Source organism: Aedes albopictus, chromosome 1 (genome assembly GCF_035046485.1).
Source record: "Aedes albopictus strain Foshan chromosome 1, AalbF5, whole genome shotgun sequence".
Taxonomy (NCBI): domain Eukaryota; kingdom Metazoa; phylum Arthropoda; class Insecta; order Diptera; family Culicidae; genus Aedes; species Aedes albopictus.
In genome coordinates, this window is record NC_085136.1 from 44,844,639 (window position 1) to 44,916,727 (window position 72,089).

Here is a 72,089-nt window from a genome sequence, read left to right on the forward strand (position 1 = left end):
GAGAAACTATGCCAGAGTTCCTTGAGTAATTCCACTGGATCCCCTTCAGAAATAATGTCTGAAAATTATCCAGGAATTCCATTGGCAGTTCCTCCAGATGTTCCATTCGAAGTTTGGCTGGAATTCCTGGAGGAACCATAAAAGGTGTAACAGAAGAAATTGCGGAAGGAATTCAAGAAAACACTTCACAGAAGCTTTTGGAGGAATTGCAGTCTAAAGACTTTGAGAAACACCATAAGGAAGTCGTAGAGGTACTCCATAACGAACCTCTTTATGTAATCTCTGGCATTCCTAGAGGAACTCCGGAAGGTATTTCTAGAGGAATTGCGGAAAAAGTCCAGAGGAAATTTCTGGAGATACTCTGAAAGAAGTTTTTGGAGGAACTTGTCAACAGACTCCCGTAGGATCTCCGAAAGATATTTCTGGCAACACGCCAGAAGATATTGCCTGATGAACTTTGGAAGGAGTTGCTAAAGGAACTCTGGAAAGAAGCGATGGAGGGACTCCAAAACGAGTTCTTAAAGCAAAATTCTTTGTGTGATATGATAAACAAGCGAATAAGTCCCCACTCGTGGCGTTTCTTTCCCTTCTAAGTACGATCAAATCCACAACCAATCCAGTATTTCAACACTCGAAATAAGAGCACTTCACTTTTGTTTATTCCATTTAGCTTTGGGCTGCTTTTTACAGAGGTTCACATGTCATCCTCTTCGATTTAATCTGTGTATTTGTCTGTTTGTTTGCCTGTCTGTCTGTCTGTCTGAATGTGTGTGTGCACGCGTACCTGCCCGATATCGTTATCGAAACATTTTTGCATTTGTCCACGTGGAAAAATTCGCGGCGTGCAATTAACACGGCCGCTTGTTTTTCAAAATTAAAAGAAAAAAAAACACGGAGAAAAAAGATCGTAATGAAAGCGAGAACAGCAAGCGATGGGTGTGGTGGTGACGACTCGTGCATGTTTATGACGCTTGGACCGTCAATCAGTCGCCGTATTATGATTCCATGTGGGGAACGGAAAAAATATGACATGCCTGCAGGACTTCACTTTTTTTTGTTTGTTTGTTGTATGTTATTGGCATTGCTTCTCTTTGGATAATTGCGGTTGGTTCATCGGTTGGTATTCTCGCTCGCTTTTTCAATTAAAACGCTCGGGAGGAGGACCCGGGATTCCTCGGTCGGCGTTTTTCCTGATTATATTGAAATTGTGACATCCCTATCCGCATGTTTGCGGATACACGTGCGGAGATGCCTACTTCGATTCGCGACCGTTTGCGGTGAAACTATTTTCATGTGTTTTTTTAAGGGTTGGGGATAAATTAATACATTGTGTTAAAGTTCATCGAATGGTTGTCTGTTCGTATTTTTTTTTGACTGGTAATCTTTTCGATCAACAGATTTTTTCTTCATAATACCCTGCTGCTTATACTCTTTTCGACTTTTTTTTTCATATATGTGTATTTGTGTTCGTTTTTATTTTCTGAACAACTAATGAAAGGGTTAATAGAAAAATGTTCTCCTTCTTTTTTCTCACTTTTATAGAAATATGTTACACTTCTTTCTCTTTTAACCTAATAAATATAAAAATTAGGAAATAATAAAAACGTTTCGTCCTCTACCTGTGAGAGTTTCTGTGTATTTTTTTGGGGGTGTTACATCTGTTTTCAATTATCGTAAGTTTTCAATTTTCTTTCACGTAATATAAAGTGGTGTTGGCTATTGTTTCTACTTTTGGGGGTCATTGTGATTGTGTACCGGATGTCGGGAGGAGTGACCTAATGCAGGGAGAAGATTGGCTTTGTGTCCGGTTCGTACTCCAGCTCCTGTGGCAGCACAACCTGGCTCGGTTTGTCCCGCAGGTACAGTCCGTAACGCGATGGGTATCTGTTTGATGGGGGGAGAAAAAGATCGATAGAAAGCATTATTCGATTGAAAACGGGCAGCTTCCGGGATGGAGTTCTCTCACATCCGGTGAAAGTAGATACTACGACGGGGGCATTGGGGATGGGATGGAGGCGAAAATACGACATTGTGCTTGAGACGGGGCGAAACACGAAGTGGCAATGGTGTCCTTTTCCCCGAGATTTTCCCGGAAGGAATCAGTCTGTTGTAAGCTACAAGCACCACTTCGGGGAAAATAGTTTGTTGCAAGTTTTCTGTTTCGTTACTGAATACCCTCCCATTGTTGTTGCCCGGCGTTGTTGTTGATGGTGATGGGTCTTTTCTGAAACCGAATGTTTTGCTTTTATCATCAAAGTTGTTCTTTTCTCCAATCGAGATGTGACAGTTGGTGGGATTTAAAACTTGTTTGTTTGTTGACTTTTGTGGGTAGATTGTTGTACATAAATGGATAATCTATGTAGATGCAGAAATGGAGAAAAGAGGACGAACGTTCCGTTGTCGTCGTCAGTCGATATGGCTGAACAGGGGGAGTGCTAAACGAAAAACTGAACAGTGGACATTATTTACCGTTCGAGGAGTTTCTTCAGTACGTCATAAACGCTGAAAGTAGAACAAGCATGGCGTCGTTAATCGCATTTTTTGTGTGTGTTACTGCGGGGCCTGAAAGTTTGCTAAGATGTACGTCTTTCAATTCATTACTTTTTAGCAAATGAAATCGATCATTTTTTTTTCTAATGTTTTACAATTCTACGTAATTCTCACCGTTCAACACCGTCACCAAATCTGTAAGTTTTGCAAATTTGAAATAAATTGGAACGAGCTCACCATTTTTTTTATCCAGGATAATTTTATTGCCTGCTTTTGCTTACATTTTTGATCAAAAATTATTGTTGATTCTCTCTGTGAATTCACGGATCTCATCCAAAGAATGGTTAAAAACTTCTTTTTAAATGCTTAAGATACACATGACAACGTTATAGCGTTTCTAAACAATAACTGATACTAAAGAATTTTGAGCCAATCAGGCTCACATTTTTTAGCCTATTACGCTTAGTGATATAAGTTTATTGTTTTCAGTGTTAAAAACTAATTCTTTTGAGGATATTGAGCACAACCTCTGCTCCAAACTCTGATATAATGCGATTCCGAGTTGATTCTGATCACAATTCTGAGCAATACTTGCTCAGGATTATGAGTGATCCTGTGTCAAACCTGCTCTGTATTTGGAACCAATCTACACAAGAATATTTACAAGCACCCTTTAAGATTTTGATCACATTCTGTTCGAAATTAAAAGCCTTCCTTGCTTAGGTTGCAGACCTTTTTTACCCTTCTAACACCCATAAGAAGGGTATAAATACCGCTCGAAAAACCGACTTTCGATTCGAGGCCCGCAGGGCCGAGTCGCATATACCAATCAACTCAGCTCGACAAACTGAGCAAATGCCTGTGTGTGTATGTATGTGTGTGTGTGTGTGTGTGTGTATGTGTGTGTGTATGTGTGTGTGTGCGTATGTTCACGCACGTTTCTCAGCCATCTGATATCCGATTTGGATTCTCATAGTTGCAAATGAAAGCTACAACATCCTAGTAGAACCCTATGGTATTTTATTACGATCGGACATTTGGTTACCGAGATATCTTTCGAAGAGTACTTTGAAGTAATATAGGTTAGCTTTTTGAGAGATTTTTCACATTTAGCATATTGATGAATATCTCAGCCGTCTGTCAACCGATTTGAGTTCTTTTGGCAGCAAATGAAAGCTACAACATCCTAGTAGAACGCCCAGAAATTTTATTTCGATTGGACATTTGGTTACTGAGATATCTTTCGAAGAGTATTTAGGAATTGTACAACTAAACTTTTTGAGATTTTTAACAAAGTGTATTATACTAAATATCTCAGCCGTGTGTCAATCGATTTGGGTTCTCTTGGCACCCTATGAAAGCTACAGCATCCTAGTAGATCGCCCAGAAATTTTATTTCGATTGGACATTTGGTTACAGAGATATCTTTCGAAGAGTACTTAGGATTTATTCAACTAAACCTTTAGAGATTTTTGACCAAGTGTATCGCAATAAATATCTCAGCCGTCTGTCAACCGATTTCGGTTCTCCTGGCACCAAATGAAAGCTACATCATTCTAGTCTAGTAGAATCCTATACAATTTCATTAGGATTGGACATTTGGTTACCGAGATATCTTTCAAAGCGTACTTGGGAGTAATACAGGTTAACCTTTTAAGAGATTTTTGACCAAGGGTACCTACCTTGATACCTTGATACCTTGTTGGCTACAAAGTAACTTTACTCCAATGCCGAGCGTATAGTAGAGCACCATCTTCGTCGATCTTGGGCGATGTTCCTCCAGTTTCCCCGAACGTGTAGGGATCGTAGATCTTCTTCAATCGTGTGCAGCCAGCGAGTTCGCGGCCGCCCACGAAGTCGCCTACCTCTACCGGGTTCTCTGCTGAATATTGTTTTCGCTATTCTTTCTTCCGACATTCGCACTACGTGTCCAGCCCACTGAAGTCTGCCGTATTTTATACGTTTCACAATATTCGCATCTTCGTACACTTGGTACAACTCGTGATTCATGCGTCTGCGCCACACTCCATTTTCTTGTTTCCCACCGAGAATTGTCCGCAGCACTTTGCGCTCAAAAACTCCAAAAGCTTTTCGGTCTACCTCCTTTAACGTCCACGCTTCGTGACCGTAGAGGGCAACCGGAACAATCAGCGTCTTATACAGAGCGAATTTTGTTTGCGTTTGCAAGTTACGGGACCTAAGCTGGCTACGCAATCCGTAAAAGGCCCTATTCGCAGCTGCAATACGCCTTTTCACTTCACGGGAAACGTCATTGTCACATGTCACAAGTGTTCCAAGATAAACAAATTCTTCAACAACTTCAAACACTTCCCCATCAATCACTACCTCAGCACTAACCCCACTAGGCCTGCTTCTGTCTCCACCCGCTATCATGTACTTCGTCTTGGCAGAGTTAATCGTCAAGCCTATCCTCGCTGTCTCTCTCTTCAGAGGAGCATAAGCTTCCTCCACTGCCCTACGATCGATGCCGATTAGATCAATATCGTCCGCAAAACCGAGGAGCATGTGCGACCGTGTGATGATAGAGCCATTCCTCTGCACGCCTGACCTCCTAATCGCTCCTTCCAGTGCAATGTTGAACAATAAATTTGAAAGAGCATCCCCCTGCTTCAATCCATCCAAGGTCACAAACGACGTAGACACTTCGTCCGCGATACGAATACTTGATTTTGATCCATCCAGCGTTGCGCGTATCAGCCTAATTAGTTTCGCCGGAAAACCATGTTCTGACATTATCTGCCAAAGCTCATTTCTTTTCACTGAATCGTACGCTGCTTTAAAATCAATGAACAGATGGTGAGTCTGCAAGTTATATTCCCGAAATTTATCTAGGATCATCCGCAGGGTAAACATTTGATCCGTCGTTGATCGGCCCTCACGAAAACCAGCCTGATATTCGCCGACGAAGGACTCCTCAAGAGGTCGCAGTCTGTTGAACAGGACACGCGACAGTATCTTATACGCCGAATTTAAAAGGGTAATCCCTCTGTAATTGGCACACTCCAGTCTGTGCCCTTTCTTGTAGATTGGGCATATGAGGCCATCCAACCAACTAGTGGGAAATTCTTCATCCTCCCAAATCTTTATAATAATCTGATGGATTGATTGATGCAGCTGCTCGCTTCCGTGCTTAAGAAGTTCGACCGGGATCTCGTCCTTCCCAGCAGCCTTGCTGTTTTTCAGCTCCTTAAGGGCCTTTTTAACCTCATCCAGTGTAGGTGGTTCCACTGCTTGACTGTCATCCATTATGTTAATCCTGTTCCTGGGTGCTCCTTCGCTGCTACCATTCAACAAATCTTCGAAGTGCTCCTTCCACCTGGCTGCTACCATTGTTTTGTCTGTCAGCAAATTTCCTTCCCGGTCATTGCACATGGCGGGTACTGGTGCAGTCTTGTGCCGCGCGCCATTGACAGTTGCATAAAATCTCCGCATATCGTTCCTGTCCATACTTTCCTGCGCTTCAGAAATAACACTCTCTTCGTGTTGCCGTTTTTTCCTGCGGTGGATTCGTTTCTCTTCTGCTCTTGCAACCCTGTACCGCTCTCTGTTCTGCCGGGTACCGGCCACTAGCATTCGACTTCTGGCGGCATTCTTTTCGTTCGTCGCTCGTTGGCAGTCCTCGTCAAACCAACCATTACGTTGGCGTCGCTGAGCGGTACCAATCACTTCTTGCGCTGTTGTTGTCACTGCTTCGTGGATACTTCCCCATAAGCTGTTGACATCTCCAGATCCGTTGGTCTCTCCTGTCCTCTCGTCTAGCTTCTGGTGGTACTGTGCAGCAACCCCTTCGGCTGACAAGCGCTGGATATTGAAACGCATCGTCCTGTTGTTTCTTGAACTCGTGACGCTGGATAATCGCGCCCGAATTTTAGCGGCTACAAGATAATGATCCGAGTCGATGTTCGGGCCTCTGTAGGACCTCACATCTATGACGTCCGAGAAATGTCGCCCGTCGACCAGCACGTGGTCTATCTGGGAGCAAGTGTCACCACTCGGGTGTCGCCAGGTGTGTTTTCGGATATTCTTACGTGCGAAGTAGGTACTGCTGATTGCCATTCCTCTAGCAGCAGCGAATGTCACAAGGCGCAGACCATTATCGTTGGTAACAGAATGAAGGCTTTCCGTTCCAATGACAGGCCGAAAGAAACTTTCTCTGCCGATCTGCGCATTTGCATCTCCGATGACTATTTTGACATCTTGTTTTGGGCACTCTCCGTAGGCCTTATCAAGGCTCTCATAGAACTCATCCTTCATGTCATCGGGTTTGTCGTTCGTTGGGGCATAGATGCTGATCAGGCTGTAGTTGAAGAACTTGCCCTTCATCCTCAACACACAGATTCGGTCGCTTATCGGCTTCCACCGAATAACTCGCTTCATCTGCTTCCCGATCACTATAAAGCCAACTCCGCGTTCTGCCTTATCGCCGCCGCTGTAGTAGATGTGGTACTTGAATGAAGTGTTGGCGATGGGATCCACCGCTCGGAATTCGCGTTCTCCAGTTTTGGGCCAGCGTATCTCCTGGATAGCGGCCACATTAACGCCGACATTCTGCAGTTCACGAGCCAGGAGCCCAACACGTGCGGGTTCATTCAAAGTTCTCACGTTCCAAGATCCGACTTTCCAATCATTGTCCTTTATTCGTTGCCGGGTCTGTTGCCGTTGAATCAATCCGTTTACTCTACTATTGCTTTTCTGGGTGTTTGAAAGTTTTCAGCAGGCTACCTTACCGGGGCCGCGCTGCCTACATTGCGTTGAAGGGGCTGCCTTCTTAGGTATAGCTGACGCAATACAGCATTTCATACTCAGCCGCTGGATGCCAGAACAGACGCTGTTTGAGCCGCACCTCCTTGGTGAACAGACGCTCGGGACGTACCTCCTCAATCTAGCTGAAGTCAGAAGAACAACAGTGCCCAGGCTGCACTACCAGCTAAGCACACAACTCTTAGCTGGCGGTCTTTGTCATCGTTTGACCCGTGGAAGCATGAGGTAGGAACTTGTGAGGACCAGAGCTATGTTGGACGCTCTCCTTATCGACTCACCGTTTTGCACCGTTTTTGACCAAGGGTACTATAATAAATATGTCAGCCGTCTGTCAACCGATTTGGATTCTCCAAGCACCAAATCAAAGCTACAATATCCTTGTAAAAGGCCCTAAAATTTTATATCGATTCCACATTTGATTACTGAGATATCTTACGAAGAGTAATTCAATAAATTATTTTTTTATTATTAAATTCACTTGCTATCTTGCATTAGTCCCAGCATTAGTTGACCAGTCGATGGGAAATTATTTTTCAATAAATAATGCTGATCTTATACAAAGTGTATACTAGCAGGTTATTGTTTTCAACAAAATTATAAATAACAAATTACAAATAAACAGGAATTCTATGAAAACTAACAATATGTTAAATGAAAGCTTTGAATTTATATATTGTGGGAACTAGACAGCCAAAATAACTAGCTAATTCCAAAACTGATTAGCATAGTAGATATATTATTTTTGTCGTTTTTACACCATAACCATGAATACCAAGTACTTCGGAGCTAATTTATTCGTCTGATTAGGAGATATTAGACAAAGTGTATCTCGCTGATTTTCTTATCCATTTGTTAATCGATTCAAGATCTTTTGGCAGTTAACAAAAGATACAATATTCCAGAATATGTAAGCTATTTTTTAAAAATTCCACACAAGATTCTAGAAGGTGTCTGGCATTTCTGGTAGTTTAATCCATGGTCCATGATGCTATTTTGAAAACCAATCCACTAGATGCCAAATCCACAATATTCTTTAGAACTTTTGGTCCATCACTCAAAATAAATATGTTAAATACAAATAATACAACAATAGTTTTAATAAGTGTAAGAAGGGTTCTGTTCACCATAGGTGGATTAAATCGGGTTTTTGCTTGGGTAGTCAATTCAGCTTATCATTTTGATCAAAATTTATGCATGATTCTGATCTAATTTTGCTCTAGATCTATGTAAGTTGATGCTCCAAATTTCAAGACAATCCTACTAAGGATTTCAATTTAACTATGCCTAAATTTCTAATCGAATCCTGTTTTAGAATTTGAATCTGATCAGGATGCTGATACACTTACGTTTAGAGTTCTGAGCCAATTTCACTCAAACTCTTGAATCAATTTAGCCAAAGATTCTGTTAGAAACTCTGATAAAATCCTGTTCCAGTTATTCAATTGATTCTGATTCAATTCTACTTTTTATTTTGATTACAATCTTCTGAGTCAATTCCGTTCCAGATTTTAAACCAACTCTGTTCAAGATTCTGAGCCTATTCTGCTCAGTCTGGGTATGGTATTATTAGCTAATTGATTCCAATCTTTTACACTGATTCTTGTAAGGATTTTGAGCAAAATTTGCTAAAAAAATTGATATAGTGAAAGATAGAATTTCGAGCTGATTCTGATAAAGATTCTGAATGATCCCTGCTCTGGATTATGTGAGGTGATTCTAAGCTAACACAGCTCTGTTTACAAGAATGTGAACCAATACTGATCAAGATTTTGAGCACATCCTGCTCTAAGTTTCAATCCAGACCTACCAAGGATTCTGATCTAATCCTGTTCGGGGATGGGTAGCCAATTCTGCTCATCATTTTGATCCATACCTTTCCATGATTTTGATTCAATTCTGCTTGAAATTCTATATTAATACTGCTCCAGATTCCAAGCCAATCCTGCTACTGATCTCAATCTAACTGTGATGAAAAATCTGAGTTAATCCGGGGGTTCTGTCTCAAATTCTGAGTCAATCGTGTCGGGATTCTGACCCAATACTACTCTTTATTTTCAGTATACCCTTGTGAGTCAATTTCGCTCCAGATTCTTAGCCTAATCTGTTCAAACTTCGACTCTACCCATGATTCTGAGCCAATTCTGACCAGTCTGGATTTTGACCTAAGCATACTAGCTCTGGATTCTAGTCCGAATCGGCAAAGAGATTTTGAACCAGTCCAGTCTTGAGCTCTGATGTTATTCTGCAAAGGACTATAATCCAATTCTGTGAAGTATTGTGAGCCAATTTTGCTCAAAATGCTTAGCCACTTCTTCTTAGAATTATGATTTCATTCTGTTATGAATTATAAGGTTGCTTCAGTTTCTGCCCAGGATCATCATCTAATTCTGCTGTGAACTCTGAGGATGTTGATCGACATCTGTTTGGGATCCCCATCCAATTCTTCTCAAGGTTCTGTTCAAATCTGCTCAAGATTCTAAGTCCATCCAGCTCAGGGTTCTGATCTAATTGTACTCAAAATTTTCATTCTGCTGAAGATCTTGCTTTGGATTCTGATCCAATTCTGCTAAGAGTAATGAGCAGTTTCTTGTCCTGAATCTGAGTTAATCCTGCTCAGGACCCTAATCTGTATCTGTTCGGGATTCTTATCCAATTCTGCTTGAGATTCTAGATCCAATCTACTGACCACTCTGATATAATTCTGCCAATAATTCTGCTCCAGATTCTGAGTCAATCCAGTTCAGAATTCTGACCCATTTCTGCTCAGTCAGAATTCAAATTCAAGTCGGCCCAAAATTTTATCTTGTTCTTCTGAATAAAATTCTGATACTATACGGCTTGGAATTCTAATCCAATCATACCCAGTGAACTTATTTTGCTTGAAATTCTCAAGTTTCTGCTAGAAAATTTGTAGCAATTTTGCTCCAGATTATAAGCCGATTCTGCTAAAAGTTCTGACTCAAATCTGTGTGGAGTTTTTGTCCAATTTGCTCAAAATTCTTAGCCATTTCTACTAAGTAATGTGATACAATTATGTTAAGAAGTCTAAGGCAATTCTGCTTTAGGTACAGCACAGGATTCTAATACAATTCTACAGCGAACTCTAAGTTATCCTGCCTAGGATTTTGATCTACATCTGTCTAGGATTCTCGTCCAATCCATCTCCAGGTTCTGATTAAATCTGCTCGGGATTCTGCTCAAGACTCTAAGTTATTTCTAAACTAAGTCACATTCTAAACTAATCTAGTTTAGGATTGTCATCCAATTTTGCTTAATCCTTCAGGACGTGCGCTGTTGTAAAAAGTACAACACTACCAAAAAACCACGCTCGTCGTATACAACGCGAGTGCGGTGCAGTTTCGGTTACTTGATGGCGCGCGTCCTGAAAATTTAAAATTCTTGGACAATTTCGCTCCAGATTTAGAGTCCATCCAGTTCACAATTCTGATCATATTCATCTGAAGACGCTGTGCCAATTCTGCCAAGGATTATGAACAATTTTGGCTGCAGATTCTGATTCAATCCTGCTTAGGACTTTGATGTACATCTGTTTTCTCTGTTCAGGATTTTCATCTAATTCTACTCGAGAATCTGACCCATTCTGCTGAGGATTCTGATAAATTTCTGTTAAGAAGTATGAGTCAATTCTGCTCCAGATTCTGAGCCAATCCAGCTCAGGATTCAGAGCCAATTCTGCTCAGTCAGAATTCAAACGCAAGTCAGAAGTTTGAGCTTATTCTGCCCCAGATTCTGAGTCAATCCAGTTCAGGATTTTCGTCCGTTTACTAACCAAACTGTCTTGTATTCTGTACTAGTTTTGCATTAAATTGGTAACCAATTCTGTCCTACATTTTGGTCTTTTTCTGCTTAGGAATTTTTGCTTCGATTTGGGTGAAACTAACTCCAGATTCTGAGACAAGACAGCGCAGAGATCTGATGCAATTCTTCTAAAAAATCTGTATCATTTTCCATCAAAATTCTTAGACAATTATGTGCAGAATTCCTATCTAGTTCTGTTTTCAATTATGACTTTATTTTACTTCCGATTTTTAGTCAAAACAGCTAATCCAATTCTGCTCGATGTTTCAATTCCAGTCTGTTCATGATTCCGATCAAATCCTCCTGAAGAGTCTAAGCCAATTTTGCTCAAAGTTCTCAGTCAACCCTGCTTAGGCTTCTCATTCTGCTTAAGATTTGATGTTAATTCTACTCCAGATTCTGAACCAATTCCCGATTAGATGCACATAACAAGATCAGAACAAAAGTTGATATAATTCTGTTGTAAGGGGTTTTCAATGTAAATATCCATAACAAAATCATAATAACATTTGTCACAATTTTGGTAACAAAATTATATCAAAAGTTGTTTCAATTATTCAAACAGATGCATAACAACATTTGTTGTAAAATGCACTATAATATAATTGCCTATAACAAAGTTTCGTAACACGTTTACTGCAATCTTTGTTATATATTCTGTAACTAAGTTATTCCAGGGTTTTAGTATTTTTTGTAATGTTGCGAAAAATCTTGATAATTTTTGTTATTTTTTATACTCCAGCCAAGAGATTTATAACACAACTTGTAACAAATTTGTTCTGAAATTAATAACAGATCTTGTTATAAATTTGTTATGGTTTCACTAGTTTATTCTAACAAAATTTGAAATAATCTTATTATGGTTATATCTCAATTTGTAATATTTTTGTTTTAATTGGAACGAGTTTCGTTAGAATTTTTGTTATTTTAACTACTAACGGTTTATGTTTTATAACAACCGTTGTTACAAAAATCATTGTAACCAAATAACACAACCTGTAATATTTTTGTTTTTCCCATCTAGTCGAGCTGCTCGGTATTCTAATCAAATCTAATTCTGGACTCTTAGCTTGTTTTGCTCAAAATTCTTAGCAAATTCTGCCTAGGATTCTGTAAAGAAGTGTTAGCCAAATCTAATCCAAGTACTGAGTCAATCCAGCTCAGGATTCTGATCTAATATTGCTAAAAAAGTGAGCCAATTTTCATTTGAACCTACCCTGATCTTATACTTCTGCTGTTTTCGTGCCAATTCTGCTGCAAGTTCTATGACGATCCAGCTCAGAATTCTGATCAAATGCTGTTCAGAATTCGAATCTAATCGTGTTCAGGATTCTGATTCAATTCTTAGAGCAATTTCAATTCAAACTGGTTGGTAAACTCCATCCAGATGATTCTGATCAAAACATGCTAAGATTTTTGAGTCAATTCCGCTCGGGATACTGAACGAATTTCGCTAAGAGTTCTGAGCCAATTCTGCTATGTCAAGATTCAAACCCAAGTTTGTGCATGGTTTTAATAATATCTTTCTCAACTTTGTAAGCCAGCAATTCTGGGCCAGTTTTGCTCAGAAAAAATCTTAGGTAATCCTGACCAGGACTCTGTCCTAATTGCGCAAAAATTTTTGAGCCAAATTTGCTCTAGATTCTGAATCAAACCAGCTCACAGTACTGATTCGGCTCTGCTTGGGATTTTGATCTTGTCAGCTTCGTGATTGTGATTCAATTCTGCTGGTTTGGAGCTAATTAAGCTCAAAACTCTTGGCCAATTCTGTCTAGGTTCTGATCTAATTTTGATTGAGAAAATTCTGCTAAAGATTCTTATTTGATTCCGATCAAGGTTATGATCCAATTCTGTTTGAATTTCTTATCTTATCATGCTCCGGACTCTGATACAATTCTGAAAAGGATCTGAATCATTTTGGCTGAATACTTTTGAAAAATTTTGCTCAGATTTCTGACTCAATTCTGCTAAGAGCCAATTCAATTTTGAGTCATTGCAGCTCAGAAATGTGCCCAAATTCTTAGCAAAGCCTGCTTTGAGTTCTGATCTAATCAGTCAAGATTCTAATCTCAGTTTACTCGGGGTTTGAATCAAATTTTGGTACAAGTTATCAGTGTTGGTAAACTCACACTCAAAGGACACTCATGAACCGCTCCTGCGTGAGCAAGCTCGCGCGCGATTATGAATCGTTTTCTCACGCGCGAGAATTTCATGCAAAATCTCGCTCTCACGAGTCAAGCGCTGAAATCTCTTTTGTTTGTAAAACGAATCCAAATCAATTTGAACGGCATTCAATGTTGTTGTACGCTAGCTTTGCTTTGGTTCTATCATACAATCCTAAAAACATCGATTTTAATATTAAGAACACCAAGAAATAAAGCAATGAGTGAAATTATGTGTCAACTCATGCATGATTTTTTCGGCGGTGATTTTGGCAAGTCAAGAATCGTGCGTGAAACAACTCAACCATGAGATTTGAGAATTTGAGTTTTTACCAACACTGCAAGTTATGAGCAAATTCTTCTTAGGATTTTGAGCCAGTTCATTTAAAAAATGTGCAGAATTCTGATCTAATTCAACTAAGAGTTTTGGGCGCATTTTGCTCAAATTTCTGATTCGATTCTTCTAATATTTCTGGGCCAATGTTGCTTCCGATTGTGAGTCAATCATGGTCAGGACTCCGATACAGTTCTGCTCAAAATATAGAGTCAGTCTTGCTTACGATACTTACATAAACTTGCTAAGGGAGCTGAAATAATCTGAACTGATACTGCTTAAAAGTCCATCCACTTAAGTGTTCTGAGCTGTTCTTGCTGTGGATTCTGAACTGCTCTCATAATTCTAAATCAATGATGCTCCGAATTTTTGAATAATCAGGATTCTGAGTTGTTTCTGCTCGAAATTCTTGATCAATTCTGATCAAGATCCTTAACCTGCTGATAACCTACTCTGGATTCTGAGCCAAATCGCATTAAATCCTAATCCAACCCTTTGAAAAAAAAGTACGGGACAATTCGTTTGAAAATTTATAAAAAGTTTTGATAGAATTTAAGCATATGTTTCGTATGGAAACTTTGAACAGATTTATGGAAGATGTTATTCCTGAAAAATCATGAAAAGATTCCTTCTCCCTTGGATTCTATCGAAAAGGTTTTCCGAATCGGCATCCAGAGGACTATTTGAGATTATTCCGGCGTTTCTGCCAGGATTTCTGGAGAAGTTTTTTCACGAGGGCTTTGCAGGCGTAACTCCTGAGATTTCTTATAGAGGGTTTTCCCGGTTTTTCGCAGGTTTTTTTAACGGAAATATTTTCAATGTTTGTCCAATGTTTCTTCAGAAATTTCTCTAGTTTTCCTAGACGGATTTTATACAATTCTTCTTGGGATTTTTGCGAAATTTCTGCTCAAGCGTTTTCATGTATTTCTTTCAAAGAATGTATCGGGATTTCCATTAAGGTACCTCCAGAAACTTTTTTTTTTCTTTCCTGAATAACACCTTCAACATCAACTTTTACCGCGATGTACCGCTTTTTTCTTCTGGAGTTCCTTTCGGGATTTCCCTCACAGTTTTCTTGAAGTTTTATGCGAGATTTCTCCAGAATTTCTTTCAAAATGTTTTCAAGAGATTTTCAAAAGTTCGTAGGTTGTTGTTAAAACTTCCTGGCAAAAGCTCCAAGAGCAACAGTTAAATGGCCAACTAGTCTTGTAGATGTTTTGAGAGCCGTCGTAAAACCAAGTAGGGTCTGAGACTATTTGGGCAGATGCACCTATTTTGGGCACTTGTTGCTATAACTCAGTTAATTTCAAACCAATTGATTTGAATTGTTGTACATAGCTAGATACTGTGCGTATCTTACCATATTCCAAAAATCAAGTCAATTGGTAGAAAATTGACTGAGTTACAGAAGCAAGTGCCCAAAATAGGTGCTCCTGTCTAAATGGTTCCAGACCCTAATTTTCAATCTGGTATTCTGATGGTTCTAATCTTTTCTGACCAAAAAATGTTACTTGGGACAGAACACCAAGAATCCTGGAAGAGTTTCCGCTAGGGTTTCCAGGATGAATAGTGAAAATTATTTTTTTTTGTCAAAATCGCTTAGATAAATCTTAGGAGGATCACTGCAAGAAAATTTCGAAAAAACTTTTCGAAAAAAGCCTGGTGAAACTTCCGAAAGAAATCGTGAGAGGAGCTTAATGAGAAAAGTCAGATACAGCTATAGCAAAAGGAACTCCAGATGAAAGGGTTTAGGATAAATCCTTGAAAACTCCAAGAGATCCAAAAAGAAAACGAAAAATATCATCTCAGACATGTCGCGGGAGGAATTCCAATTGAAATCTTAGGTGCAAGTTCAAGAGAAATCTCGGGAGGTTCTTTAAGGCGTAATCCGAAATAAACTCGTATGAAGAAAAGAAAACCATGAGGATCTCTAGAAGAAAGCTCGCGAGAATTTCTGAACTCCGGAAGAAAGTCTGTGACGGTTTCTTGAATAAATACAGCAAAATCTGAGAAAAGACTCTCGAGAGAAACTTCTGCTGAAAGCTCGAGAAAACTTTCGAAGGAATCCTGGAATTTTACTTTCTAGGTTCAATCACTTCATGACTTTATCATAATTGAATTTTATTGGTTTTTTTCGGTGAACTTAATACTACTCAAAGAAGGAGGGAGTAACGAAAGTCATGAAAGAAACGGTGGATAGAATCGCAAGTGTGCGACGAGAGAAATTGAATAGAAGATGAAAATTAATAGAGGGCCGTAATTGAACAACACAATCACAATCTGTTAATTTTCAACTTCGATTCAATTTCTCTCGTCGCACACTTGCGATTCTATCCACCGTTTCTTTCATTACTTTCGTAACTTCCTCCTGCTTTGAGTAGTATTAAGTTCACCGAGAAAAGCCAATAAAATTCAATTATGAAATCCTGGAAGAGCTCCTATTCCTCTAATATACCTGGAATAACCCCAGTAAAATTTGGAAGGAATTTCCCAAAAATCTCTGGGAGAAATCCCGGGAAGCACTTCTGGGAAGAATCCCGAGAAGAACCAGAAGGAATCGTGCGAAACCATTCAAAAGGAAACAAGAACTCTATGAGACATTTCGCGACGACATCTGAAGAATATCCTGAAAAACTATTGGAGAGATCCCAGGCTATATTCTGTGTGAAAAGGCGGGAGGAATTCGGGTAAAAATTCCGCTTCATTTCTCTGTGAGCAATATCGGAGATTTCTGTGCAAGAAGTCTTGGAAAAAAAAATTGGCAGGGTTCTCTTGAAAATCTCCTGTATTTTCCTGGAGAAGTTGAGAATTCAGAAATCCTTGACGACTCTCAGAGCATTCCCGGAAAGAATTACTCGAATGTTGAAAAAATGTCGGTAGAACCTCCAGGAGAAATTAGAGGAATATGTAATAAGAAAAAAATGTTTCAAAATATGGAAGAACCTTGTGAGAAATCCTGGGAGGCATTTCAAGAGATATCTTCACAGAAGTTCCAGGATATCCCGAGACAGAGCATTTCCTTATGAAAGGAAAAAAAAATAAAGATAAACATTTAGGAAAGAAATAGAATACGTAGCTTTTCGTCGCAATGGCAAAGACGGGGAGTGCTGTCACGAGCCAAGGGGGATCCAATCGACACTAATATTTGGATTTTTGTTTCTCCATTTAAGGCCGAACTGGAAACATTTCCCCTTTTTTCGGCTTTTGTTTTTTTTTTACTTATTAACAGAGCAATATTTTAAAAATTAACTTTCATACATATGTAGAGGAAAGATAAAGAAATCTCCTATTTTTTCCTGGTGGAAAATATTTTCCGTTTTGTCAAAAACCCATTTTCAAACAAAATTTAAAAGAGGCTTTTGCAAAATGAAATATATTGTCCACTAGGTTGTGGACGAGATTCCTTGATCCTTCCACTACATGTGTATGATAACCGATTTTGAAAACATTGCAAAAAATGAGGAAATGCTTCTCGTTTCCCCTTAACCCTCCTTTAGCACTAGGGTCATTTTTGACCCAAACCGTACTCTGCGTCAGCGAGGTGCTCCCAACGTGATGCAAGGAAGGTTAAAGTAAACACTCCATTCGAATTTGATTCAAATCCACCATCAAATAACAGGCGCTGTGTACACTTGGCGTGGAATAACCCAAACGATCCTTTTACCATTTGTTTTCCTTTTGGACCACGTCGCTAGAGAGTAAATATTCTAATGGTCTTTTAGAAAAGCTTACCTGCGATCGATATCTCTCATCCGTTCGAGATGGTCGGCCCAGGCTCTCTCGGCATCGGCCAATCTGCCTACGCTAGCTGAAATCGTAAAAAAAAAGAAATTAAAAGCGTTATGGTCAGATCAATTTTTCCAGCAAAAAGAAACATCGAAAATTGGAACGGTCTCACCTGCCCGGCGGTGGCGTGGATACTGGTGGTCGTAGATTGGGCGCGGTGAGTAGCCGTACGTCTCCCGGTGCACCGGAGAGTAGTGATATCCCGGGGACTGAACCCGGCCGGCCGGCGTGTCCAGTTCGTTCAGCAGCAGGATCGGTCGGTTCCGCCAGGTTGGTCCGTCATGTGCGCGGATATCATCGGATCCTTTTGGGGGAGGGGGATCGAACATTGTTAGTTGCTTCTGCAGGATTCTAGGGATGTTTATTCGGTCAGTTACCTTTGAGTGATCTGATGTATGATTGCCAGAATCTTGCTTTCTTGTTCGGCGTTTCGTTCATGCCAATCATCGCTAGGTGATTCTTAAACATTTTGGCTAAGGTTTATGTGTCGTTCGCTGTAAGTAGAGGAAAGGAGAAAAATTACGTCAGTTATTAACATTCGAAAATGGTAACAGATCGGCATTTATTCAAATGCTCATGAGGTTGAGTATAGATTGAAGGACCCCCCATTCAAGTTGTGATGCGTTAGAATCTTTATTTGCGCCGTTATTGTCGTTACAGCCTATTTGATTTTCATGTTCAAATCTTTGGAATTTTCTCCTCCTCCACTTATCGTAACTTAATCGACAACGTCTGCTTATCAGCTTATCCCTGAGAGCTTCCTCTGCCAATGACCAAATTGCGTCTTCGGAAAAAAAAATCAATATTCTGTTAGAAATCCCACGAGGAATTCTTGGGAAAGTCACGGGAGAAATCCTAGAAGAAATTTCAGGAGGAAGGAAGAACCTCTGAAGCAATCTCAGGAGAAAAAAATCGCTGAAGAATTCCCCGGAGATGTCACTAAAAATGTTCCGGGAGAAATTCTTGATTGAATCCCGAAAGAACTACCAGAATAGTTTGGCAGGAATCCCGGAGTGAATTCAGGAAGAAAGCTTCTGAAAATTTCGGAGATATCTCTGAAGGAATTCTGCAAGCAATTCCCGGAGTAATCCTAGGGAAGATCCTTGAAGGATTCCCGTGAGATGTCCCATGAAAAACCTCGGAAGGAATCCCTGAAAGTATTCAGGAATAATTCCGATCATCTTTGAAAGGGTCTCTGGAGGAATATCCAAACAAAGTCTAAGGGGTTCCTGAAAATAGTTTGGGAGAAATTCCTGAAACATTCCTGATGAAAACCCCAGTAGGAATCTCTGAATAAATAATTAAAGGAATCACAGAAGGAATCAGTGTAGGAATTGTGGAAGGAACCCCTGAACAAATCGAACGAAAAGAGAAATCAATAAAAAAATTCCAGTGGAAATCAAAAAAAAAAAAAAAACAGATGACTACCAATGAAGGAATCCCGGATGGAATCGCTGAAAGAATTCCTGTAAGAGACCTGAAGGAACGCCTCAGAGAGTATAGGAAGAATACTAGAAAAAGATCCTGGAAAGAATCCAGGGAGAAGAAACGATGATGGAATTTCGCAAAGAGTTCTAGATGAAATTTAAGGAAAATTTCTGAAAGAATTCCTGAAGAGGTTTCTTAACGGTTCCCGGAAAAAAAAGTGGAAAAAAATACATGTAAGAAGCCTAGAGGAAATTTCTAATAGAATCCAGTAAAAATCTCGAAAAGAAAACCGATACAAATCAATATAAAAATCCCGGAAGAAAATTATGAAAGAATCACAGAAGAAATTAGTGAAAAATGTCTGAACAAATCTCTGAGAAAATGCTGGAAAGAATATTCGCAACAAATTGAAGTAAATCAGAATTTCTAAGGAATTCCGTGGAATATTCTCTTCGGGTATACTTGGATAAATTTCTGGAAGAATCAATAGAGGCATTTCAGATGAAAAGTCTTAAGAGGTTTTTGAAGAAATTCACGGAGACATTTCTGAAGATGTATGGATTGATTTGCGGAAACAAATAGCTGGAGAAAGTTTTGGAAGAATCTGTGCAATTTTTTTTTGTAATTCCAATACATATTCTCTTAAGAAATTTTTGTGGAAGCCTCTGGAAGAATCTGTAGAGAAATTACGGAAATTCCTGGAGGAATTTTTAAAAAATTTCCTAGAAGTCTTCATAAAAGAAGCTTCAGTGGGTCTTTTTAAGAAGTCTCTGGAGGAAACTTTGGAGAATTTTGGAACCCATGGAAGAATTTCTGAAGAAATCTGAAGAGAAATATCCGAAGGAGCTCCTGGAAGCATCCCGGAAAGATTTTCTTTAAAAATCGCAGGAGAAATTTCTGTAGGAATTCGTGGAATATTTTCCAAAATGATCAGTAGTGGAGGGATTCCTGGAAGAATCTCTTTAGATTTTTTTGAAGAAATCAAAGCAGTTATAACTGGGGCAATCTATGGAAAATTTTCTCATGGAATCCTTGAAGAATTTTCTGGAATTTCTGAAAACAATACTGCAGGAATTTCTGTAGAAATCCTTAAAGAAATTTCTGAAGAAATTTTTGAAGAAATTCCACAAGAAATTCTTTAAAAATAATTCTTGAGAAGTTGCTTGGAAGATTTTTTAAGAAGTTTATGGAGGAATATTTCAAGAAATTCTTGAAAGAATTTCTAAAGAAATTCTTGGTGTGATTTCCAAAGGTTTTCTGAAAGAATTCGTGGCAGATTTTCCAAAATTATTAGTGGAGGGATTCCTGAAGGAATTCTTTTACAGTTTTTTGAAGATATCAATAAATTTATAACTGAGGCAATCTATTCAAATTTTCCTCAAGGAATCTTTGAAGCAATTCTTGAAAAATATCTGAAGAAACTTTTGAAAGAATTTCCCAAGGATTTCTGAAGGAGTCCGTGAAAGATTTAGCAAAATAATCAGGATTTTTGAAGGAATCAATGAGGTTGGATTGATTGATTGATTACGCTATATTATAGAGACTTTCAGTCCTTGGCTGGTTCGTCTCTCATGAAGTTGGAATTTATCTAGGAATAATTAAAAAAAAAAACCGAAGAAATTATTGAAAAAAAAAACTTAAAATGCTATAGAAATAAATCTAGAGTAGTTCTTGGAGGATTTTTTTAAAGAAGTTCTTGAAGCAATTTGTAAAGAAATTCTTGAAAGAATTTCTCAAAAATTCTTGGAAGATTTTAACAAAAATTCTTGGAATTTTCGGAATAATTTCTAAAGAATTTCTTAGAATAATATCTGAAGAAATTCTTGGAAAATTTTTTAAAAACTTTCTAAAAAAATCTTGGAACAATTTCTGAAAAATAATCTGGGAAGAATTCCTGCAGAAACTCTTGTTAGAAATTTTGAAGAAATTCTTTGTCGAATTTCTAAAGGAATTTTTGGCATTTCTGAAGAATTTCTTGGTAGAATTTCAAGCATACTCGAGTCTCCAACCTGACGAGGAATTCTTTCTGTTGCTTTTATCACCGTTTACCGTATTCTTTACAATTTTTTCGTTTTTTGATTTTTTTAAATTTTAATTGTTGTTTCGTTAATGATTTAAAACTCATTTTTCATCTTTCTAACATTTCAATCTACTATATTCGGCGGAATCTTCTGTAGATTAGACACTGAAGGTGGTTGAAACATTAAGCCGATAAGAAGAAAATGAGTTTTGAATCATCATCAAAATACGCCATACAAAAGTCCTATTTCAGCCGTCCATTTTCCTGTTTATAATTTTCAATGTTTTATACTAAAGAGTAAATTCCTATTATACACACTGAACGTGGTTAGACAGAAAACACTTTCCAGCACAAATTTCCTTCACCATTCGACAAGATTCAAAACCCCTCGGGTGGAACACAACTGAATGTAGCATTTATCTCGCTTCCCAAAAAGGATTCCATTTGTACGGTCTGCACAGCTGAAAGTTTCTTTGAAAACGGATAGCACAAATTTTCAAGTGCAGCTTGCATAAAATTTCATTCCCCGACTAGCGCTCTAACTCATTCAGCTTCAAGAGCCACCGGAGCGCCATCACAAAACACCGCACTTAATCCCATTTAGTGGTTCCAACAACTGCATGAATAAAGCACACCAACTTCCATTCCTATTAATAGCAAGGAGTCCAGCTTCTGCCACACTAACTGACCGTTAAAAAGTAGGTTTCGTTTCAAACTATAATGTAGTAGGTAGGACAACCGTTTCGCGCGGCTTAATCCTATTCGCGGGAACGTTCGCTTTCGCACTGAGGAGCGCGAAATTTTCGGTTGCCTTCGAGATCCATGCAGTCATATCGGGCGCGCGCTTATGTGGACGAAGTTGTGTTTATCCAAGCAAGAGGGCCGGGCGCCGGGCGACGCCGGCGGCGACTTCAAGGTGATTTTCCACCCACGAGGATCGTTCTGCGATCTGCGGAATGTATATGTGTATACAGACGTATTCACATGCTACGACGGCGGCAGCTCATGACTGAGTACGAAGTCCGTCATCAAGAATGGTTTGGGAAATTTATTTGCACAGCTCACGTTCGTAGAAGGGAACGGTATAAAACGAACCAAATGGTAATAACCACCGATTATGAGTACAGGTTTTTCCGGTGAAATCTATAAGGCTGATACGCGTAACGATAAGAGCATCGCCACGGGCGTCCCTATCTGGGTCCCTATCCCTATTTCCGGGCCCTGAATAGGGACCCATGTTCACACCGGTGGTATCTAAACGGGAATGAAAAATAAGGACGCGACATGGGATTAGCGATGGGTTTCCACATTTGGGGACCCACTCAAATCTTGCACTGAGTTGCTATTCCGATGGTTTGTGTGACGTCACTTTCCTTATTTATATTTTGCGGTGAAGTGAGCTGAGCAGTGGTATGGAAAATGAACAGCAGTGGATCAATAAAGCATAAGGTGAATATTTATGCACTTTGTCTTACGTGACTATATATGTTTTCCAGAACCCTATCACAAACAAACAGACGCAACACTAATAATTCTCACGTACACCAATTCAACGGCTTATTTAACCCTTTCTTTCCCACAAGGTGTTTTGACATTTAAAAATAGATAAAATGGTTTCTTAACAAATCACCAGAACAAAAGATGTATAGTTTTACTCCAAAATAAAAATTGATTTTTGGGGTGAATCACCTGTGATCCATTGGGAAGATGGATGCACTGAAGGCACATATATAAATTTTGTTTTTTTTTGTATATGTTTTTTTTTATAAATCATCTATTACACCTTTAATTTAACTCGAGATTCTTATCTAGCCCTTCTGTAAAACTTAATGAAACTTGTGGGACTTCTTGCAGTTATCATAAGTAGTTAGGTATTCGGACATGGTTCGCTTCGAATCTATGGCTTCTCTCATCGTACCATATAAACCCTCCTGGATTAATCTGCGACTTATTGCCGGCGCTAAATAGATTACATTATAATTATATGAAATAATGACATTTTTACATAAAACACTAATAATAATGGCAAATGTCTTGGATGTAAACAAACATGCTAACAAAGAACAGGTTAGATCAAGAAGGATCTTGTTGTCAAGAACTTGTTCATGAAACGGTATTTGATTGTGCTAATATGCATACTGTAGGGCATGCTGGTATTTTTTTCCGTTGAAAATAATGTTCATGTTTCGGAATATTGAATATTCAAATATTGTTTGAATTAAAATAGGAAAAATACCGACTTTTGCTGAATCATTTAGCTCTAGAACAAAAACGAGCAGAGAAATTTCTACCAAACTTGGCATAATAGTTCATTAAACGTATACAAACATCTGACGAAAAAATGGAAATGATCTAACTTATCCTGTATTTGTACGAACAGTGCAAAGTAGTGGATCACCTGTGCTAAAATTTAATAGTTGGCCAACTGCCCATCTGTGGCGCTCGCAGCGTTTTTGTTCAAGTTTTACATTCGCTCACTATTGTCACCTAGTTTATGACTGGCCACTCCATTGGCCAAACTCAGTCCTTTTAGATTGGGTGAATATGTTTCCGCGACTATGATTTTGAATAGCAAACGTATCACTTGAAAGAAATTGCTATTAAAATCATCGTCATATAAACATAATCCCCAATGGCAAACATGCTATTTCACAAAACGCTCAGTAGGTGCCGGTAGTGAGCGAACGTCAAACAGGAGCAAAAATTATGTGAGCGCCGTCTGCGAACAATTTGCAAACTACAGAATATTTGATTTAAATATTCTTTAAAAAATAAAACGATAAGAAATTACTAGAGGGAGACTGGAGACGTCTGCTTGTCTGTGACGAAACGTTAGAAGTGTTGCGTGCGTTTGTCTGTGACCCTTTATGCCTTTGTGATTTTATGCAGGATCCATCAAAAGCCATAAGGACATATTTAATTTGATTCAGTTAGTACTACGTCCGATAAAAAGTAAGGACCACGTTTAGCAACGCACGGTGGAGCATCAATATGTTTTTCAAGGCCTCAAACCCAAAATAGAAACCACTGGTGGGAAGGTGGGGTGCTATCCTAAAATAGCACCCGACAAGGAGTGGTATAATAAGGATAGCGATGAGGACTCCCGTGGCGATGCTCTAAGTGGATCAACATCAAGTGTTAGTTTCGAAGACGAAGATCTTTCTGGATGGATTGAAACAGGTTGCTTAAATTTCAAACTATTAGTTCTCATCGGCATCAATCGTAGGGCAAGTGAAGGAGGCCACTGAAGAGGGAGACAGCAAGATGGGCTTGACTCGATCAAGACAAAGTTCATCTTTTCGGGTTGAGACAAAGGCATGCCTAGTTGTGTCATTGACACGTGATCACACTACTGATCACAACTACAAAGTACTCTCTCAAATATTATGCCACCGTCTATCACCGATAGCAAGAGAGCTCGTGGGACAATATCAGGCTGGATTTATGGGTGAAACGCTACAAAGGACCAGATGTTCGCCGTCCGCCAGGTGTTGCAGAAATGCCGCGAATACAACGTGCCCACATGTTCATTGATTTTAAATCGGCATATGATACAATCGATCGAGATCATGGCAATGCACGAATACGGATCCCCAGATAAACTGGTATGATTGATCAGGACGACGATGGATCGAGTGATGTGCGTAGTTCGAGTATCAGGGACACTCTCGAGTCCCTTCGAATCTCGCAGAGGGTTACGGTAAGGTGATGGTCTTTCGTGCTTGCTGTTTAACATCGCCCTAGAAGGTGTAATAAGCAGAGCGGGGATAAACACGAGTAGAACGATTTGCACGAAGTCCGTACAGCTGCTTGGTTTCGCTGATGACATTGATATTATAGCTCGCAAATTTGAGACGATGGCGGAAACGTGCATCCGACCAAAGAATAAAGCCCGGCGAATCGGATTAGTCATTAATGTGTCAAAGACAAAGTACATGGAGGCAAAGGTCTCCAGGGAGGAATTGCGGCGCCCACCTCCCCGAATTTTAATCGAAACTGATGAGATCGAGGCGATTGAAGATTTCGTGTACTTGGGCTCACATGTGATCGCCGACAACGACAACAACAGAGAAATTTAGAGTCGCATTGTTAAAGGAAGTCGACCTTATTTTGGACTCCGCAGAACTCTACGATCGAACAAAATTCGTCGCCGCACGAAGTTATCTGTCTACAAAACGCTAATTACACTGGTAGTTCTCCTTGGGCACGAAGCATGGACCCTACAAGCAGAGGACTAACAGGCCCTCATTTTTTTTTAAACTGAATGCCTAATAAATGGTATTTTCCATGTCTTGCAATATTTTCTAGGATTTTCGTTCGAAAAAGTTTGAATAATTGTTGTTGTATTTTTGAACTTTGAATTTACCTTACAGTGATGCTGTTACTTTTTAAAATTCTGTCGGATATCGCTATAAGTTTTTCAGAGATCCCAAATATAAACAAAATGGCTTCTAGATGGACTTCCTTCAATAATTTCCAATGTGTTCCAGCTCCACCGTTTTCCACCCCAACTTTTTTTTGCCTGGATTACACCTTATAATGATTCTGGACTACCCTAAGAATTCACATCAATCTTCTTGTTGCCGGAAACTCATCCAGGTGTTCGTTTGTGTCTGCTTTTCAAAGCCTACAGGGTCTCTATGATTTTTTCCATTTTTTCCATATTGCCTGCGAAATTCAATAACAACTATATTACGGAATTATCCCAGGAATATTTTCTTTTAAGTCCACTGGTGACTACGGCTTTAGTAGATGATACCTCTACCTAGACGCACATAACCTAAGTGGAACTCCAAAATCAGAGCGAAGGAAAAAACTGTATCCTTTTGCAGCACGCGAAACTGTTATATATTTTAAAAGAGGCGTCGAGCTGTCATTTATTTTGGTAAATAAAAAACATCTGACCTAACCAGTGTTCCAGTTTTGGCAAGGATTACAAGAACGAAGATTAGCATCTGAGACATGCGCAAAACTAGCTGCTGGAAAAAAAACACTTATTCATTTGGTAGTCAATACGACCTTGCAGAGCGTCCGCTATGAATAGGGCTCTTGCTGTATTGCGTCTTACATGTAAGGGTTCTAGGTCAATAAATTGGCAGCGATTTTCATGGCTAGGGAGACGGAAGGGATTTCTTCACGGTAGCCTTCGGAGAGCAAAACGTAAAAATCGCCTTTGCACGGACTCAATCCTCTCGACACCGTTATTGTAGGATGGACTCCAAACTTCGGAGCAGTATTCCAAAATAGAACGCGACAGGGAACAGTATAATGATTTGAGACAGTATACGTCAGTGAAATTTTTAGCTGTCCTAAAGATGAATCCGAGAATTCGTGAAGCCTTGCTTACAACATATGAGACATGGTGTTTGAATATTAGGCTTGTATCTAATATCACTCCCAGATCCTTCACGTGATCCACTCGTCCTATTTCGGAACCAGAAAGATAATAGTTGAAACGTATCGGTCTTTTCTTCCTCGAGAAAGTTATTTTCGAGCACTTTGCAGGGTTAACAATCATTCGGTTGACAGAGCACCAATCCGTAAAACATTGAACCTGTTGCTGGAGAAGATTGCAATCATCGAAAGATCGAATTTCTAGGAAGAGCTTGAGGTCATCTGCATACGACAAACGAGGAACCTTGATTGCCTGATGCACATCGTTGAAATAAAGCAGAAAAATTAGAGGGCCCCAAATGACTGCCTTGTGGAATCCCTGACGTAGACAAAAACGAAGGTGATACACAATCTTCGATGACTACATACAATTTTCGATTTCGACCATTACAATGAATTTCCACCGATTTCTAATCTGTTCAGTTTTGCGATCACTATTCGGTGGTTTATCAAATCAAAAGCGGCTGTTAAATTGGTGTAAATCACCTCAGTTTGAGTGTGGCGAACCATACTGTCCGTAATGTAGGATGTAAAACACAGCAGATTAGACGTAGTTGACCGTCCCGGTGTGAAACCATGTAGATCTCCGCAGAGTAGCTGCTTGCAGTGGGCCCTAAAAGGTTCCATGATCACCATCTCAAACAATTTTGAGACCGCACTTAAAGATGTGATGCTGCGATAATTGTCGATATCTCTTCTGTCGCCCTTCTTGTACACCGGGAACATATGCGCACACTTCCAGCAGGATGGGAAAACGCCATTGCGCAGTGAGGATCGAAAAATTAAAAGAAGTGGAGTAACCAACAAGTCTATATGCCTCTTCAAAAGCACTGAAGGAAATCCGTCAGGTCAGGGTTATAAAATGTCTTCAGCTGAGATGTGGCCCTGATAATCATAGCTACATCGATAATAATTACTCCTAATGATTGACTCTACTGAGGGACGTTGCTAGCTACGAGTTCGATTTGATTCGCCGTCAACTCTTCGTTTGCAAACACGTTTGCAAATTTTTCGGAAAACAGTGAGCAGATTTCACGAGGCGTCGTACCGGCGATTCTATTGAACGTCATAGAAGATGGCAGTCCAGATTCTTTGCGCTGGTCATTTACATACTTCCAGAAACGTCTAGGATTAGACTTTAAATCACGCTAGACATTCTGCTGGTATATAATAAAGCATTGCTGGTTGGCTTGTTTATACTCATGATTGAGTCTGTAATAAAAGTATCTAAGCGGAAGTGTGCGATACTTAACGAACCGTCGAAGGGCAGCTCTTTTAAATGTCTTCAGTTGACGCAGTGAATCCGTGTGCCAAGACGGTCCAGGTTGTCGATTGATAGTTTTCTTCGGGATGTGTCTGTCGATCACGTACGACAAGACATTAGAAAACGTTTAAGCTGCAGTATCGGCATCGTTGAGATCCAGAATATTATCCCATTCGAGCGAGGATAGCAAGTTGGCAATACTGCGGTGGTCAGCTCTTCGGAAATCGTACGATAAGGTTCGTTCCGAACTGGTGAAGTCGTGATCGGTGACGCGCATAATCGAAAGAAGTAACGGAGGATGATGGGCTACCATTTTTACGAGCGGTGAAGGAGCTAACATTACAGGAGCAGTTGAATTCAATCGCTGACAAAACATAGGTCAAGGTGGTGGTTGTCCTTGTTAGCAACAGCATTGATTTGCAATAACGTTGCTGAGTTGTAGCTGTCGAGAAGCTTGACTGCTCCGGCGTGGAAAGTAGAGAGACTGGTATCGGGGTAGAGGAAGCCTTTGTTGGATGATATCCACGAGACATTTGGCAGATTAAAATCACCAAATACGAAAATTTCATCCACCGCACTGGTAGTTTCAAGAACATCTAGTACCGATTTACAGTGAGCCTCAATATAGTCTAATTCACGTGTGCGATCCGGTGGAATATATAATGCACACAAAAACAACTTGCGATCTTCGAGTTGATTTGTCGTCCAAACCTGCTCAAGACATTCCCAAGCACTATTTTCTAAGGCATTAGATTCAAAGGATACTAAGGACAAAGCATAAAGTTGCAAAAAACTGCTGATTCGGCTACCATTCGAGATTTTAAACCTTTTTTTTTCTAGAGAAAGGCTTTCATTTGGAAAATTTGGTATCATTTCCAAAGATGATCACCGACGGATCAGTTGCGAATTTTTCGCTTTATTACCCCAAGTAACCAAAAGTTCAGATAAGAGGGTAATTTATAAGCTAAGCAGCTTGTTGGAAATTGCTCTATTAGAAGGCAGCTTCATTTTAAAGTTATTTCGGAACTTGAAAGTTCACATAAGGAAGTCGGATAGCCTTCTAAACAGCTTCTGACGGTACTCCCTCAAAATGAATGTGAAAACAAAAATGTACTTTTCAGATTCATCACAACTTGTTGTTGCTTGTATTATTGAGAAACATGTTCAAACTTACTTTACATACTTGTTTAACTTATTGCATATGGTAACTCCTATGTAGATTTGAACCAAGACCTCCTGCGTGATAAGCTGCCGTCATATCGCTATGCTAACACTGCTACAGATACATAATATGGATAAGTTAACTTCGCTACTGTGCAAGTGTGCAAACCTAGATGTCGATTCAAGTCAGATTTCATCCACTTTGCACTTTATCGCAATTATGGTGTCGGGGTAGACTGTAGGGCTCTTACGCATTGACTACCGCTTCAAATTTGGTGGGTGTCATATTTTTTTTTTCATTTGCACTTCATATTCATTGGTTTGATGAATTTAATTTAGTTGTCTATGAAAATTAACGTATAATGGTAATTTTGCTATAAAATGACAAAAATAAATCCTTAGAACATCAGGCTACTGAAATGAACTTCTAGGAACTAGAAAGTTCCAACAAAGTTCCGAGAAGCACCTTAAGCAGCTTTCAAGTTCCAAGAAGTTCAGATAATGTTCCGAATGGAACTTTTTGGCTGCTTAAGAGGCTAACAATGAGCCTTGCTGGAACTTATGTCCGAAGTTCCAGCAAGGCTCATTGTTCGCCTCTAAAGCAGCTAGCAAGTTTTTTTTGACATGGGAAGCGGAACTTTTGGTTACTTGGGACCTTAGTGCATTTGCCCGATCTTATGAAGAAGCCTTCAGTAACTTTATCGTTTATTCATTAAAAGTATGCTTTATAGAATTTGTTCATCCAGATGAATGATGAATCAATTCATAGAAAAAATAGAATGGTGACACGATTTGTATTGTGCTCCTGCAGTCGTTGCAGGGCTTCAATGCAACCCTCGGCATCACTATGATTAACAGTGCGCTCGTGTGATATGGGAGTTTCATTCCCGCCGGCAATATGAACGGAAATGTCTATCAGACCCGTAACCTGTGCATGTGGGATTTCTAATTACGACATTTTTTCCATGAATGAACGGATGATTCATACTCATTCAATCCCAGGTAAATATTCATATCCATCCATTGGATCAATTGAAACAGGAACCTATTGTTGTGTGTTTTCCGAGCTTGTTTTCAATACAGTATTCTAACCCAACTTGCACCCCAACAGTTAATCTGACCTAATCTGAGCTAAGTCAGTAGCACTCATTGATGAGTATTTCCATTGTAATGGGCTTCTTTAGCAATTTTAAACCTGTATTCAAAATTCCTAAAATTCCTAATTTTTAAAGTTTTTATTTGTCTCCTTCAAAAAATGACTACCGTCGTTTGGGGTGAAATTGGGTCAAAACAGGATACTCAGAGATTGTTTGTTAAATAACAAATGCAATTGTACACTAAAACCTCCATTTAGGTAATGAGTCGGGACTGCCTAAATAGAATTTTTACCTAAATGGATTCAGTTTATTACCTAAATGGATTACAAGGTTGCAAAGAAGTTTAACAAGGGAGAGTTACTAGGAGATTTAAAGGAGATCATGCGGAGTTTCAGATGGCTTTCAAGGAGTTTCAGGAGGGGAGGGGCTTCAGAGGCGTTTTCGGGGGTTTTGGAGGGTCTTAGATCAGAATTGTCATTCAAATGAATAGCTGGGTACGAAACACGAAAAACCTTGCGAAAATCCCTGCAAAATTCCGCCAGACTGAAAAATTATTGAATGTCGGGTCAAAGTCGGGTCAATTTTTATCGTATGTTGGGCCATTGTTGGACCAACATTGAACAACTGTTGAGTCTATGTTGGGTTTGGTGGCCAAAATAAAAACAGGTGAATGATAGGTTGATGTCGGGTTTGACGTCATCAATGCTGGAGCTAATATCAATGGAATGATGGAAGGATGGTTGATTATCTCAATTTCAGCTGGAAATGACGCTGGATACTGGCACTTTTCAACACTGCATGGGGGGGGGGGGGGGTCTTTAGGAAGCAACATTGCACCCCCACACCCCCCCCCCCCCCCCGCCCCCATCCCCCCATACCCACCCCCTAACACCACTCACTACTTCTTTCAAATAAACCAATCTTATACCTAATCTTAAGTACTCCAACTGATCTGAACAAAATCAAATTCCATTTAGGTAACGTTACCTAAATGGAGGGACCTAAATAGATTTTACCTAAATGGATCCTACCTAAATGGAGGTTTGAGTGTAGTCGGAATAACTTTTTATTCGGTAGGCATACTCTTCTATGTAGTAATGCTAGTTTAGCAAGACAGTACCAAATTATAAGAATTTTTTACTAAACTACAAATCATTGAAAATTTACCCAATCTCACTCCTAAGAGGGGGTGAGAATGGGTCAAAGTATTCGAATCACTTATCTAAGAAGCAAAGCTAATTGTACCTAGTAAACCTACTTGAAATTCCTGTTGTAATATGAAGTTTATGAATGACCCCTATATGGTGCTCATAGTTCATTAAACTAAAGTTCAATACTCAGTAAAAAAAATCTCGTATGTCTTCTTGTTCACCATTCCACGTTCAATCGCTTTCCGTAATTGTGCTTAGTTGCCGGCTTTATATATATTCCCTATGTCCCTATATTTCCTGCATCCTGCACTCCCTGTTAGTTTCACGTCAAAATCTTATAATCTATAGCATGAGTTAGTGGCCTAAAAGAACACAATTCAGTTTAGTTTATGAGCTTATGATGTTTCAGTGCACTATCACCTAATGAGTAGAAGAGTTGTTCAAGCGCATGAGTTTATTGTTATGAAAGATCTTAGCTCAGAGACGAATGCCTCAGAGGTAAAGTCTCTCTAATAAAAAAAAAGATCTTAGGCCGGATCATATGGAACATACTCGCTTGAAACTTTAGTAAAACAATATTTACGAAAAAATCACCTCTATGAAGGGTTCGTGCACTGGATAACAAGTTAAGTTTTTCAAAGTGGTTGTGTGCACTTAATTTATCGCTTGAAACAAACTCACCCCCATTAAAATAAAGTGTCGAAAATATTGAATTTTCAAATAAAAGATCAATTGGCACCTAGCTTTTATCGATGCATCAACTAGATAATACCTATACCTTACAACTTACAAAAAATTGTGGTAAGATACTTGTGTAACACATTACGAAGAAGGGTTTTTTTAGAGTGGTAGTTTCATCATCAAAGTTTACAGGTAAACTGCTCAGGAGCAGAAGAAAATAACAATCGCATAACAAAATACGTTATTTTGGCAAAATAACTGAGTAATGAAATCAGTTATTCCAATGTTATTAACATATCATATTCTGTTATAAACTTGCGTGTCATAAGCGGCAAAATAACAAATATCATAACAAAAACATGTTTCTGGAAGATCAATTTAATAACATGTTTTGTTTGTGTCAATAACAACTTAATAACAATGAATTTAGAAAATATTTCAATAACAAATTTTGATCTTCAAAAGTTATTGATAACAAACCAAAAGCAACTTTTTTTGGATAGAGTTATCCTAATTGCGTCTTATAACATATAAGTCTAACTATTTCCGAGGAACTACTAATCCACCAAGTATTACAACATTCTGAGATTTTCTAAGGCATGGATATGACTATATGTAACTGGATACAAAAAAAACAGGACATAATTTTCGAAGTGTTTATGAAATAATAAGCTGACAAGAATAATGATTAGAATTATTAGATAATATGTACGGAATGCTGTAAAGAACGTAAATCTTCATAATGTTGTAATTACAATTTAAAAACTTGTTATTGTTGTGATATTGTTAATCAAATATTTGTACACTCTTAATATTACAATTATAACTTAGTTTGCTCCATAACAAAACATTTTATTTATATGTTGTTTAATGGGTGCATATCAATAGCTGGATAATAACAAAATAAGATTGTCCAACAAAACATGTAATGGAAAAGAAATTCCTTGATAAGTTAATAATAACTTAACAAGATATAAAACAGGTTATGTTATTCTGTAGTTATTATTTTGCTATTCTCCTCTGCTCGGGTAGACACATGTGTAACAAAAACTATTGCTGCTAAATATCTTATTCGGTACCAGGACGTGTAGAAATATGTTCTCTATAAAATAAAATAAAGTTTTCAATAATTATTTACTTTATTTCATTTTTCTCCGTTTTTACCCAATCTCACCCCCAGACACATTGTCAGTCCCATAGACGGTACCTTTAAACAGGTATATTTATAAAATTGCAAAATCAAGACAACATAACAGGGGTATTTTGGAAAGTATTTCTTTAGGTTCACCTTGACACACCACGATTGCTCTGGCTAACTCAAAATAAATGATACACATTACACGGCAAACCAGAAGTACTTTGCTTTGTATTTAAAATGCTGAAAGTGTGAAAGTGAGCAGTCAAAACGTTTTTGATGTTTTGCGGGATAACAGTTAGTTACACGATTTGTGGTGAGGGGTTGTCCATAATCGAAACCAAAGCCTATATTAAACAAATCAAAACATAGCTATTGCTGGCCTGTTCACACTTTTGTTGAGTATAGTTTATTAGTTTATACGGAATTTCACCATAATTTAAAATGCGACAAACTGCATCACAACAACGCTAAAAAAATCATCTGAAGGTATACGAATATTTCATAAGAAATAGGGAGGAAGTTCGTCAAGAGTTTGCTTCTCCTAAGTTTCTATGGGCAACCAATTGTAAATTCAGAAAAACATTGCACTGGTAGAATACTTCATTATGATATTCTTCTATTTTTGTTTGATATTACCTTGAACTAATAACACCGCATGATATGGTCAAACGATAGAAACATATGTAATGATTTTACAATTATTTTGTCAAAGTTTACTTTTTATGAAAGTTTATTTTAAACAATAAGTGACAGAAAAAAACATGATTTCTATGATCTTTTTGTTTTTTTTTTTAATTATTTTTTATCATTTCATTTATTATCATTTTAAACCACGATATGGAGAGTCATCTTTATAGCGCTCTAGTGTGCGTAGTAGACTGGGTCAACGAAGTAGATTTTTTGGAACAAAGCTTTTTTGATTTCTTTTAGCGTTCAAAACAACAGTGCACAATTTGGGAGATTTTTGTTACACCCCCGTATTCCGCATTGCGATTGAAATTTGTGTGAAATTTAGTATTTATGGGAAAACGTGCTTTTTTGTACTTTTCTCATAAATTGATTTTTTTTTGTCTAAAACGATCTAACTAATGACGTTAAAGTTTAGCCTAGGATATGCCGAAAAACTTTGCCGAAGACCGCAAAGCGATCCGACACATGTGAAAAAAGTTATAACGTACAGATTGCCCGGTGGTGCTTAACGTTTAACATGTAAAGGAATAACATCAATAATAAAATCTCAATTTCCAAGCTCCAGGATCAACAATGCAGACATTAATCTTGAGTTTAATTACACGAAAAAATTTCGAACAGAGTGTAGATTTCGTATAGTTTCCAATAAAATTAGCAAAAGTCTACATGAGTTTTGATCCACCATGTCCCCAGGTAGCATTTTGAAACCCAAAGGTTTTATGACGGTTCTCAAAACATCTTCATGAGAACCGTCATAAAACCTAAAATATTTTTACTTATGGTTTTATGATGGTTATGAGAACCTCTTTTTGTCTATTTGACTAAAAAATATTACTTGAAATTTTACTAACAAAAATGGTCTTATACAACTGTATCTTAACAATTTTTTTAAAATGCCTTTGTGCGCCGCGTTTTCGACGAACATTTTGTCTAACATTGACCGTCAAAAGAATGATGAAATGTGATCCGAACGTGCAATTATTTCGGAATTTCAAATAAATACGTTTCATGAAACATAAAAATTCCTAGAAATACCTATGAGTTTTAACAACGAGGAAGAAGGCTGTTGTTTTAAATCACTCACGTTTCGTAAAGCCTCTTGAAAAAACTTACAATTTATTAAACGCTGTTTTGTTCAAATCGGGCAACACAAATTTTACAAGAACTTATTATGATCAAATGTAAAGTGTTTCGACTAACTAACAGGTTCCAAATAACGAAATTTAAAAGCGAAATCCAAATAAAAAAATTCTGATTTTTTTTTAATATTTTATTGGAAAATATAAAAAAAACGGTCGTACTTTGACACACTTTGTTAGAAACATTTCTGATCGATGCTGTGGATGGCTTTCTGAGTCATGAAATTGAGAATGAATGTTTTATATTCTCCCAACGTTTCGTCCGGGATTTGCCCTTTCATCGGGGTCCTCTATCGTCTGCACTTTCACTACCTGTTTATTCAATATGAGTTTTTAGAGTTTTTTAAAACCTTTTTTGATCTCACAGCCCTGGGTTAATCCTCGCTTTAAATGTTGGATAAACTTTGTCTGTTTGACTAAATTTGAAGCGGTCGTTGTCCCAGTGCTGTGAAAACAAAACTAGTTAAAATCTTGAAAAAAAATATCATGCCAAAACAACATGTTAAAGGGCAAGTGTACCATTCATATTTAGGCAATACCACACAAGGGGTCGATCGATACTACGACCCTAGAGAAGCTTTAAAACCCATCGGCCCGTATAAACATTGGAAGAGTAGAAAGCAATAGTTAATGACTTAAAGACTGCAAAAGTCACCTAAGATAACAGTCAAATAATCATTTAGCATTTTTGGTCAATTTGACTTTTAAGATTTGTTTTAATCATTCACGTTTATTTTCACAGATTCGAATTGAAGCAACATTATTGTAACACTATTTTTTAGATTTTGCTTGAGCCCCAAAATTCAGTTAGATAAGCAAATTGCTTTTGTGCATTTCAAACAATAGAATTTGTATTTTGAACATTTTTTTCGACATTCTAAAAAATAAACATTTTTTAAATCTTAGCCTCTTGATCAAACTTAGTTTCATTTTTGAGAGATTAAAGAATCTAAACAATATAAAAAAACTTATTGTTGGATTATGGGTTTTTACCTGTTTTAATGTACGACCCGAGCTCTTGACTCTCTTGTTCGAAACTTTTTGATTTCTTCAGTATTTTTCACATTTCTTGGGATCAAAGATTTTGAAGGCTTGAATCCCTAAGAAGTTATTTCTTTTTATTCTTAGACACTTCAAAACAGATCGCACTCGATCTTTTTCTCAATTGTAGTGTAACTATATACATAGCTTGATTATTACTCTCTCCCCTAAACTGAGTTAGTTGGTACAAAGCCCGTCTTATGTTATTACTTGGATTGAAATCATATTAGTGTTTAAGTTGTAGGGTTTCTCTATTCTCAAGATTGCTGTTAATTATTCCATCCAATCTGGTACTTGAAATACTTAAGCTAAAGCTTTCAAGAGTACATTATGTTAAAAAAATCGATCATGCAAAAACCAAATTATCTGAAAAATCTTTTGTTCATAATGTTAAACATTCGTCAGACCGATGACAAATTAAATAAATTGCACAACCGATTCATAAAGTTGATCAGGTCCAGCGGTGAACTGCTTTCAATAAAAATAATATTCCACCGTTTTCCACACGTTTTCATCCGATGTCAATCAACGTGAGCCCTCATTGAACTACCCAGACGGACTCACTGACTGGTTACCCAACGTGAAATTGTCAATTGATTTGCGTATATTATATTCGCTTTCGTGAGAATCCCGTAATTAATTGGGAACGATTCCGGTTGAAAGTGCACTGCTTTCCACACGGCACCTTTCATCATCGCAAATGTTTAAAATTAATCCACCTTGTGCATATGAACTCACTCGGAAAAAAAAAGTTCCACCCGCCAAAAAATCACACAATTATTGCACCTCGCCTTCTGCATACACAATATGAAATTTCTAATTTTAGAAACAAAACTATTCACTGATCGGCGAGCGCGCAGCTCCTCGAGGGACAACCGCTTCGCACTGTTTTGAATGTTTTGGAGGAAAATTTTCATTCACACGCGATCCGGTGGTGGTGGGTCTCCCAGTGCCCGAGTCTTGAACTTGAGATTTCCACACAGCGCCAGCAGCTGGATGTCCGGCGACCGACCGTTCGACGAGCGCTTCCAAAAATAACCACTGACGACTTGTTCCGAACATTCCGAGATTTAGTTCCACCGATCAAGGTCCTCTTCACATTTCTATCACAGATTTTCGAGAATTTTGGACCTAATCCAAAGATGCACGTATCTTCCCCACTTACCGTGTTATCAGGTAACAGGTACGATCCCTACTCAACGGGGGTCGGTCGTCACTCCACAATCACTTCACAGCTCCTGGGAAGAAAATGGAATTCCTGGAATCACGTCTCGGATCAAACGCGCGCGCGATCTCCTCCAACACGACGATCTTCTTCCTCTTAGCTGCTGTCTCCTACTGAAAACCGGACTGACCGCCTTCTTTTGCTATATTGCAGATGCTGCCACTCTCTTGCCTACTCTGGCCAGACACAAACGGATTCTATCGCAGTACTGAATCGCCGGATCGGGCAGCGCGATATTTGCCCTCACTAATGTGGCCATTGAACGAGGGCAGAAAAAAAAATCTCCGCACGAAAAGTTTATGAAATCCAAATCGCAACTATCGCACACATACAACGGCCGGCGATGGCATCGTTCGGCGCACGATCACGGAATTTTCGTTTGCATTATTGCGGGAAAACGCCCACACGCCCTTCTAGCAGTCTGATGCACGATCCCGGTTAAAAACTGCGACTGAGATTGTTACTTTGTCTAAAATCTCTAAAATGATGCCCATAAAATCTCTGGGGGGATTCCCTCAGAATCCTGGGAGGGATTCCCTCAGAATCCCGGGAGGGATTCCCTCAGAATCCCGGGAGGGATTCCTCCAGAATTACGGGAGGGATTCCCTCAGAATCCCGGGAGAGATTCCCTCCGAATCCCGGGAGGGATTCCCTCAGAATCCCAAGAGGGATTCCCTTAGAATCCCGGGAGGGATTCCCTCAGATTCTCTCAGAATTCCTGGAGGGACTTTCCCGTAATCCCTGGAGAGATTCCCCCAGAATCCCTGGAGAGATTCCCCCCGAATCCCTGGAAGGATTGCTCCAGAATCCCCTGAGGGCTTCTCCAGGAATCCCTGGAGGGATTCTCCCGGAATCCCTGGAGGGATTCTCTCGGAATCCCTGGAGGGATTCTCCCGGAATCCCTGGAGGGATTCTCCCGGAATCCCTGGAGGGATTCTCCCGGAATCCCTGGAAGGATTCTCCCGGAATCCCTGGAGGGATTCTCCCGGAATCCCTGGAGGGATTCTCCCGGAATCCCTGGAGGGATTCTCCCGGAATCCCTGGAGGGATTCTCCCGGAATCCCTGGAGGGATTCTCCCGGAATCCCTGGAGGGATTCTCCCGGAATCCCTGGAGGGATTCTCCCGGAATCCCTGGAGGGATTCTCCCGGAATCCTTGGAGGGATTCTCCCGGAATCCCTGGAGGGATTCTCTCGGAATCCCTGGAGGGATTCTCTCGGAATCCCTGGAGGGATTCTCCCGGAATCCCTGGAGGGATTCTCCCGGAATCCCTGGAGGGATTCTCTCGGAATCCCTGGAGGGATTCTCCCGGAATCCCTGGAGGGATTCTCCCGGAATCCCTGGAGGGATTCTCCCGGAATCCCTGGAGGGATTCTCCCGGAATCCCTGGAGGGATTCTCCCGGAATCCCTGGAGGGATTCTCCCGGAATCCCTGGAGGGATTCTCCCGGAATCCCTGGAGGGATTCTCCCGGAATCCCTGGAGGGATTCTCCCGGAATCCCTGGAGGGATTCTCCCGGAATCCCTGGAGGGATTCTCCCGGAATCCCTGGAGGGATTCTCCCGGAATCCCTGGAGGGATTCTCCCGGAATCCCTGGAGGGATTCTCCCGGAATCCCTGGAGGGATTCTCCCGGAATCCCTGGAGGGATTCTCCCGGAATCCCTGGAGGGATTCTCCCGGAATCCCTGGAGGGATTCTCCCGGAATCCCTGGAGGGATTCTCCCGGAATCCCTGGAGGGATTCTCCCGGAATCCCTGGAGGGATTCTCCCGGAATCCCTGGAGGGATTCTCCCGGAATCCCTGGAGGGATTCTCCCGGAATCCCTGGAGGGATTCTCCCGGAATCCCTGGAGGGATTCTCCCGGAATCCCTGGAGGGATTCTCCCGGAATCCCTGGAGGGATTCTCCCGGAATCCCTGGAGGGATTCTCCCGGAATCCCTGGAGCGATTCCCGCAGAATCCCTGGAGGGACTTCCGCAGAATCCCTGGAGGGATTCCCGCAGAATCCCTGGAGGGATTCCCGCAGAATCCCTGGAGGGATTGCCCCAGAATCCCTGGAGGGATTCCCCCAGAATCCCTGGAGGAATTCCCCAAGAATCCCTGGAGGGATTCTCCCAGAATCCCTGGAGGGACTCCCCCAGAATCCCTGGAGGGACTCCCCCAGAATCCCTGGAGGGATTCCCGCAGAATCCCTGGAGAGATTCTCCCAGAATTTCTGAAGAGCTTCTCCCAGAATCTGTGGAGAGATTCTCCTAGATTGTCCCAGAATCTCTGGAGAGATTCTTCCAGGGGTGGGGCTGATTTTGGGACGAAAATTTGGCAAAATTCATAATTTTAGACACAAATATCAAAAATTTTCAAAAACTTTTGCTCGGGTTGCATCTGCGTGGAATTGACCAAATGTTGGCCAGACTCCAACAAACCATCATCGGGAGCGATGATGACGGCAAAGGTAGGCGGCAGCTCGCGATCTTCGCCTCTAGATTGTGTGTGTTTGTATGCGCGTTTCCCCCCAAGAAAACCGATTTGCTTATTATAAGTTTGGTTTATTTATTTATTTGCCCTCCGTCTCGGCTGCGCTAGGCTAGGCTCGAGAGAAACCTTTCGACGTCAACGGACGATGAAGACGACGAATTCGTACGGGAACGGGACCAGATGTGTTTCAAGGTGAGGATGATCGACGATGACGACGGTTGGCTGTGGTAGCGTGGGAAAGTTGGAAAACCGTGGATGATCGTTCGTTTGCGTATGTGTGGGTGCGGATCTTCGGATGGAAATTGGAAAATTTAAAGCTCTAACACCTCCTCGATTTTGTTATGGCGATCGACCGCGATGACGACCATGGCGGTGGTGGCGCTGAATTCAGGTGTCTCTGGCAAAAGCAATGAACGACGAAGATTGGCGCAAAATTATTTTCGTGGCGATGATTGTCCGATGGGGTTCATGAGTGATTTATGTGTGGCTTCTGGATTTTTTTTCGGGAAAATGTCATGTTAGTTACCTTGAAGAAATTTTGATTTTTGATTTTAATAGTCATTCTGTTGTGGTAAACTATGAGTCATGACTTAAAAACGTTTATGAGCGAAAGTGACCTTGACATTACCAATTGATACTTTTAATTTACCGTGCTAGGAGTTCACCAAAAGAATCGGGATTGCAAATGGATCACGATATTGCATCTTTATGATTACTAAACGCTACTTGTTCGACTTTATCGACCTTAGGTGACAAGTACGATGCCGTCGTCTGCCATGGTACAACCAAGAGTGACAAGAGCAACCGGATATTTCCTTCAAGTGTGCGCAAAATCTCTTTAGTACTGCTTGCAACCAAATCAACCATGTCCAGATGAACAGCCAGTACTTCTCGGATGTCATTGATGTGCGGAAGCTTCAGGGGACCAAATATTGGCTCTGATAACTAACTCGTTTTCTAGTTAGATTCGATCACGGCCATCGACCGTGGCATGCTCTAGAAGTCAGCGACCTTTTCGTTTCAATAACCAAGTGCTTCTCAGCAGAAAGTGTGTTGATGAGTATCCAGAACCTGGATCAGCGGATAAGAAGAAACAACGTAGACGTCAACCCCAACAATCTATAGAAATCTATCCACATATCAGTGAGCACAACAGAGTGGGAAGTGATAAGAACTGCTCGAAGACGACACAGGAACGGTTGGTTTGATGAGAAAAACAGGTAAAGAACAAAATGATATGCGGAAATTTTACGAAACTGTCAATGGTGTGCAGAGATAAACACCGCCGTCTCCATCGTGAAGGTAACCGGTTGACAGATATACCTTTGGTTGTTGCTAGATGTGAAGAGTAGTTCGAAACTTTGTTCAATGGAGAGCGCATCGACGAACAGATTAAGTATAAGTGACGATGGACAAGTTGTGAAGCCCACGACGCTGGATGACGTAAAATATGGGGAGAAGTAGAAGTACTTGCTAGCTGACTGGAGGGCTCATTTGTCTTCTTTACAGAAAGCTACACCAACATGGAGTACGTCAGTTATCGAGGAATTACAGTCAACTCGGCACACAATCATGCCACGTATTCTGTTCAACAGATTGAAACTGTTAACCTTCGTAATGCATCGCGTTGGGAAAACCTCGCTGACCTAGTGCACGTTTTGGGTCAAAACGACCCTAATGCACAAGAAAGGATGGAGAAGAGAAGTCCTTCGTTAGCGAATATGAAGCAGGTTTTCGCAAAAGGCCGATCCACGATGGAAGGTTTCATGAAGGTTTTCGGAGCCTTTTATAGGCTTTCCAACGGGTTTCGGGGGAATTTTATACACGACTTCAATGGCGTTATAATGAAATTTCAGTGGCGTTTTGACATTCTTCAGGTTAGGGTCGTATCATGCGGGGTTTCAGGAACACCATTTTAAATACGAGGATTTCTAGCGCAATTCAATGGAATTCTGGATGTTCCAGAGGTGTTTCAAGGCACTTCATGTGCATTTCAAAGGGTTTCAAGGATTTTTAGTGGAAGTGTTTCTAAAAATTCTCTGAAACATCCTGAAATGCTTCCAATATCCATAAGAACTTCAGTCACACAAATCTAAAAAAGTAAACTTCAAACTACGGTGCATTTTTTATTTTGTTCTTGGTCACTTGTTATAAGCTGAAAATAAGAAGATCGAGGGCTGGTTTTGTTTACGAAGGGAATTGAGCACTCAAAATCGGGAGAAGGTGCCAAAGTCGGCAATTTTGGGATTCTAACAAGTCTGTCCTTAAAACACCCTCGAGTCCCATGTAACTCTCCTGAGACCCTCCAAAACTCGTCGAAGATCCTCTTAGACTCTCTGCAATTCCTTTGAAACCCCCATCAGACCACCGCAAAGACCCCTGAAACCTGATCCGAAAAGCAATGTCCCCACAATCTCACGCAATCTGAGCCTTTGATAAGACCCTTTAAAACCCCTTGATATGCTTCTGAGATCTCCTTATACTTCACTGAAACCCTTTGGGATCCCTAATGATTCTATTGGGGATTTTTTTTTATTATCGTACAAATTGGACCGAAGAGTCTCAGATTTTCATGAAACTGAAACTTTTCCACAGGTAGGGCTCACAGACATATGTACAAAAAAAATTGAGAAAAATTCAGGGTCGTCTATTTTCCCGGAAAACTTAGGTGGATTTTTTTTGTTTTCCCCTGATACTACTTACTTTGAAAAATCATAACTCAAGAACGAGGAATCATAAAAACAAAGTTTTTTTTTAGAAAATGAAAGCAAATTTTCTCAGAAATCTAAAAAAAATATGAAATGGAAAAAGTTTTCCCCAAAATTTTCCACTGTTGAGAAAATTCGTGAAGAAAAGCCGGAAAAACAATGCCCGAACTCGTGGAAAATTTCCAAAAAAACTATTTTTGAGATGGTTATTTCATAAGCTTTAATAGCTGAAATTTTTGGAATGCACTTTTTCTTTCGTTTTTGAGTTATTGCCAATTTTGATGAAAATGTCCAAATGTATCGTATAAGCCTTTGCTTTGAAAAATCATAACTCAAGAACGAAGCATCGTAGAAACAAAGATTTTTAATGAAAATGAAAGCAAATTTTCCCAGAATCAAAAAAAAAAATTGAAGTGTACAAAGTTTTCGACAAAACTTTCCAGCGTTGAGAAAATTCGTAAAGAAAAGCCGGAAAGGCTATGCCCGAACTAGTGGAAAATTAAAAAAAATATATATATTTTTGAGGAGATAATTTCATAAGCTTTGGTCGCTGAAATTTTTGGAATGCACTTTTTTCTTTCCTGATTTATGGTCATTTTTGTGAAAAATTACCATGTAATTGTAGGGTATCGCGCCACTTGGGCGGTGGCTTCTATATTCGTCTGTTTTCCATTATAACTCAGTCAATTCTAAACCAATTGACTTGAAATGTTGTATACGGGTAGATACTATACCTATCTCACTGCATTCCAAATATTGTGTCAATTGGTTCAAACTTGACTGAGTTATAGCGGAAAACAGACGAAAATAGAAGCCACCGCCCAAGTGGCGCGATTTCCTACGCATATATTTTATGGTAATTTGGCCATAACTCAGGAACGAAAGAAAAGTGCAATCCGAAAATTTCAGCGATCAAAGCTTATAAAATTACCTTCTCAAAAATTTTTTTTTGAAAATTTCCCGCGAGTTCGGGCATTGTTTTTTCGGCTTTACTTTACGAATTTTCTCAACTGTGGAAAACTGTATCCAATTCATAATTATTTTATGATTTCTGAGAAAATTTGCTTTCATTGTCTTAAAAAAAAACTTTGTTTCTATCATGCTTCGTTCATGAGTTATGATTTTTCAAAGTAAGTAGTTTCAGGGGAAAACAAAAAAAAATTCCGGGAAAATAGGCGACCCTGATTTTTTCTCAATTTTTTTTGTTCATATATCGATGAGCCCTGCCTGTGGAAAAAAAAATCATGAAAATCTGAGACCCTTCGGCCCAAACGCGTTCGTTAATAAGAAGAAATGCCCTATTGAAAATGGAATCATAGGCTGCCATGTTTTTTTTTTCGCACTTTTTGGAAATGAAACAAATTAAATATTTGCATCAGCCTTATTATCGAAGGATTTAATAAAAATTGTGGCTTCGTGGTCGTGCGGCTAGTGTCACCAAGCACTTAGTCGCATCGTGCTAAGGAGCGCGGGTTCGATTCCCGCCGCAGCTGTCAGGAAAAGTTTTCGGCTGTGCCACTGGGCGTTGCATGCTAGTCCGTTGTCTAGTGTCGTGCTTCCTTCAAAGAGCGAATAGCTCACTGGAAGCATAGAACGTGTCTGTGTCTTGAAAAAAAGTTGAATAACTACTTTCAAAGAAGTTGAAGAGGAATTCTCAAATAAACTTCAGAAGGAATAAAAAAAGAAATAGTAGAAATTCCCAAATTAATAGCTGAACCGTTTTTTGAAAGCAATTACAGAAAAAAATTTCAGTAGACCTAATAAAGAAATTTCCCAAAACAATATTAAAGGAATTTCCCAATAAATTGCAAGAGCAATTCAAAAAGATTCACAAAATGTAAACCAAACCAATTTCCGAAAGAAATGGCTTAACAACTCTCAAACTAATTGCTAAAAGAATTTCTTAGGGAATCGCTGAGTGAATTTCAAAAAGGTTTAGCCAACAAATTTCTCAAAATAGCACCGGACGACATAAAAAATAAAATAAATGTTGAAGGAATCCTCAAAGAAATTTTCGAAGAAAACTGCAACGTAATTTTTGCAGCAAATGCTTAAGAACTACCTGGAGAAAATACCTCATATATTGCCGAAAGAATTTGAGAAAAAGAATTGCAGAAACAACTTTCAGTAGATATAAGATATTTCTCAAAATATTTTGGAAGAAATTTCCACACAAATTGATAGAGGAATTTCCTAATATATTATTCAACAAATTTTCAAACTAATTACTGAAAAAAAATCATAAGGAAGAGCCGAATGAACTTTGCAGCAAATGCTTGAGCATTTGTTGAAATTGCCTGGAAAACTATCAACGAAATATTCGAAGGTAATACTAACTAAAGAAATGACCAAAGAAAATTTCAAATGAATTGCTGAAACAAATTTCATCTGGATTCACAATGAAATTGAAAACATTTCAAAGAGATTTAAGAAGGTAATCGCAAATAATTTGTCGGCCGATATCTAACGCATTTTAATAGAAAAAAAAGTCAATTGTTGACAACAAAATTATTGTGAAGGAAATCTCAATGAAATTTCTTACAAGAAGGCCGACATCAATTTCAACTTAACTTGCAGCTCGCTGACGTAGTGTACGGTTTGGGTCAAAAATGAACGTAATACCAAAGGAGGGTTAATTTCCAACGAAGTTTCTGAAGATATTACCGAGAGAATTATCATGAAAAATGCAAAAAGAAAATCCAGAATCCAGATTGCCAAAGAATTCTCAAAGTTTTTTTTGAGTTGCCGTAGACCAGTGATCCTCAGCCTAATTGTCTTTGCGGGCCAAAATTGAATTTTGAAAAGAGACTGCGGGCCGCAAATCATTCAAGAGTTTATTTTCAACAATTTTCAAAATTCAACACACAATTAATTTGTTTGATTTTTTGAAAATATTGAACAAGAGCAAAAAAGTAATCAGGAGATTTTATTTCACTATAAGAAAAATAATTGAAATCATAGGAAATTGAAAACAGGTTTATCAGCACCGCAATATTTAAGTTTTGTATTTCTTGGTATTAATAATATTGAGCAAATGGAGTTTCTTACTGTAGCTTAGGGATTTACTGAAAAGTATTTCCAACCCTTTATTTAAAAAAACCTTAGAACTATGAGATTTGTTGGGACTTTTCGTGGATATTGAGAAATTTCAGAGTGATTTGTAGGAATTTCAGGGTGTTCGGAAGAAATTCCGAAAAACTGCCTGGAGATACTTTTTGGAAATCCATGATGATAAAGAAGAAAAACTAGCAGATATGATTTTCTGAAAGTGTGCAAGTTTTTGTACCCAATTTGAATAAACATTTAAGAGGAATTCCCAAAAGTATTGCTAGGGGAATGAAGAGTATCTTGCCCAATCCCTGAAGTTTTTAGTGAAATTCCGAAAGTTTGGGCTCGCTTCCTTTTAAAAGAAATTGTAAAGCAAATATTCTGTTTTTTGATAATTTCTTGGTACAAGTGCTGAATGTAAAGTATATCGAATATAAAGAATATCGAATATAAGGATTTCTTCGCTGATAAAAACAAAATTATTCTAATTTCATTTGTGTTAAATCATTCAAATTATCAATGCCGAGTTCTGCCACCCAAAATCTATGGCAGAGAACCTATGGAATGTAGCCTAAACTCATTATTTGAGCGAAATACACCGTTCCTAACAACAGTTTCGAATATGGTTTTGAATATTTTCGGAACAAAATTCGAAAAGTAGCCCTTTACAGCCCGTGAAACTTTTGAAAATTCTTACTTCTTTAGAAAAACTCTCCATGTTATTGGCAAAATATTTATTCTCATGAAAGTTTTAAAATACAGAGAAGTTTCTCATTTTCATTATGGAATCTATGAGTGGGCCACTTTCTAATACATTTCAAAATCAGTTCGCGGGCCGCACAAAACCTGGTCGAGGGCCGCATGCGGCCCGCGGGCCGCAGTTTGGTGACCACTGCCGTAGACAATTTAAACTGAATTTCCAAAAAATTGTTGAATATAGTTTTAAAACCACTGAAAAAAATTTAAGGAATTTTCGGGGGAATTCGTAAAGAATTTGCTGAAGGAAATTTCAAAAGATTTTCTTGATTAATTGTCTAAATAAAATTTATCGGAATTTCTAACTAAATTTTAAGATATTACCGAAAGAATCACATACAAGCTTATTTAAAAACAATTGGAGAAACTCACAAATAATTTGCAGAAGCAATTGCCAAGTAAACCGTCAAAGACAACTGGAACTGTTTTCCCAACGAAATTTTTGAAGGAATTTCCAAAAAATTAACGAACAAATTCAAAGAAATTTCCAAAGGAATTTTCAATCGGTTTGCCGAAGGAAATTACAAAGTAATTTCTAAATAAATTACCCAAATCAATTTCAACTAAATTTCCAACGAAGATATTGTCAAGAGAATAAGCGCCACATTTTCTGAAAAAAAAACCTGCGGAAACTCATGAATAATTTGCAGAAGGAAATCCAAAAGGAATGCCAAAAAAAAATACCGAAGTCAATTTCAACTAACTTCCCCTAGAAATTTTCACATGCAACTTGTCAAAAATTATCAAAAAACTTTCTAAAAGAATTTTTGAAGGGATTCGCAAGTTGTTTGCCGAAGTAAATCACAAAAGAATTTCATAATATAGGGAATCGCGCCACTTGGGAGGTGGCTTCTATATTCGTCTGTTTTCCACTATAACTCAGTCAAATTTGAACCAATTGACACAACTTTTGGAATGTGGTGAGATTGGTATAGTATCTACTCGTGTACAACATTTCAAGTCAATTGATTCAAAATTGACTGAGTTATAGTGGAAAACAGACGAATATAGAAGCCACCGCCCAAGTGGCGCGATACCCTATCTTCAAAGTTAATTACAACAGAATTCTCAACAAAATTGCCAAATGAATTACTGAAAAAATAGCGAAAAAAACACAGAAATTCTCGAAGGAATTCCATTTTAACTTGGGGAAGGAAATCTCAAAGGATTTTCAAATATATTGTCGGAATCTTGAGCTCGAACTCTCGAGTGATCGCGTTGTTGTATTTTGTACAGCACGTTGAAAAAATATCGCTTTTTGTATTTAGCATAGGCGTGGTGCTAACGGATGTACCCAACCGCGCGAGTTACGGAAGGTTCATTTCAACCGAATTTTAAACAAATTGCTGAAGGAATTATTGAAATTATTACCGATAAAATATGAGAAAAAAATTGAAAGGAATTTTTAAACAAGTTGAAGAACTAACTTTCAGTCCTGAGCACCCAAGGTGGTGCAGAGGGCCAAATTAAAAGATCTCCATTCTGGGCGATTGTTCGCCATCGCTTTGATCTGTGGACAGGTCAAATTTCTGTCGACTTCCCTTATTTCCTTGTAGAGACTGCGCCGGCATGAGCCTCTGGGCATGCCTCTGTTGCGATTTCCTGCTGAAGTTGCGAAGGCATCAACGATGGAGCTTCACGTCGGAGATAAAAAAAAGACAAGTCTCGTCGGAAAAGCGGAAAAGGCAAGGGTGGGCGGAAGAATCGGCAACAAGAACCCATGAAGGCGTAGATGTCCGCACGGACTGTCCAGGAAGTTGAAAACGTTTTCAGGCAGGATGGAAGAATGGCCGATGTTCATCAGCAGCTACGAGACGTCAACGAAGGCGAGTGGGTTTTCCGACGTGGAGAATTTGGCGTGGCGACAGGAGTGCCTGATTGCTGTACGGCAGGCCACAGCGGTTCCCAACATGCTGTTGGCGAAGGTTCGCCACGCAGCACCACCGAAAGTGGATCGGCAGGCAAGCTTCATTAGGTTTGGAGTGGTAGTTCAGCAGCTCGCCGTGGACGTCATTCAACTTCTTGTCAAGGAACGTTAAAGACGCTGGCGAAGTTGTTGCACGTGGGGAAGGAACCCCCGTTCCGGAGAATCCGGATCGAATATAGGATCGACAAGCAGAACGTACGAAGACGACGCGCAACAGAGTAGGAGTTCGAGGTCATCCAGGAGGGAGCGGAACCAATGTCGTATTTGTGGCAGAGTAGATCCGGATCCGGAACTGCGAGATGCTAAGGATTCTCCAACTTGGGCAGCGATGGAAGCTATGCCAAAACTGTGCTTGAATGAGCACGTTACCACCGGCTGCAAGCTAAGCTTCCGCTGGAATGTTGAAGGCTGCGAGGAGCGTGACAACCCGCTGCTTCATTTCATCATGTCAGCCGCCGTTCACGCTGCGCAGCCAAAGCCAATCGTGATTTTCCGGATGATGTCCGTCACTCTGCACTGCGGCAAATTTTTCGTGAACACTATCGCGTTTCTGGACGAAGGATTGTTGGTCGATGTCAAACTCCGATGCATGATCGCCGACAATATTGGCGAAGGCTACATGTACGAAACGACGGCGTCGGAGTAGCTAGCGTTGGAGTGCAGCAAGGTGTGCGTGCCGATCCGCTGAACATCGTCTGCATTCCGAGCGAGTTGAAGTAATGCAACTGTATCCAGAAGTTTCCGGAAGTGGAAAATGTCCGCGTTCCCCGCTACTATTTCCGTAGCACACAACTGCACTTTTTTGTTGATGCAAGCCAGGAAGCAGGGCGTGAGGACGAGGTTGAAACTATCACCGTTGCATTACATGTCCATGATACGACTGAAGCTGCAAGCTGTAGAGTTAGGAGTGAGGCTGGCAAACTCTACCGTCAAGACAGTTCCATTGGAGGTGAAGCCAAGGGTGTAGCAGCCTTCTATGTGGTCTGACACACGGACTGTGATTCCGTGGATCCTCTCCGGCCACCGTCGGTATAAACAGTTCATGCCCTTCCGAGTCGGCGAGATCCACAGTCTAACAAGGTTTGCAGAGTGTAGATGGGTGCTGATGAAGTACAACCTAGCCGACGCGTCGACGGAGTGAGAGAAAGTGAGCCTGCGTGCAGACGGGTCATGATTTCGTGGTTCAGAGATCCGGTACCAGCCGTGGAATGCAGGCCAGAGCAGAAACGAGAAGTTCCGAATACTACCGAGGAAATCCGTGCGTGTCTGCAGTTGCAAGAGATTCCTGTCATCGAATCGATGATGGATCCACTGCGGTATCGAAGGGAAATGCTTCAGTTCGGGCGGCAGCGTGCGTCTATCGGCTTGCATCGCATCGTAGAAGAAAACGAGATGGGTTGAAGATTGAGGTCCTACTGGCCACTACAAGAACCAGCACAGTGTACCGAAGAAGATTGAGCGAACGAAGCTAGTGTCGCTGAAACGGGATGGGTATCGGAAAGCGGACGCGTATCTTTAGAGATCGATCCAAACGGTGCCAACCTAATGCTTGAGGGAGGGTGCAATCAGGGCGCAACATGCGGTCCACACAGAACGAGACAACACCAATTGATGGATAAACCGTCTGCTGAGCATAGTCAGCTGTCAGCAGGTATGCTGGGAGAAAGTGAGAAGCAGAAGGAAAATTAAAATACAAATAAGATAGCGAGGGACGATCAGCAAAATGATTATTATATATTTCCTTAAGCGAATATAAGGAAGTTAGGTTTTAATCTAGAATAAAATTTAAGTTGGGACGAATTTCGCCCCAAATCGTATTCGGAGTTGGCAGCACCCTCTCAGATTACAATGAAACTTTCTGGGTATGTACACCAAGACTAGATAAGCCACTTTGCATACTTAGTTTCTTCAAAATTTATCTGGACTGACTTTTGAAAAGGGCTAAACTTTTTTATGGATTTTTTAAAAATGTTTTTATTCAAAAAATTACTACTCCTACAAAAAAGTGTTGTATGGGTGATTATCACAAAATAAGTCAAATTTTAAGAAAAAAATACTGAAAAAAAATCCTAAATGAGCCCTACACTGAAAAAAATCATTTCTAAAAATTCAAAGTTGATTTAAAAAAAACACCATTTTTGATTTTGATGAAATTTTGTCTCAAGACAGGTAATTATGTTCCCTACCAACCGTCCATACATCACAAGATGGGCACTTTTAAGGAAAAAAAGTTTTTCTAACAAAAACTTTTTCATGTCCAAATTATTATTTTTTTCAGTGTCTTTTTTTAAAAACAAACTAAACCAGTGAAGGTTATCTAGTAATCTCAAAATGCAATGAAACTTATTGTGTCATATGCGACAATGCAATGCACCCATATTCACGCAGCAGCACTCTAGAAGTACGAAACAATATACAATTGGAACACGCATTTCATACGTGCTGCTGTAATTTCTACCCAAACGTTTCTACCCCCATGTTCTCACCTAATATTAGGTAAGACTATTTATTAGATTCGAACTACCTAATCGAAAAAAAAAACAAATCAAGAGTTGTACCTAAAGCAAATATGAACAAAACAAGAAAATGAATCGGTATCATTCAACGTGTTACTTCTCTTTGGTTATTAAAGGCAGTTCTGAAAAGTAATGGATCAATCGTATAAATCAAAATTCAACAAATTCAAGTGCAGTGCAAAAATAAACAATCCAAAGTGCAACCGTCATAATCTACGGGGCATGTCATTAAGATTGATAGATAAAATTCATTCCATGGGATATACACATGAAATCGACGAATCGATGAGTATTTGTGAGTCATGTCGTGGATTGATAAGTCACAACAGAAGCCCGAATACGAAAAAACGCCGATCGGATGGAAACGACGAAACTATGCAACCATCATTTAGTGGGCAGCAACATCATGATGTTCCAGAACCAGAACCGTCAACGAGTGGTCAACAAATCGAACATGAGCTGGGTAAGTAAGCCTTCAACGTGTTAGCTTCTTTTATATAACTCATTTTGCAGCTCGTTGCAAAACTACATTTTTCAGTATTCTTCGTATTTATCCAACCCGGCAAGCCTCGTTGGATAAATGTATTACTTGTGCGAAAAAAAAAAAATCATTTTTGCAACTCGTTGCATAAATAACTATCATTAACTTTCCACTGCATTCATTATTATATTGTTAACCTTAACTTTTATTTTACAGATATGGTACCATCTATTCCATCATTGGAGCCAATTCCGTCAACAGATCAACTACAGGGTCCCCATAATATTGAGAAGTTTAATACCATTGTTGAAACATTGAGTTTATCGCCAATCTCATCTAGAAACATGAGAAGTATGGAATATCGCATAAACAAATCATTGCAGATTACGAAAGCAGTTCGAAAAAATATCTTCGGAATAGATTCAACGGATGTTGGCAAAGTGGAGGCGTATGACGAGATAATTATGCAGTTAAAGGATAAGTTCAATCACCCTACAACTGACAGAAGCGAACAGATTAAAATACTATCTGTACTTCCTACGTCTTGGTCGGTAAATAAAATCACAAGAGAGTTTAACGCACCAATGTATATGGCGAGGCAGGTGAAGGATCTTATTTATGAACAGGGTTTTCTTTGTACCACCGAAAAAAGAAGGGGGCATGGTATTGATGACGATACAAAACAAATAGTAAGAGAATTTTTTGATGATAATGATATCAGCAGGCCAATGCCAGGAACAAATGATTTTGTTTCTGTGGTTCGAAATGGAAAAAAACAACAAGTTCAAAAACGACTTTTGATGATGTCGCTCAAAGAGGCTTATATGATTTTTGTAGATATGTGCAAAACTGTAAATATTGGTTTCACAGTATTTACACAGTTGCGACCAAAGCATTGTATTTTACTTGATTCTACTGGTATACATAATGTATGCATATGTACTATTCATGAAAATGTAAATTTAATGTTCAACAGTAAAAGAATTGTGTCACAAGATGAAATAATACAAAAAATGCTTTGCGATATTTCCACCAGAACAGATAATTGCTTTTTCCGTGCTTGTGAAAAATGGGCTTGTAATGAACACATTGAAGAGGAACTTACATTGATATTAGAATCAAATGACAAAGAAGAGATTATATTTCAGCAGTGGTTGAATACTGATCGCTGTAATTTAGAAACGATTATTAAACCTGTTGATGAATTTGTTCCGTATCTTGTTGATAAAATTGACAAACTTATAACACACGACTTTATTCATAAACAACAATCATCATTTCTCAAAAATAAAAAAGATACATTAAAGGATGATGAAATTCTTGCGATTTGTGATTTCTCTGAAAACTATTCATTCATAATTCAAAACGCTGCTCAAGGATATCATTGGAACAACTCGCAAGCAACAATACACCCATTTGAAATTTACTATATGAAAGATAATAAACTTGTAAATGTTAGCTTCATTATCATATCGGAAGTAATGGCTCACGATACAGTTGCGGTCCAGTTGTTCATCTAAAAAATGATAGATTTTATGAAACAATTAACGAACTTTTCTAAAATTTATTTTATGTCTGATGGGGCAGCATCAACATAATTACCTGTCTTGAGACAAAATTTCATCAAAATCAAAAATGGTGTTTTTTTTTAAATCAACTTTGAATTTTTAGAAATGATTTTTTTCAGTGTAGGGCTCATTTTGGATTTTTTTCAGTATTTTTTTCTTAAAATTTGACTTATTTTGTGATAATCACCCATACAACACTTTTTTGTAGGCGTAGTCATTTTTTGATTAAAAACATTTTTAAAAAATCTATAATAAAGTATAGCCCTTTTCAAAAGTCAGTCGAGAAAAAAAATTAGAAAAATGAGTATGCAAAGTGGCTTATCTGGGCAAGGTCTACACACCAAGAAAGTTTCGTTGTAATCTGAGAGGGTGCTGCCAACATTTGTTCGAGTTGGCGCGAAATCCGTCTTGGATAATGTGATATTAAGATTTGTGAATGTGAGCAAATGGGGTTGATAGCTGCCGTACTTTGGGATTTGCATAAAATTGAAGGTGAGCGGGAATTAACACTGGGTATCAAAGACGATTCTTAGTGCTGTCAGTAGCGTATCGAGACTCGAGAGTGATGGTGAAGGTGTTGTTTATGCTGAAGTGCAAGAGGGGCCAAAAAACCTCGAAGCGGAGACGGCAAAGCAGAAGCGGGAAATGGAGAAGGAGGAGATTTTGCACCAGAAACGTTTGGAAATGAAGCAGGAGCTGTTTGGAAATGAAGCAGAAGCTGTTCCCAGCAGCTGGAGCAAGAGAAGCGGGAGATGGAACTCGAGTTCGAACAGCAGGCGTAGATGGAAAAGGAGTTCGCCGAAGAAGAAACCCATCAGAAGAAATTCGACAGAATGCGGACGGAGATGGAAGAGAAGCTGAAGCAGTTGCAATTGAAATGGAATTCAGGAGCGGCCGATGGTGAAAAGGAGCTGGAGCAAGCTGTTGGAGGCTGTAAAGGGGAAGCTCAAAAAGCGGAACAAGGAAGATGACGGAATCGAAGCAGAAGAAGCCGGGGAATTGACTTGAGAAGACAAATTTGAGGAATGAGAAGCCTGGAAAAGCGAACGCCGTGGTAGCAGACTATGAAGATCCGAAAGGAACGTATCACAGACACTCGACTCCGAAAGCTTCTCGCAAACTAACACTGAAGCCGGTTGGAGGTCCATAGAGTCTACCAGAGAGTTTTTTGATCGGGTGCGGCAGGGATTCGACACCACTTGGAGGACCAGGGGTTCAAAACCCGAGGAGATGAAGACAATTAAAAAGATGAAGAAAATAGTGAAAATTGTTGAGTCGGATAACTCAAGTTTCAAAAAAGAAGAAGAGTCCGCTGAAGAGGTGGCAAGCTGCGAAGAAGAAGAAGTAAGTTCCAGCGAGGAAGAAGAGAGCTCCGAAGAGGAGGGAGAAAGCCGCGAAAGAAGCACAGAAAGTTCCGAAGAAGAGAGAAAAGAAGACAAGTCTCGTCGGAAACGTGGCAAAGGCAAGAATGGGCGGAAAAATTGGCAGCAAGAACCGACGAAGACGCAGATGTCCGCTCAGCAAGTCCTGTCCAGGAAGTTGCCAACATTTTCTAGCAGGATGGTAGAATGGGCTATGTTCATCAGCAGCTACGAGACGCCAACGAACGCACAGTGATGCGGCTCCATACAAAAGGTGGCAAAAAGTCTCAACATGAATGATATTCGTTCAAAGCTTATAAAAACTTTATTGTTTATTAGAATAAGTTAGCTAGAAGTCATGTTGACTTCCTATGGGGCACATTGGCCACTTTCAGGACCGTTCCGGAATCCTGGTTCCCCTGGGGAATAGGAAAATTTGGGAATGTTTTTTACCCTCCAATGTCCAAAAGAGAACCAATGGAGATAACAGATTTTTTTGAGTTGGAAGCGAATAGTACAATAGAATGTTCATTTCACCAAACCAATTCAATATTTTATAATTCCGATTAGGAATCGTTAATTTTTTTATAATTTATTATCATGGGAAATTAAACGTATGAATTAAATGTGTGATTGTGTGAACCGGTTTGTTCAACCGGTTCACTTTTGAACCATTAAAATCATGGATTTTGTCCAGGGGGAGCGACACTAGTTCTACCAAGCCAAGAAACCCCAAAATAGCCGAAAAAAGACGATACAACCCGGTAAAACCCGCAAAACTTTTACGGGTTTTGGCGACTTTTTTGATCTTTTTCGGCTTTTTTAAGGTTTTAGCTTGGCAAAACCAGTGTCGCCCCCTCCCCTATTTTGTCCAACTGTTATTATGCTGATGTTCTATATATTATGATGATAAACGAGTGGAGAATACAATATTTGTTGAACCGGTTTGTTTAACCGATCTATTTTTAACCGGTAAAATAATTACATTATATCTCTTGAGGATAGTTGTTTTATAATTATTTCTTATGGCTAACCTTCCACAAAAAATAAAATAAGTGATTTGGAAAACTGGTTCATTTTCGAACCGGTAAAATCAAGAAATTCATCCCACTAGTAAAGTGATGCCCATTCGACAAAAAAAAAGATAATTTTGAGAGCTGGGTATTCAAAAACAATAATTTAAGAACCTATTAATTAATTTTGCTGTCCAGCTTGATAATTGTTAATTTATAATTTATTTTGATGACTGATTAAACATAGGACCAAAATAAGTGATAAGGAAAGCCGGTTCACTAATCCGATAAACTTTTGAAAAGAATAAAAAAAGTTCCGCCTGTGCAGTGTCAATGTAAAAGATATTATTATTTTTAAAGAATGACAGATCAACGAAACTAATAGGCAAATCTAACGGAAGCTAACGATCCCTCCGCATCTGTTGGCAGAAATCAGAAACCTATGAAAAGAGTGATTCCGCCAAAAAGTGCCATGGCGCAGCATAGGTAAAGTGCACTTTTTTCACTTTTTCGTATCGAATTCCGCATCGTAGAGAAACAAACGACCACTTTTTGGAAAGAAAATTTAATTCTCTTTCAGATGCGCCATGATCCGGTAGGTACTTACGAACAATTTATGCGATTAATTTGAGGATCTCTTGCTATGCCTCCGTTGGGCGATCTTTCGGATTTTTTGTTAGCTGGTCAATCCGGTATCTGTCGGCGTGGGCATCAAGAATGATGATAATGGAAGCCATTGCAAATGGAAAATAGCAACTTCTAAAGCAAAAAATGAGTAAAATTTGACGACAAAAAAAATGACTTTTCATGTAAACAAACGATTTTCTCTTTATCTAACCAAGCGCCTCTACAATTGGGGGTAATCTGAATTAGCCTATTGATTTTGCAAACTGGCTAAAACCAACCTAGTTATGAATCAATTAAAATAAATTATTGTTCAGTTCAGAGTTCAGTTTGAGAAACGTTGAAATTCTCCTTAATGAGCAGAAGAACTGGTTCATTTGACCGTTACACTTTTTAACCAACCAAACCAATTTCGTACCAGTACTTATTTATTTATTTTTTACTAAAAATTACTAAAATTCATGAACACAAAAAAATGTTGAATCAATACTAAAAAAATATTGCAAAGAAATATTTTTCGAATAGCTACCAGTAAAATGAGCCAGAGCATAGAGTTATTGGTCAATGCTTGTGGAAGAGGCGAAAATTATGATCTATCTGAATAAGGCAAAAACGAAAGCATGCATGCTTTCAACATGGGTTAATAAGTTCAAATATGTTGTCTCTTTTTCATTTTGGATGTGTGGGTTTACAATTTCGATTAAAACAACTTTCTTCTATTTATTGGCGTAACGTCCCAGCTAGAACAAAATCTGCTCATCAGCTTCTATTAAAGTTCTTTAAAGACTTCCGTAGTTATTTATTGAAAATTGTCTATGCCAATTAACCTTTTTTGGCGTTTGACACATTCCACGCGTTACGATTTGCGCGAATATCAATCTTTTATTTCCAATAACAGTTATGTTGATAAATTCATGCCAATCAACTTATCAAAAGATCAGAATTCAATATTAGGGTTATTTCATGCTTTCTAATTCGAAATTGGCCCTTTTCACTTCGAGAAAATCAAGAAAAAGGGCACAAAGGGACACCATCGCAATTAAAATTTTAAATACGGTAATATTTTGGAACGGTCATAAATCAAACACAGACATCAACAACTCTTACTAAATACCTTCGCCCATAATAGCTATTTATGTCTTGTCTTCAAATACTTTTCACACTTTTCACAAAATGTTAACATTCTACAACAAACATCGGATCTGTTATGCGCTCTGGTAGCTGAGCCGATACAAATGAATAGAAACTTCTTCAATGAAGAATTTGAGAAAATATTGGAAATAATTTAGATATAAAGATGTTTTCCCATTGACCTCTCGTCTATGTATGAGTTGCTTGCATGGCTCCGTAAAGCTTCATGGAGACTGAGCCTTGAAAATAAAAAGTTGAATGATAAAAGGATAAGAAATGGAAGCAATACAATCGTAATAATTTGAAGATATACATGTATCTCCTTTTATTCGCAAAATAAGTGAAGCAATACGCTAACTATAAGCAGGAGGCCAAATGTCATTCAACATAAGGGCTTTCTTGTTGTTTCTTTGCCGAAAAACGAATGTTGCGCAAGTTTGCGCAAAATAACCCCTTGGTTTTCTGAAAGCTGACAAAAAAATCATCAAAATGAATATAGCGTCAAATGTGTACAAATGTGTGCTCATATTTGAAAACTAGGTTTTGTTTTTCCATACATTTTATATGAGCTAAAATTTCAAGTATGATTGACACCCACTTTAAAGTTCTGGAATAAATTCAATTTTCGTTCAATCAGCACCACATTTTAAAAATAGACTATTCAAATGTCGAGAAAAAATGAAAAAAATACATTTGAATCAAAATACATAAGTTGATTTTTCGACTTTTTTCCGCCCTCGCATCACTGTGGAACGTGGAGAATTTGGCTCGGCTACGTGTCCTCCAGCCCTTCTGGCCAAGTCTATGCTTTAAACAAACTTTCAAAGTTTCAAATGAACGGAAGTCCACTATTGAGGAAGAAGTTTAAGAAGGTCAAAATTTGGTCTGTACGGTTCAGAAGTGAAATCCAATCCGCGATACCCGGAAAAGGTTCCGTAGCGGTCAATATCAAAGTAATTTCAAAATGTAGGGCCCTGATCATCATACAGTAATCACGCTCTAATCAAATTTTTCTGTCATATTAAATATTGTTCGAGAAACACATAAGCCTATTGAAGGGCCGATAGTCTATTACGCATCGTCATTCATTATGTACGCGAACGAAAGGCCGAATCAAACTCATTTTGGAGCCCAGCTCGCTACAAATTATGTTTTTCAAATACCGGCCGGCCAATTACGTTACGATTGTTGCTCAAAACTGAGATTATTGATTTATTTTGTTTCGATAATAACGATGTTCAAGGGAAATTTGATTTTGTATGCTTATGGAACCATGAAGTCGAATCAGTAATCGCGATGGTATTCAGCAAGAGTATTCAATAATCAATGGTGGTATATCAACTCTCGATTAATAGCTATGGAGTTGTTTTTAAAACAATAATGGAATGGAAATGTCACGTGATTTATTTCAGGGAAATATTCACGGTACTTGAAACAAGCTTGAAAATCCTAGTCAATTGGCGAAGTAAACCATCAGGGACATCCTAATTAGCTCTTTTAGGAAATTGAGCATGTTATAATGTTAGATCACTAGCAGGCATTTAAACAAAGTCTTGCAAAGTTGCATTTGTCAGCCAAAGTCAATCTTTGCTTTTACCTACAACTATAACATTAAAATCTCTCCCACTACCCTAACATTGACGCCGTTGTTGAGATTATTACCACTCACAATGCCAAGGAATATTTATAATTTAGAACGAGATGACCTCACAATGTGCTACACAAAGTAAACAATCCTTCGAAAATAACCCACAAACCCAGGGCCAAGGATGGATCACAGTAGATTTCAAAACACCCACTAAATTTCTCCCATAAGTGGTCGTAAATTACCCGCGTCAAAAGCATATCCATCGTACCAAATACGGTTCTAGAATTGGCGTCCTTTGAAGCGTCTTTCGCAAACTGCCATCACCGAACAGCTGACAGTGAGTCTAGTGCGGTCATAGAGCAGAAAAAAAACGAGCAGGGAAAACCCCTTGTTGAATATACTGACTGAAACCAAAATAGCTGCGCGTCGCAATTGTTTCCCATTAAGGAGGAGAAGTCGGTATAAAATGCACTGTGGGAGATGAAATGATCCAAACTCACGAGGAATCTCTATATCTGGGTTTGATAATATGCACGCAGAGATTCTAGTTTGAACTGAACTGTTTCATTGTTTGATAATACAAATATTTTCATTTGACGAAATTTTTGACAGTTTGTTAGAACAAACAGAGATTTGGTAGTTTCAACATAAAATAACTGATTGTTTTAAACGACTGCACGTTTGTGACTAACAAAGCCGGAATATGATTGTGTTGGTGACGGTAGCTCCTGCGACAGCTCGGAAATCTATTTTTAGACACTCGACGGATGGAAAAAAGAACGGTTAAAAAAAAAACCCTAATTAATCCACCTAGTGGTGATGGTGCCTTTCTCGTGTTTTAAAATATCGTTTCAACAAAACTCAAGCGACGTGTTGATGACATAAATACAAAATGAAAACTGCTTGCTAAGTCTACTCAATATGGATACATTTTATATTGGCATAACATCCAATATTCAAAAAATATAAGACAACGATCCAAAAATCAAACCAAACAAGTGTTATGAAGCCGCAAAATTTCGAAACGTCATTTTAGATTTTCCGGTCATCATTTTTTGACTCCGGATATCTACCTTAACTAAACTAAGCTCCATCTCGAATATTGAGACACCATCTTGGATGTTCTGGTATTTATTTTTGGACTCTGCACCTAAAATTACATAAAATAGTCACCGTATTGAATTTTGGCATGTCGTTTATGATTTTCTGGTTACCTGTTTTGGACGAAGACCGCCATTCTTCCCCATTTAAACTATAGTCATATTGCAGACCTTGTGAAACAGCGCACAGCTTGGGTTTTCTGATTACAAATTTTGAATTTTGGACATATTTCCATAAAATAAAATAGGCGCTAACTTGAATACTGGGCCATTATCTTGGATTTTGGACCGCTATCTTGGATACTCTGGTGGACTCCGAACATATTTTCCATACCAAATACACTTATTTTACATAGTTTTAGAGCTCAAAATTCTTTAAAACAGCCGCCATCTTCTGTTGACGCGATCAAATTCTTATTTTTCCATTCAACGTTGACCCATCCTGCTATAAATTTACACCTTAGGAATTTGGAATGGTATGATTTGATGAGATCGCTTTAGTTTTGTCTATATTTTGTTTTCTTTCATATATGAGAACTCAGACATATTCGTCACTGTTGTTCATACCTAACGTTTATCAGGCCATTAAACAAATCCACGATTTAATTTTTCACATGAACGTTGGGTCTGCTACACAACAGCTAGTCTCCAATGTGATCTAAGGCTATTTTCTTGCTAACCGTTCATTAGATTATCAAATGTGTCGTATGTATGGGTTTGGTTCATTTTTATACTTGGTAATATCCGGTGGGATATCCGGATCTGATTCCATGACATTACCGTTTGTCCCAATTATGGTCTGAGTTTATTTTAATGCTAATTCTTCACCTTTACTTAATCACCGCGATTTGATATATCGCATGCATGGGTTTGATTCACTTTTACTTTTAACTACTTCCGAAGCCAAAGCTGAACCCGCAACACTACCGGGTTCTAATGTGGTCTGACCCCATTTTTCCATCAGGTTGTCGATAAGTCGTGACATGATTTGATGTACCGCATCCATGGGTTTGGTTAAATTTTACATTTTACTATCCAGGTAACTACCGACTGAACCAAATATGGTCTGACACTATTGTCTTATTAACTGTTCATCGGTTAACCAAAAACGCTGCAAATTGAAGGTGTCACATGCAGAGTTTGACAATTTCGACGGGACTCTCGGAACCCATTCCGGAACACTACCAGTTGTCTTTAGTGTGACCTAAGGCTATTTTCTTGCCAACTGTTCATCAGGTTTTCGCGAAAGCCACGATTTGATGTGTCACATGCCTGGATTTGGTTTACTTTTACATTTGGCCTCTTTCGGCCACTCAAAACCGATTCCGAAACACTTGCTTGCCGTTTATTAGGTAATCTATAAAGCCGCTATTTGCTGTGACGCATGCACGGGTTTGTTTCTCTTTCAAATTTGACCACTTTGGCGGGAACCCCGGAATCGGTTCCGGAACACTACCGGTTCAGATATGGTCTGAGATGATTTTTCTGCTCATTGTCAATCAGGTAATCGAAAATGCCGTGGTTTGATGTGTCGCATTTATGGTTTTGGTTCAATTGTATATTTGGCCACCTCCAGCGGGACGCCTAGAACCGGTTCCAGAACACTACCGGTTCAGATATGGTCCTGCTTACCACTCACCAGGTTATCGAAAATGCCGTTGTTTAATGTGTCGCATGCATGGGTTTGGTTCAATTTTATGTTTTGCCACTTCCAGCGGGACGCCTAGAACCGGTTCCCGAACACTACCGGTTCAGATATGCTCTGAGATGGTTTTCCTGCTCATTGTCCATCAGGTCATCGAAAATGCCGTGGTTTGATGTGTCGCATGAATGGGTTTGGTTCAATTGTTTGTTTGGCCACTTGAAGCGGGACGCCTAGAACCGGTTCCGGAACACTACCGGTTCAGATATGGTCTGAGACTATTTTCCTGCTTACCGCTCATCATGTTATCGAAAATGCCGTAGTTGGATGTGTCGCATTCATGGGTTTGGTTCACCTGTATATTTGGCCACTTCCAGCGGGACGCCTAGAGCCGCTTCCCGAACACTACCGGTTCAGATATGCTCTGAGATGGTTTTCCTGCTCATTGTCCATCAGGTCATCGAAAATGCCGAGGTTTGATGTGTCGCATGAATGGGTTTGGTTCAATTGTTTATTTGGCCACTTGAAGCGGGACGCCTAGAACCGGTTCCGGAACACTACCGGTTCAGATATGGTCTGAGACTATTTTCCTGCTTTCCGCTCATCATGTTATCGAAAATGCCGTAGTTGGATGTGTCGCATTCATGGGTTTGGTTCACCTGTATATTTGGCTACTTCCAGCGGGACGCCTAGAACCGGTTCCGGAACACTACCGGTTCAGATATGGTCTGAGATGATTTTCCTGCTCATTGTCCATCAGGTCATCAAAAATGCCGTGGTTTGATGTGTCGCTTGCATGGGTTTGGTTCAATTGTATATTTGGCCACTTCCAGCGGGACACCCAGAACCGGTTCGGGAACACTACCGGTTCAGATATGGTCTGAGATTATTTTTCTGCTTACCGCTCATCAGGTTATCGAAAATGCCGTGGTTTGATGTGTCTCATGCATGGGTTTGGTTCACTTTGATATTTGGCCACTTCCGGCGGAACACCCGGAACCGGTTCCGGAACACTACCGGTTCAGATATGGTCTTAGACTATTTTTCTGCTTACCGCTCATCAGGTTATCGAAAATGCCATGGTTTGATGTGTCGCATGCATAGGTTTGATGCTTTTTCATATCTAATCCCTTCCTGGAGTACCGTTCCGGAACACCTAAATGGCCATATCTCCGGAACGGCTGGACCGATCCGAACCATTTTCAATAGGAAACAATGGGACCAGATTCCGCGTCGAATGAACCGTCGGTCATTGAAATCGGTTGAGGTTTACTGCCAAAAAGTGATGTGAGTTTTTTTGTACACACTCACACATACACACACACACACACATACACACACACAGACATCACCTCAATTCGTCGAGCTGAGTTGATTGGTATATATGACTCGACCCTCCGGGGCTTCTATCAAAAAGTCATTTTTGGAGTGAACATATAGCCTTTCCAGTACACTTAGTGTACGAGAAAGGCAAAAAGACAAAAAGGCGAAACCGGCCAACTTTTTGTGGATGCTGTCTTGAGTACCTGCGCGTTATCCATCACGGTCAAAACTGCACTTGGAAGTTGGGGTGATGGATTTGCTACACTTTCCTCGTTGGGGTAAGAACTTTGAAGATGTGTGAGTTGAGGTAGTTTACGTTTTCCACGGGAGTTCTCTTGAAGAATCGGACTTCACTCTACGTTGGTTCTGACCATAATGGCTTGTGCTTTATTCATGATATTTCTTAGACCTACTTAATTACTAACACATACAAAGTTGGATTGGGGAGGGGCTTGGACGATCATACGATCGATGTGTCTTAGAACTGCGGTCAGTCCAGACCGTGGGACCGCACCGCACATGCAATGCTGACACGACGAAACTCGATCAGTTCAAAAACATTAAACTCCATCGAATGCTTATCGCAGCAGCATGGCATGGCAAGTGTTGTCAGGAATACTGGATATACCACAGAGTGCTTCCAGGCCATGTATGTGGTCCCCATTTTGTAGAAACAAATGAAGTTTTTAGCATTACATGAAATGATGGGAATTGGTTGTTTTGATCAATTAACTCCAAGTAAGAACAAAGAAATATAACTTTGGAATAAGTAAATGCACAGTTTGAAAATCAACCATGCGTTTTATTGTTTTAAACAAGCATCATTTTTCTGCGTGTGACCTGCAAGAAACACAATTCACCATGCGTTCCCCACATCACCAGTTTCAACCGCGTCAACGCTCAACTTGCAGACCGTTTGTTGTTGCCTTTTCGAGCAATACAACGCTCGCGCAGGGCGTTCGGTTGTTTGACCACCTGATGTGGCATCAACAACCTGTCACCTGTGCCGAAAACAACCGCAAGCAATTTTGCGCGATACAACGTCGTCGACGGTCTTTGTTACGATGAGCTGTGCTGTGCATTCCCGATGGATGACTGACGTAATTGGTTGGTATCTGGGAATTTTTGACGGTAGGACGACAGCTCGGTCTATCCACGTCCGTCGTCCCTTTAAGGTTCGACCGTCACGTACCGAAGGTGGGTAGCAGCTTCTCGAGAATATGTAGGGAACGGGGTATGGGTATCAAGTGGATCAATCTTGCATTTGCTTGACCTTATTCGATGGCTCTCGTCGCACATTCCTTCTCGCACTCGTACCTGAAGGTATATGGGTTAATCTTGAATGCCGTAGCAGCAACGTCTTGAGTGGCATCGGAATGTGTCTAGGACATAGACAAATGGACGCGACGGCGAGATGATTGATATTTTTGGCAGTTTTGTTCACTGCGTCATGAGAAGTTTTCATCGGCGAGATTGTCATCTTGTCCTTCCAATACTTTTGATAAGGCATGTTTCATTTCATTTATTTAGTTTAATATCAACTTTATACTTACTTACCGATCAGGCGAAGGCCTGAGTGGCCTCTGCTGTACATAATAGCCGTCTCCTTTCTACTCGGTTCATGAACTATGGCTTTGTGTTTGCAGTTCCGCACTCTGCGTAGGGTCCGTAGATCGTCCTTCACTTGGTCGGCCCACCTAGTTCGCTGCGCTCCACGTCTTCTTGTAGCGATCGGATGACTCTCCAGAACCATTTTAGTCGGGTTGCGATCCGACATCCTGATGACGTGACCCGTCCACCGTAGCCTCTCGATTTTCGCGGTGTAAACGATGGTTGGTTCTCTCAGCAGCTGATGGAGCTCGTGATTCATTCGCCTTCTTCAAGTCCCGTCTTCCATCTGCACTCCGCCGTAGATGGTACGCAACACCTTCCGTTCGAAAACTCCTCTGCACGTAGGGTCCATGTTTCGTGTCCATAGAGGACGACCGGTCTAATCAGCGTTTTGTAGATAGTTAACTTCGTGTTACGGCGAACTTTATTCGATCGAAGAGTTCTGCGGAGTCCAAAGTAGTTTCCTGCCACAATGTGCCTCTGAATTTCTCTGCTGGTGTCGTTGTCGGCGGTCACCAGTGAGCTCAAGTACATACACGAATTCTTAAACCGCCTCGATTTCAACACTGTCGATATAAATTCGGGGTGGCGGGCGCGGTGATTCCTCCCTGGAGCCCTTTGCTATCATGTACTTTGTCTTCGACACATAATTAACTAATCCGATTCGCCTGGCTTCACTCTTTAGTCGGATGTACGCTTCCGCCATCGTTTCAAATTTACGAGCAATAATATCAATATCATCGGCGAAACCAAGCAGCTGAACGGACTTCGTGAAAATCGTCCCACTCGTGTTTATCCCCGCTCTTCTTATTACACCCTCCAAAGCAATGTTGAACAGCAAGCACGAAAGACCATCACCTTGCCGTAACCCTCTGCGAGATTCGAAGGGACTCGAGAGTGTCCCTGATACTCGAACTACGCACATCACTCGATCCATCGTCGCCTTGATCAATCGTATCAGTTTATCCGGGAATCCGTATTCGTGCATAATTTGTCATAGCTGTTCTCGATCGATTGTATCATACACTGATTTGAAATCCATCGCTTCGCGATCTCGTTTTTCCTGCTGGCGCTTCTTCATCCGGAAGACTGAGTTCTGCCTGTTCAGCGCCTGTCTGTAACGTGCCTCATTCGCTCTCGTACGGTGTTGCATCATTCTCGCCCATGCTGCATTCTTCTCGTTTTTCAACTGTTCACATTCGCCGTCGTACCAGTCGTTTCGGTGATTCGGAGTCGCGTAGCCTTGTGCTGTAGCCGAGGTACTACCTATGGCGGATTGGATGTCCTTCCAGCCATCTTCAAGTGTAGCTGCGCCAAGCTGCTCTTCCGTTGTTGGTAGGGCCACTGCTAACTGCTGCGCGTAGTCTTGAGTCACTTCTACGTTACGAAGTTGCTCGATGTTGAGCCGCGGCGTTCGACTTCGACGCGTGGTGATAACTGTCAAAAGTTTTGAGCGCATGCATACAGCGACTAAGTAGTTATCCGAATCTATATTCGTACTGCGGTATGTGCGGACATTGGTTATATACGAATTTACGAAGAAACGGCCCTTAACTCTTAACATGCACATCCATGCGTTGATCGGCTGCCATCCGATCACACGTTGTCGCATCTTGCCCAACACTATAAATCCTGTTCCCAGTTAATTGGTGGTGTCACAGCTTTGGTAGAAGGTCGCCGCTCGATGCTCGCTTTTCCACACTTTCTGTCCAGTCCAACAAAGTTCCTGCAACGCCACGATGCCGAAGTTGCGGGGATGTAGTTCGTCGTAGATTATCCTGTCACATCCTGCGAAACCTAGTGACTTGCAATTCCATGTTCCAAGTTTCCAATCGTAGTCCTTGTTTCGTCGCGTGGGTCTTTGCTGATTGTATCGAGTCGTATTTTCTGCTATGTTATTCGCGATGGAGATTTTTACGGGAGGCTTATTGGGCCTACGCCAACACTCCTGTCTCGCCGGAGGGCCATCGTGCCAGGTCTGTTTAACGTCCCAATTAACACGACCACGCTGATGGGGTGGTGGAAATTGTTATAAAACAATCTAGATCAAAGGTGACGAGGCCTGACGGGCCTTATCACCAGGGGTTCCCCAGGCTTCTGGTCTCGGCCACGGAAGTCTTATGGGGCGGGTAACAACTACCTCTTTTCTCAGGGCCGGCTCTTCGCTATGGGGCTGATCAGGGCACAAAGAAACTAAACAACGCTCTTCACTTTAAATACAGATTTATTTTACCTTTTTCGGTGTGTGTGTGTCGTGTCGGGTGTAATGTGTAGGCTGGCCAGCGATGACGGAATCTCGATGTGGGATGCGGGATGTTCTGCTTCTCGCCGTGAGCTCAGGAACTCGGCCCAAGATGGCGACTGAATGGTGTGACTACTTGATCACCGGCGGTCGTGCCGATATCTCGGTGGAGCTTGGTTGCTGTTCTCAAGACTTCACTTTAATAAACTTGATGTGTTCACTCCGGAGGTTTGTAACTACCTGTGACGTCCACACGTCTGGGCAGTGGACGTCCGCACGTCCTTAACTAGCTCACCTCAATTTCCAATATCTCAGGGTCGGCTTCCTACCTGCTCAAAGGCCACACGAACGATAACGCAGCTGAAGTAGACGAACACTAGTGGAAAGACGCACATGCAGAGAGAACTTGTCCAGAATTAAGGAAATTAGCATTGCGGTACATTTTAATACTTTTTTTTATTTGCTCATTCCAATGAAATTAGGGTTAGTGGGTTAGGGTTAATACATGTGTTGCGGCCGATCGCTGACGGTGGGGCCCATGGTGGACATACAAAAAGGAGCCATGGCTCCTGACGACATACCTTGTTCCTGTGGCCGGGCTTTTGGATACCAACCAGCCAGGCGGCTGCCTGTGTAGGGTTCGTCCCGACGAGTTTTCGTTGTTTCCGCCGGGATGCTCCCGGGCATGCAGAGGACGACACGACCGCGTTGATCGAGGCCGGGTGCGCCAGCAGAGGAGTTCGCCCTGGCGGTTTCTCGTCCAAGAAGCTCCCGGGAACGGCGGGGATTGGCGACAACGATCCAATCGGGGCCGGGTGCGCCGGCAAAAGAGTTCGTCCCGGTGGTTTCGTGGGTGTCTCGTCCGGGAAGCTCCCGGGAACGGCGGGTGATTTGAGCGAAGACCAAGTGGAATTCGTTTGTGGTGTTGTGCGACTGTCGGTGTGACTATCTTTAACGACGATCAGTTACTCACTGCCCCATCTCCCGAATCAGCTCGTCCCTTCTCGAGTATCTCCTTTTTCGCTCTTTTTCTTCCCTCTCCTTCTCGTTTTCGCCCCGGATATGGAGTTGCCATAATAGAATTCACCCGTGGGATCGTGGCCCAAAGGGCCCAAAATAGCGTTAGTAATTACACGCTCAACGTACTTCATGCAAAGTCTCACATTATATTTGCGATTAGTTGAGTCCATGCAAGTGTGTCGGGCTCATTGTTACCTAAGACGGTAACAGGTTCGAGTCAAAAAAACCGGATATCTTGCTCCAAACCCTGTATATACTTTCCCAAGATCCTCATCCACCTCCCAAAGCCTCTCGTTGTCCACCTTTCCTGTCCCTACATCCTATTCATATTTCCAATGCCCACCTTATCCTTCTGTCATCCTGGGATTCCGATGTCATAAGTGTCATAAGTGTTCAATTGTGTGGAGTAAGTTAACAATATTTGTTTGTTATTCAATTTGGCGGTTGATTTTCTGGGAGTGGCTTACCTAGCTAGTTTACAAAATAATACGAAAGACGTAAACTTCTGTCAACGACCAAAATTTTTGAAGCATAATTTAGCGCTGATTTCGAAACCGTGCTTCAAAAACATTCAGGTAAAACAGTTTTTGAGTTCTAGCTCAATATCGAGTTTTACAACTTTTTAAAATATGGAATGAAATAAAATTTAAATATCTTGCGTTATGTTCAACCAATTTTCAATCTTTTTTCTTAAATTAAAAGTTGAATATAATTTAATTTGATCATCTGAATGCAGGTTTGGCGTCAGATCGATAAAATTCAAGATATTGGCGAGTTTTGGAGACGACCTCCTTAAATTTTACAAAATTTCCAAATATATATGAAGAATTTTTTTTTTTCAATAAGAAAAAAGCATTTAAAAAAATCCTTCTCGACGTTTATTGGACATTTCATATATAGGCGAGCTACAGTGAAAAAATCAGCTCAATCGGAGCATTGATTACGGTGAATGAGATGTTTGAAGCGACCGGTTTTGCTTAAAAATAGAACAAAAATCGTTTTCAAATCATCAATCTTGTATGGAAAGTCGAAAAAATTTCCGCTCTACTGTAATTTTTTTCCTTCACGTTTTCGATCTCAGGGCATGATTCTACACCAAAAATGATCATCAGCTTACCGAGTTCAAAAATGCTGTAAACTAGTGTAATCAATGAACAGATAATGAGTCTGCAAGTTACATTCCCGAAATTTGGCGACAAACATAATCTAAAGGTCCAATCTACAAAAGAGAAGCTCTCTCTGTTCCGATTCTCTTCAAAATATTACGATGTCACAGTGGATATTTTGTCAATTTGCGATGTGGAAAAGAATTGTTCAATGTACCTTCCTATGCAAGAAGTAAATCAAAATTTATAAATATAAGCACGTTATACTCAAAACAGAAGAGACTTAAAGAGAGCCTCTCATCTGCACTTAAGACCTATAGAACTAGGGCCCATATAGCCGAGGCGGTAAACGCACGGGTATTCAGCATGACCATGCTGAGGGTGACGGGTTCGATTCCCGGTCGGTCCAGGATCTTTTCGTAAAGCAAATTTCCTTGACTTCCTTGGGCATAGAGTATCTTCGTGCCTGCCACACGATATACGCATGCAAAATGGTCATTGGCAGAGGAAGCTCTCAGTTAATAACTGTGGAAGTGCTCATAGAACACTAAGCTGAGAAGCAGGCTTTGTCCCAGTGAGGACGTTACGCCAAGAAGAGGAGAGGAACCTATAGAAATATTTGGCCTGACTAGGATCATTCGCAGGTTAAGCATTTGTTCTGTCGTTGATCGGCCCTCACGAAAACCAGCCCGGTGTTCGCCGACAAAGGACAGTCTGTTGAACAGGACATGCAACAGTATATAATATGCCGAATCAAAAAGGGCAATGCCTCTGTAATTGGCAGACGAAAGTGTGTGCCCTTTTCTTGTAAATTGGATATATGAGGCCATCCAACCAGATGGTAAGCAATTCTTCATCATCCCAAATCTTCACAATAATCTGATTGATTGATATAGCTGCTCGCTTCCGTGCTTAAGAAGTTCGACCGGGATCTCGTCCTTCGCAACATCCTACACAGATAAAAATAATGAGATTAAAACGTCATGTAAACTTCATTTTAGTTATGTAAATTTAGTGTTATGATGGTTTACATGATATATCATGTAAATTTGTGTTATATGTCATGTAAACACTCAGAGTCATGCTGAACTACATGACATATAATGGAAGATTACATGATTGGCGGTTCCACTGCTTGACCGTCATCCATTATGGTATTCCTGTTCCTGCTACCATTCAACAAATCTTCGAAGTGCTCCTTTCACCTGGCTGCCACCATTGTTTTGTCTGTCAGCTAATTTCCTTCTCGATCATTGTACATGGCAAGCACTAGCGCCAAGCAGTCTTGAGCCACCACTGACTGTTGCATAAAACCTTCGCATATCATTCCCGTCCATACGTTTCTGCGCCTGAGCAATCACACTTTCTTCGTACTCTCTAGCAACCAACACACATGGTTACAAAACAGTGACGGCAGCGCGTGTAAGGATGGGACAGAAGTCACTGTGACTTACTGCGCAACCCTTACATGCGCTGCCGCACTGACAATATTCGCATAGTCGATGTAAGCGCCACTGTACTTTTCAACAAAGTTTTGGCAGCCGCCGCTGCACAATGGTCCGAATCCACGTTCTAGTAGGAAAAAAATCGCTATCTCTGTTATCGTTAATTTTAGGCGTTTGGTGTCTTCAGAGAAGTTGTTTGCATTTATTTGCTGCATCTTTTCTAAACTTTTTTTGATTAGGGTGGTCCTCGTCTTAACTCAAATCTGGAATAGAACTTTTAATTTCGAGTCCTATGCGATTGAGTTCTTCAGCAAAGTTATTGGCAATTTGTTTCTAAAGAAAATAATCGTTATGATTTCCTAGAAAAACATAGCTAGAATCGAAACATCAATTTCAAGCTTTTGTTTCAAGGTTTGAAAAAAAAAACTCGTGTATTGAAAGCTTGTAGGTACGGTAATGATTTACATTTTTCCCGAAGACAGTTTGACTTTGTTTTAAAATTGTATAAGTTATGTGTAGTTATTCGGTTTTTAAAGGGGAATTTGGAGTCGATTTATTCATATTTAAAAAATAACGTTCTCGTAATTTTAATCCCAAATTTGGCTTCATATGTGACCTTCCAAATGCCGCTTAAAGAGCATTTGTTTTTATCTTATCAACTCCATGAGATATAAGCATATCAAGACATCGTTGTCTTTAAGTCAAAGCCGCCCATAACATGTGAATGACAATACTTAGCAACATACAATGATCAGAACAAATACGCGTCATTACTTGCTCTTCAAATGCTCCGAAGCTCACATCTCCCAAAAAAAAATAAACAAAAAAGTTATTGTAGATAAACCGATTTTGGAGAGATCACCCTCAGTCAAAACTTAATATTGACCTACTATGCGTTCAAATTAAGAGCTATATATTGCGGATTTTTAGAAAAATTTCCACTCTGCGGTGGCCGCCGAGTTCTACCGCAGCTGTCAAAGTCCTACCGCAGCCATGAAAATGATCGTATCATTGAAAAATTTGGTCAAATCAAGGCATGCTTGCAAAGTGAAATATTCTGAAAAGCAACAACAAACAATGATCATCGGAGTCGTATCCAAGGCTCGATGCAAGGTATCCTTGGACTTATTGATGATACATTGGTGAAAATCATCAGCCTGACATCTGCGGTAGCTTTTAAATCTTCCGTGAAGCGGAAAATTTTCTCTAAATTAGCAATATAAGATGTCTTCGGCAAAGTTGCTCGCAATAGCATTGCCTACAACTTTGCTGAATTTGGAGATTTGAGTTAAGACGTGGACCACCCTTATCAAAAGTTTTTGGAAAAGATGCACCAAAAAAAATACAAACAATTTTTCTAAAGACATCAAACGCCTAAAATCAACGATAACAGAGATAGTGATTTTTTTTCCTGCTAAAACGTGGATTCGGCGGACCCATTGTGTACTTTTTTGTAACCATGTGTGTTGCTTGGGTTCCTGTAGAAATGTTATCTTTGATGAACCATTGGATGAATCTAATAAAGAAATCATGGAAGTATTTCATTCAGGTTCTCTGAACTTTTTCCATAACCATCAAACTCCTGGAGGATTTCTATTTATTACATTTCTAAATGTTCCACTTGATTAATCTCACAAAAAATTGGAGCTATTCCAGAAGGCATTCCGCTAGAAATCCGTAAAGAAACTAGAGTTTTAGAAGGATCTTCTGGAGATATTTCAGAAAGACCTCTCCGAGAAATCTCAGAAGAAGGCATCCTCTTAAGGAAAAATCCCAGAAGAAATCTGATGGGAGCCTGTGAAAGAAATCCTGGTTAAATTCTTAACGGGACATCTGGGGGAAATCCTAGAAGAAACTCCTTGACAAATTTCATGATCTGCAGAAGGTGGTATCCTCCAAATGCAGAATCTTACGTTGAACTCCTTGAAGAATCATAGAAGGAACTGCGTGAGAAATCGCAAAAGGAATTTTTAATGGAATCTCTGAAGAAACTTTTGGAGGATTCGAGAAACTCCTGAAGGTAGTCCGGAAGGAATGCCTGGACAAAGAGTAAAGCATAGAAAGAATATTGGAATATCGGAATAATGTCTGCTGAATTTGTCTGTTATTTATGGCGCCAATGAGCTTTTCACTATACATCTTGAGAGAACATGAGCAGCCTATGATTAAAACAAGGAAACATCTCTGTGATATTAAACATCAGTTCCAAAAAAAACATTTCACAACATTAGGGCCAATACTATTCGGGGCAACGTTAAATTCAGGCCAGCGTCTTTCGGGGAAGGGGTGCAGAATGGAAAGATTGAAAATATGGAAGGAAATCCTGAAAGAATCTCGGAACGATTTCTTGAAGGGATCCCAAAAGAAATTCTTGTAGGAATTCTGGAAAGAGTTTATGGAGGAATCAGTGAAGAAACTATTTTAAGGATCTCAGAAAGAACTTCTGAAGAAATCTGAATACATTCCTGGAAGAATCCCAGAAGGAGGTCCCTGAGGAATCCCAGATGAAACTTCTGGTACAATCCCAGGAAGAATTCCTGGGAGAATCTCAGAAGGAACTTCTGGAGGAAACATAGAAGGCATTCCTTGAACAATCTCGGGACG

General features: G+C 39.9%; 1 protein-coding gene across 5 annotated transcripts; it reads right to left on the reverse strand.

Annotated features, from left to right (window-relative positions):
* Positions 1-620: 620 nt before the first annotated feature.
* On the reverse strand, positions 621-37,038 carry LOC109402605 (uncharacterized). 5 transcript variants are annotated; one of them, XM_029878242.2, is made up of 6 exons: positions 36,743-37,038; positions 17,751-17,867; positions 17,486-17,677; positions 17,320-17,395; positions 2,470-2,502; positions 621-1,884 (listed from the first exon to the last, which is right to left on the reverse strand). In XM_029878242.2, exons 2-6 carry the CDS (start codon positions 17,839-17,841, stop codon positions 1,776-1,778), a joined length of 501 nt encoding a protein of 166 aa, XP_029734102.1. In that variant the 5' UTR covers positions 17,842-17,867; positions 36,743-37,038; the 3' UTR covers positions 621-1,775. The 5 variants fall into 5 exon arrangements, with proteins under 5 accessions (XP_029734102.1, XP_062700426.1, XP_029734103.1 ...); XM_062844442.1 differs by lacking the exon at positions 36,743-37,038 and adding an exon at positions 36,316-36,453; XM_029878243.2 differs by lacking the exon at positions 36,743-37,038 and adding an exon at positions 21,511-21,668.
* Between the last annotated feature and the right edge of the window lie 35,051 nt (positions 37,039-72,089).

Excerpts from the sequence above, each read along its gene's own strand:
- LOC109402605 (XM_029878242.2), bottom strand. The coding sequence starts at position 17,841 with ATGTTTAAGAATCACCTAGCGATGATTGGCATGAACGAAACGCCGAAC. Across the intron at positions 17,678-17,750 it reads ATACATCAGATCACTCAAAG|GATCCGATGATATCCGCGCA; the intron begins GTAACTGACCGA and ends CTCCCCCAAAAG. Across the intron at positions 17,396-17,485 it reads TCCACGCCACCGCCGGGCAG|CTAGCGTAGGCAGATTGGCC; the intron begins GTGAGACCGTTC and ends TTACGATTTCAG.